Genomic DNA, 61,582 nt, shown 5'->3' on the forward strand with positions numbered 1-61,582 from the left:
AAAAAAAAAAAAAAAGCACAAGGGCCCAAACACTTCCAACACCTAGCAGCCACCTTGCTTCACCATCTGTTTTATGAGCCATATCCATGATATTTGGTGTAACAGCTTCTCATTCCATCTGATTTCAGATAACCTCCCTTCCACCACTTCACCCTGACTCATAAGCTGCCAACACTGCCAACACTGCCAACAACCATTTCCACAAGCAACTTTGAGTCTTATTCAGGGTAAAATGCCATATTTATTATAGTGTTTATCTACTTCTTAACTATTTAAGATGTGTAAAACTGTGCTACTAATTCACATACTATACAATTCATCCATTTAAAGTATATAATTCAATGCCTCTTGGTATGTTCAAACAGTTGTGCCACCATCACCAGAATCAGTTTTAGGTTTTATCACTTTAAAAAGAAACCTAGTACCCCTTAGCTATCACTCTTTTATGCTCCCATGCACCAGCCCTAAGCAACTACTATTATACTTTTCTGTTGCCATATATACATTCTGGACATTTTGTATAAATGGAGTTGTATAATATATGATCTTTTGTGACTGGCATTTAGCATAACATTTCAAGGTTCATCCATGTTATAGTATGTATCATTACTTCATTCCTTTTCCATAGCAGAGCAATACTCCATTGTATGGGTATATCCCCATTTAACCTATCCATTCATCAGTTGGTAGAAATTTGGGTTGTTTCACCTTTGGACAATTCTGAATAATGTTGCTATGAACATTTGTTTACACATTTTGTGTGGATGTATGTTTTCATTTCTCTTATATATATACCCACCAGTGAAATTGTTGGGTCATATGGTAATTCTGTTTAATTTTTTGAGGAACTGCCAAGTGGTTTCAAAGTAGTTCCCACCAGCAGTATATGAGAATTACAATTTCTTCATTTTCTCAGTGAAACTTATTATTTTCCATTGTTTTGATCATGGCCATCCTACTAGGTGTGAAGTAGCATTTCATTTTGATTTTGATTTGCATAACGTTGATGTATGGGGATGTTGAGTATCTTTCATGTTCTTATTGGCCATTTGTAGCTCTTCTTTGGAGAAATGTCTATTCAGATCCTTTGTTTAATTAATTAATCCCGTGCATAATTGAATTGTCTTTTTATCACTGAGTTTTAAGAGTTCTTTATAGATTCTAGATACAAGTGCCTTATCAGATATATGATTTGAAAATATTTTCTCCCATTCTGTAATCTGTCTTCTCACTCTCTTTCTGGTGTCTTTTTGTATACAAAATTTCCTAATTTTTTTATTAAGTTCAATTAGCAAACATATAGTGCATCATTTAAAGTATATAATTCAACGCCTTTTTGATATAGTGTTCAATGATTCATTAGTTGCTTATAACACCCAGTGCTCATCAGATCACGTGCCCTCCTTAATGCCCATCATCCAGTTACCCCATCCCCCCCTGCCTTCTGCAACCCTCAATTTGTTTCTCAGAGTCCAGAGTCTCTCATGGTTTGTCTCCCTCTCTGATTTCTTCCCATTCAGTTTTTCCTCCCTTCCTCGATGGTCCTCCGAGCTATTCCTTATATTCCACATATGAGTGAAACCATATGATAATTGTCTTTCTCTGCTTGACTTATTTCACTTAGCATAATACCCTCCAGTTCCATCCATGTCGATGCAAATGGTAGCTATTCAATCTTTCTGATGGCTGAGTAATATTCCACTGTATATATGAACCACATCTCCTTTATCCATTCATCTGTTGAAGGACATCTGGGCTCCTTCCATAGTTTGGCTATTGTGGACATTGCTGCTATGAACATTGGGGTGCATGTGGCCCTTCTTTTCACTACATCTGTATCTTTGGGGTAAATACCCAGTAGTGCAATTCCTGGGTCATAAGGTAGCTTTATTTTTAATGTCTTGATGACTCTCCATACTGTTTTCCAGAGTGGCTATACCAGCTTTCATTCCCACCAGCAGTGTAAGAGGTTCCCCATTCTCCACATCCTTGTCAACATTTGTTGTTCCTGTCTTGTTAATTTTGGTCATTCTAACCAATGTAAGGTGGTATCTCATTGTGGTTTTGATTTGCACTTCCCTGATGGCTAGTGATGTGGAGCATTTTTCATACGTCTGTTAGCCATTTGTATATCTTCTTTGGAGAACTGTCTGTTCATGTCTTCTGCCCATTTCTTGACTGGATTTTTTGTTTTTTGGATGTTGAGTTTGAAAAGTTCTTTATAGATCTTGGATATCAGTCCTTTATCTGTTATATCATTTGCATAAGCTAAATTACAAAGCTGTGATCATCAAGACAGCATGGTACTGGCACAAAAACAGACACATAGATCAATGGAACAGAATAGAGAGCACAGAAATGGACCCTCAATTCTATAGTCAACTAATCTTTGACAAAGCAGGGAAGAATATCCATGGAAAAAAGAGAGTCTCTTCAATAAATGGTGCTGGGAAAACTGGACAACCACATGCAGAATGAGACTGGACCGTTCTCTTACACCATACACAAAGATAAACTCAAAATGGATGAAAGACCTAAATGTGAGACAGGAATCCATCAAAATCCTAAAGGAGAACACAGGCAGTAACCTCTTTGACGTTGGCTACAGCAACTTCTTCCAAGGCATGTCTCTAAAGGCAAGGGAAACAAAAGCAAAATTTCCTAATTTTGATAAAGCTCAAATTATCTATGGTTTTCTACTGTTGCTTGTGCTTTTGGTGTCAGATCTAAGAATCACTTACCAAATCCAAGGTCACAAAGATTTACCCCTATGTTTTCTTTCAAGAGTTTTATAGTTCTGGGCTCTTACATTTAGGTCTTGATACACTTTATTTTTTGTATATGGTGTGAGGGAAAGGTCCAACTTAATTCTTTTGCATGCAGCTATCCAATTATCTGAGCAGTTTGCTGACTAGACTATTCCTTTCCCATTGAATGGCCTTGGCACCCTTGCCAAAAATCAATTGACCCCTGTCAAAAATTAATTGACCATATACAAATAAGTTTATTGTTGGACTCTCAATTCTATTCCATTGATCTTTATGTCACATTATGCCAATGAATTATTATTGCTTTGTGGTAAATTTTGAAAACAGAAAGTTATGAGTCCTTAAACTTTGTTCTTTTTCAAGACTGTTGGCAATTCTGGATACCTTGGGTTTCCATATAAATTTTAGAATCAACCTGTCCATATCTGCAAAAGGACCATTGGAATCTTATAAGAATTACATTGAATCTATAGTTCAGTTTGGAGAGTATTGTCATCTTCATAGTATGTCTTCCAATCCTAGAACATGTAGTATCATTCCATTTATTTCAACAATATCTTGTAGTTTTCAGAGTACAAGTTTTTCACTTCTTTTGTTAAATTTATTCAGGAATAAATACTTAGGAATGTATTTTTGTTTTTATACTATTATATATGTAATCGTTTTCTTAATTTCATTTTCGATTGGCCACTGCCACTGTATAGAAATAAAGTTGATCTATGTATATTGACCTTGTAGCTTATAACCTTGTTGAGCTTGTTTCTTAGTTCTAATGGGTTCTTTTTAGTGGAGTTCTTAGGCTTTTCTATACATGAAATCATGTCATTTGTGAATAGAGAAATTTTACATCTTCCTTTCCAATCTGGATGACTTTTATTTCACTTTTGCCTTATTTCCTTGGCTAGAACCTCCAGTACAATGCTGAATAGAAGTGCCAAGAGCAGAGATCTTTACATTTTTTGTATTTTTTATTTGAGTATAGTTGACACACAATGTTATATTAGTTTCAGGTGCACAACATAGTGATTAGACAAGTTATACATTATGCTAAGTTCACCACAAGTGTAGCTACCATCCGTCCACACACATCACTATTATAATATCTTTGACTGTATTCCTAATGCTGTGTCTTCTATTCCTGTGACTTACTTATTCCATAACTGGAGGCCCATTCTCCCAGTCCCCTTCACCCATTTTGCCCAACCACCCTACCACCCTCCCCTCTGGCAACCATCAGTTTTTTCTCTGTATTTATAAGTATGACTCTGTTCTTTGTTAATCACTTGGGGTGAATGAAGTCATATGGTATTTGTCTTTCTCTTACTGACTTATTTCATTTAGCATAATACCCTTTAGGTCCATCCATGTTGTCTCAAATGGCACAATCTCATCCTCTTATATGGTTGTGTAATATCCCATTGTACATATATACCACTTGTCTCTTTGTCCATCAATGAACACGTATGTTGCTTCCATTTTTGGCTATTGTAAATAATGCTGCAATAAACATAAGTGTGCCTATATCTTTTTGAATTCATGTTTTCATTTTCTTTGGGTAAATGCCTAATAGTGTAATTATTGGATCATACAGATATCTTTCTATTGTTCCTTATGGAGACAAGCCCAAATCATCCAGTCTTTCACCATTATGGATCCAGCTGGTTTATAGTGTCACTCAGGTCTTCTATTTCTTTGTTGATCTTGTGCCTACTTGTTCTATCCATTGTTAAAAAGTCGGGTTTAGGGGCACTTGGGTGGCTCAGTCAGGTGAGTGTCTGACTCTTGATTTCGACTCAGGTCTTGATCTTAGGGTCATGAGTTCAAGCCCTGTATTTTTTTTTAAAGTTAAAAGTAGGGTTTAAAGTCTCCAACTCTGCAGTTAATAGTCTATTTCTCCCTTTCTTGCTGTCAGTTTTTTATTCGTGTATTTTAATGCTCTGTTGTTAGGGGCATTTGTTTATAACTGCTATATCTTCATGATGGATTGATCCTTTTATCAATATAAAATGTTCCTCTTTATCTCTAGTAACATCGTTTGTTTTGAACTCTATTTTGTCTGATATTAGCCTAGCCACTCCGGGTTTTATATGGCTGCTGTTCACATGATGTATCTCTTTCTATCCTTTTACTTTCAATCCATTTGTGTCTTTGGATCTAAAGTGTGTATCCTTTAGACAGCCTATTATTGGATCTTGTTTTTGTACACTCTGATCATCTCTACCTTTGGGTTAGATCATTTAATTCACTCACATTTAATGTTATTATTGATATGATGGGTTTATGTTTGCCACCTCATTTTCCTGTTTTCTATCTGTCTCATGTCTTTTTTTGTTCTTCTATTTTCTTCTTCTATTGCTCTTCTATTCTCTTTTATAACAAGTGACTATTTACTTTTTTAAAAAGATTTATTTATTTATTTTAGAGAGAGAATGATCATGAGCAGGAGGGACAGAGGGAGAGAATCCAAAGCAGACTCTGCACTGAGTGCAGAGTCCAACTCGGGGCTTGATCTCATGACCCTGAGATCACGACCTGAGCCAAAACCAAGAGTTGGACATTAAACTGACTGCCCCTAAGGCGAATATTTTCACCTCTTTCACCCTTTCACCCTCAGGTGCCCCTAAGTGAATACTTTCTTATGTAACATTTTAATTTCTTTAATGATTTTTCAAACTACTTTTTTTGTTATTTCCTTAGTGATCACTCTTGGGTTTACACATACATCTTAACCAATCAGAATCTACTCACATTTATACTAACTTAATTCCAATAAGATACAGGAATGTTACTATTATATAGCTCCATTCCCTTTCCCCCCTTTTTTTATTTTTATGATATTTAGTTATACATATTTCATCCCTGTTACAAATATAATACACTGTTAAAACTTTAAAGTTTTAATTAGAACTTTACATCATTTTTATGTCTTTTATTTTATTTTTTTAATTAAATTTCTTATTTTAATTCCAGTATAGTTAATATACAGTGTTAGTTTCAGGTGTACAATACAATACAATATGATATTGTGACTCAACAATTCTATACATTGGTTCAGTGTTCATTATGATAAGTGTACTCCTTAATCCCCATCACTTATTTCACCCATCTTCCCACCCACCTCCCATCTTGTAACCATCAGTTTGTTCTCTAAGACTCTGTTTCTTGATTTGTCTCTTTCTCCTTTTTTTTCCTTTGCTCATTTGTTTTGTTTCTTAAATTCCATAACTGAGTGAAATCATATGAGATTTGTCTTTCTCTGACTGGCTTATTTCACTTAACATTATACTCTCTGGTTCCATCCATGTTGTTGCAAATGGCATGATTTCATTCTCTTTTTATTCTTGTTTATGGTTGAATAATATTCCATTGTATGTATATACATCACATCTTCTTATTCACTTTATGTCTTTTAAAGAAGCTGAGATAAGGGACATCAAGTATATAGTTATAGCTTCTGCCATTTTAGCCTTCCTGTTTACCATTTCTGGCTCCCTTTATTTGTTACTGTGGCTTCAAATTACTGTCCAGAGTCATGTCTTCAACCCAATATAGCTTTGCTCACATGCTCCTCCCTTGTGCTATTACTGCAAATATGTTACATTTCTATATGTTAAAGGATCAACAAGTAATCATATACATGTTGTTTTATATAATTGTTTTTAAATTTGTTAGTAGTAGAAAGGAAAAGAAATATGCATTTATACTGTCTTTTATACTTACCTTTATTGGTGTTCTTTGGTTTTTCATGTGGAATTGAATTATTATCTGTGATCACTTGCTTCCAGTCTGGAGAAATTATATAGTGTTTTTGTAAGGTGGATTTTCTTTCTTTCTTTTTTTTTTTTTAAAGATTTTATTTATTTATTTGAGAGAGAGACTGAGAGAGAGAGAGCATGAGAGGGGGGAGGGTCGGGAGGGTCAGAGGGAGAAGCAGACTCCCTGCCAAGCAGGGAGCCCGATGCGGGACTTGATCCAGGGACTCCAGGATCATGACCTGAGCCGAAGGCAGTCACTTAACCAACTGAGCCACCCAGGCACCCAGGTGGATTTTCTAGCAACAAATTCTTTCAGATTTTATTTATTTGGGAATGTCTTTATTATGCCTTCATTTTCGAGAGAAAGTTTTATTGTCTATAGGATTCCTGGTTGACAAGTTTTTTGTTTTTTTTTCTTTAAACACTTGGAATATGTCATCCAAGTGTCTTCTGGCACCCATTTTTTCTGCTGGGAAGTCAGCTGTTAATCTTACTGGGGAATTTCTGTAGGTGATGATTCATTTTTCTCTGGCTGCTTTAAAGATTTTCTCTTTGTCTTTGGCTTTCAGCATTTCTACCAGGATATATCTGCTTGTGGACATCTTCGTGTTTATCCTACTTATAGTTCATTGAGCTTCTCAAATGTGCAGTTTTTCTTCAAATTTGGAAATTTTTCAGCCATTTTTTTCTTCAAATGTATTTCTTCCTTTCATTTCCTTCTCTTTTTATGGCATTTTTACACATACGTTGGTACATTATTGGTGTCCCACATTTCTATGAAGGTCTGTTCAATTTTCTTTATTCTTTTTTCTCTGTGTTCTTCAGATTGCATAATCTCTATCCATCTATTATCAAAATTACTGATTCTTCTGCTAGTTCAAATCTAGTGTTAAGCTGTAATAGTAAAATTATTTCAGATATATATATATACTTTTCTGCTCTAGAATTTCCATTTGATTCTTTTTAATCATTTCTACCTCTTATTGGATTCTCTATTTGATAAGACATTCATTATCATATATCCTTTACTTTTTTAATTTAAATTCAATTAGCCAAGGTATAGTACATCATTAGTTTTTGATATAATGTTCAATGATTCATTAGTTGAGTATAACACCCAGTGCTCCTCTATCCTTTACTTTAAGCATAATTTAGTTTAGTTCTCTGAAGATATTTATGGCTACTTTGAACTTTTTAAATCAGACACCTAGTCTTTCTCACAAAAAACTGTTTGCACTGTCTGCTTTTTTCCTCCATGTGTGAGTCAGACTTTCCTGGTTTTTTGCATGTCTTATAAATGTTTTTGTTAGAAACTAGGAATTTCAGGGAATATATTGTAGCAACTCTAGGTACTGGTCTCCACCCTCTCCTTCCCCAAGATTTGTTGTTGTTTGTTATTTATTTGTTTAGCAATTCACTGGATTATTTTAGTGGCTTCCATTTTTCTCCAGCAGTGTGAACTTTATATTGCTCCTTGGCAAGAACAGCCTAGAACATGTACAGTTACCCTGGGATGACAGGGATTTGGGCCCTTTTGATTGTCTCATTCCCGCCCACATCCAGATGTTAAGCTCCATTAACTGCTGACTGAATGCTCTGTTGTTTTTAACAATGCTCTGGGTCTTCAATTGCTTCATAGACTGATCAAATTAAATCTGGGCTCCATTACAGTGATAGATTTTGAAGTCAGAGATTTGTTCTGACCTCAGAAGAGCTCTTCTTAGCCCTTGTGGTTTAGCTTAGATCTCTAACAAATCTATGAGTGTCTCCTTCTCTTATTTTCCCCAAAACCTCCATTGTTTTTGAGCATACCCTCAGGCTTGATCTTTCCTACTTTCTGTTGTGAATGAATTTAGTTCTTTTTGGAAGAGCTTCAAAGTACTGTTTTATACCTACCTCTCCCTCTGGGCAAAAATCTCTGAGCCAGACTCTAGAGCTAGGAGTGGAGACAGTGATATGCTTCTTTCTGGGAAAAATACCTGCTTTAGGAGTTGTATGCTCCATAGAAGAGGAGGAAAAGCTGCAGCTTCTGCTCTTCTTGCTTTGCCTCTCCTATCATGAACTTTACAAACTAGCTGAGGTGAGGGCAATCAGGGCCCCTGGATTCTCAGTGCACCACACCTGAGGTAGACCCTCTGTCTTATGAATGGGGGCTGGGCAGAAGTTGTGGGCCTCACCTCTTGGCTACCTACACTCACCCAAAACCTAACCTCTGCAATGGGTAGCCAAGGGATAGGATGAGAAATGTTGATATCCTGCCCCTCCTGGAAAGAAACCATGGGACTCCAATTGAGAGCTAGAGGGGATGGTACCCTGTATTCTCGGGTACACATGTCTGGAGTGTTATTTCCATCACTCTGAGCTTGGGGAGGGGAGGGAGGATACAGGCTGTACTTCAGTGGCCAGAGACTCTGTTTTTACCGAATTTTTATAGGTTTTCTTGAATAAATATTTCTTCATTTTCTTTTTATAGGTTTTCTTGAATAAATATTTCTTCATTTTCTGTATACCCTTAAGACCATTTCCAGAGACTTTAAATGATTGTTTTACAATAATTTTCACCAGTGTCCACAGACTCCTTATGTTGCTATGCCAAAAGTAGAGACTCTGCTACCATTTTTACTAGGTTCCTATCTTTTTTTCTTTTTTTAATGTGTCCTGCTGAAGTTTTTGAGTATTATGCCCCTGGTCCCATTTCCCGCCTACACTGTGGTTTTTGTCGTGGGATTTGTGTAGTCTGGTGATTTTTAGCAATGCATATGTTGAATTAGAGGAGAATTGACTGTAAGTTGGAAGAAAAAGGATAGTAAAAGATTGACCAACACCTCCGAGTCAACAGAGAGTTGGTGTGGCTATAATGTCAGGCCAAGTAGACTTTACATTAAGATGTATTACAAAAGATAAAAGTTACAAGTAATACATAAAGGGGCACTGGGCTGGCTCAGTCAGTAGAGCATGTGACTCTTAATGTCAGCGTCCTGAGTTCAAGCCCCACACTGGGTGTGGAGCCTACTTAAAAACAAAACAAAACAAAAAACAAATATTATATACAACTAAAAGGGTCAATTTAACAGCAAGTTATAACAACCTTAAATTTGCATGCCCCCAATAATATTCCTTCAGAATACATGAAAAGAGGAGCTCCCAATCACATTGTAAAGGGTATGGACACAGAGAGAAATAAAGAATGGTGACCATCTTTGCAATTTCCACATTAATAGAAGAAAAAGGTGTAAAAAATACTTGACTAGTCTATTAAAAAGGAAAAAGAACCACTTCATTAGCCCATAGAAAACAAATATGTAAATATATAATAATGTGGGGCGCCTGGGTGGCTCAGTTGGTTAAGCGACTGCCTTCGGCTCAGGTCATGATCCTGGAGTCCCGGGATCGAGTCCCACATCAGGCTCCCTGCTCGGCAGGGAGTCTGCTTCTCCCTCTGACCTTCCCCCCTCTCATGTACTCACTCTCTCTCATTCTCTCTCTCTCAAATAAATAAATAAAATCTTTAAAAAATATATAATAATGTACATTCAAATCACATAAAGCAAAAATTAACAAAACTAAAAGGAAAATTGACAAACCCAAATTGTGGGTATAACTTTAACATACCTCTTTCAGTAACTGACAGAACAGGGGGGAAAAAACCCCAAAAAGTTAAAGATATAGGAGATCTGCATAACATGATTAACTAACTTGATTTAGATGCCATGTGTAGTGCCACGCTACACTAAACAACATTTTCAAACATATTATTTCCAAGTACATATGGGATGCTTACCAAGATAGACCACATCCTGAGCCTAAAAGGTAGTTTCAATAAATGTCATTGGATTGAACTCACTGAGAATACATTCTCTGATCAAAGACAAACCAAACTTAATATCAAAGTTAACTAAAAGAATCCCCAAATATTTATAAGTTAAGTAATGTATTTCTAAATAGCTCATAATTCACAGAAGAAATCACACTGGAAATTTAAAAATGTTATGATCTGAATTATAATAAGTATAGCAAATCAAAACTATAAAACATTAGGGATAGAAATAAAAGATTAGATAAATGGATGGACATAGTGTATTCATGGTTGAAAATTATTAAGATGGTAATTCCTCCAAATCTATTCAATGGAATTCTGATCAAATTTCTGGCATATTTTTCATTTCTGAAAATTGACAAGCTGGTTCTAAAGTGAATATAGAAATGCAAAAAACCAAAAAAAACGTAGACACTCTGGAAAAAGAAGCAAGAATTTTAAGCACTAACAATATCACATATTAAAATTTGTTATAAAACCACAGCAATTACAACTGTGTGGTATTGGGACAAGGATATGCAAGTACACAAATGAAACATAAGTCCAGAAACAGACCCCTCCATGTAAGGTAACATGGTTTATGACAAATGTGCTTCTACAATGCAGGGGGGAAAGGTAGTTATTTCAACAAATTATATTAAGCCAATTAAATAACAATATGAAAAAAATGAATATTGATACCTATCTTATACCATACACAGAAATCAATTCTAAATGGACTGGCAATTTAACTGTGAAAAGGGAAAACTAACGTATTGAGCAAAAAAAAAGTGGAGGAAAAAGAAGTTTTTTTTAAGATTTTTATTTATTTATTTGACAGAGAAAGAGAGCACAAGCAGGGGGAGTGGCAGGCAGAAGGGGAGGGAGAAGCAAGTTTCCTGCTGAGCAGGGAGCCTGATGCGGGACTCAATCCCAGGACCCTGAGATCATGACCTGAGCCAAAGGCAGACACTTAACAACTGAGCCACCCAGGCATCCCTGGAGGAAAATATTTTTGAGTTTGGAGTAAGCAGAAAATTTTTAGAATAGAACACAATAGAAGGTTATGCACAAAAGGAAAAGATTATAAGAAGGACCATATTAAAAACAGTAACTTCCATTTATCAAAAACAGCATTAAAATAATGCAAAGGCTAATTATTTACAATAGCCAAGATATGGCAGTAACCCAAGTATCCATCCATAAGTGAATGGATAAAGAAGATGTGGTATGTATACAATGGAATATGACTGGGCAATTAAAAAGAATGACATCTTGTCATTCGCAACATGGATGGACCCAGAGGTCCAATGCCAAGTGAAATAAGTCAGTCAGAGAAAATGATTTCACTCATATGTAGAATTTAAGGAACAAAACAAATGAACAAATGAAGAAAAAAAGAGACAAACAACAACAAAAACTAGACTTAAATTCAGAGAACAAACTGGTGGTTGCCAGAGGGGAGGTGGGTAGGGAAATGGGTGAGATAATAAAAGGAGATTAAGAGTACACTTATCTTTTTTTTTTTTTAAGATTTATTTATTTGAGAGAGAGAGCAAGCATGCAGGGAAAGGACAGAGGAACAGAATCTTCAAGCAGATTTCCCACTGAGCACGGAGCCTGACCCAGGGCTTGATCTCACAACCCTGAGATCATGACCTGAGCCAAAACCAAGAGTCAGATGATCAACCAACTGAGCCACCCAGACGCCCCAAGAGTATACTTATCTTGATGAGCACTGAACAGTGTATTTAATTGTTGAATCATGTTCTACACCTGAAATTAATATAACTCTGTATGTTAATTATACCTCAATTAAAAAATTAACTCAAAATCAAGTAAAGACTTGAACCATAAAACTCCTAGAAAAAAAATATAGACAATAAACTCCGACATTAGTCTTGGCAATGACTTTTTGAATGTGACACCAAATGCAAAAACAACAAAAACAAAAATAAACAAATGAAGGAAACCATCAACAAAATGAAAAGGCAGCCTACTGAATGAGAGAAAATATTTGCAAATCATATATCCAAAATATATAAAGAATTCACAAAACTCAACAGCAAAAAATAAACAATTTGATTTAAAAATGGGCAGATCTGAGTAGATGTTTTTCCAAAGAAGACATGCAAATGTCCAAAGTTACACAAAAACATGCTCAACATTATTCAACTCCAGGGAAATACAAATCAAAACCACAATCACTTCACACAGGTTAGGATGGCTATTATCAAAAAAGATAAGAAATAACAAGTATTGGCAAGGATGTGGAGGAAAAAGAACCCTCAATTCAGGGACTCAAAAAGATATTTGCACACTCATGTTCATAAAAGCATCATTCACAATAGACAAAAGGTAGAAGCAACCCAAGTGTACATTGACAGATGAGTGGATAAACAAAATGTGGTATAAACACAATAGAATAATAGTCCACCTTAGAAAGGAAGGAAACTGACACATGCATGCTACAACATAGATGAACATTGAGAAAATTATGCTAAGTGAAATAAGTTAGTTGCCAAAGGACTAATACTGTATGATTCCAATTATAAGAAGTACCTAGAATTGTCAAATTTATATTTATTAATTTATAAATGTCCATTTATATATGGAAAGTACAGCGGTGTTTTCAGGGGTTGAGGGGAGGGGGAGGGGGGAGTTATTGTTTAATGGATACAGAGTTGGGGTTTTGCAAGATAAAAAGAATTCTGGAGATGGATGGTGGTGATGATGGCCCAACAATGTGAGTAGCCGCTGGACTTAAAGATAATTAAGATAGGGACGTCTAGGTGGCTCAGTTGGTTGAGGGACCAAGTCTTGATTTCAGCTCAGGTTATGATCTCAGTCAGGGTCATGATCTCAAGCCCCACCTGGGGCTCCACACTCAGCAGGGAGTCTGCTTGGGATTCTCTCCCTTTCCCTCTGTCCCTCCCCCCCACTCACGTACTTGCACTCTCTCGCTCTCTCTCTGTTTCAAATAAATATTTTTAAAAATGTGCTTGGGCACCTGGGTGGCTCAGATGGTTAAGCATCTGACTTCAGCTCAGGTCATGATCCCAGGATCCTGGGATAGAGTGCCACATCGGGCTCCCTGCTTGGCGGGGAGCCTGCTTCTCCTTCTCCCTCTGCTACTCCCCCTGCTTGTGCTTTTTTGCTCTTTCTCTCAAATAAATAATTAAAATCTTTTTTAAAAATAAAATAAAAATAAAAATATGCTCAACCTCAACAGTAATTAGGGGAAAGCTAATGAAAGTCATAATGAGATGCCACTACAAGACAACCAGAACGGCTAAATTTAAAAAATCAAAACTGACATGTCCGTAAAGATGCAGAGTTCAGGGAACTAGTTACATTGCTCTGGAGTCCAAAATGGTACAAATAACAACTACAACAACAACAACAACAAAAAATAGCTGGCACTGTCTACGGAAGTTGAAGATACACATTCTCTGACCTAGCAGTTTCACTCCTCGACACACATCTAAAAAACAGATCATATGTACACCAAGAAACATATACAAGCATGTTCGTAGCAGTAAAAAATTGGAAATTGATAACAACTCAAACTTCCATCAACAGTAAATGGACGAATAAATTGTGGTTATCACACCGCTATGAAAAGGAGGGAAGCATGGATCATCATAGTGGTATAGATGAATCTCACAAAGGATGCCCGGCAAAAGAATATATGTGGGATGAGTCCATTTAAATAAAGTTAAAAAACAATCAAAACATATATTTGGGTAATAAAAAGATAAAGAAAAGCAGGGAAATTGATAAAGCCAGGATTTGGGAGTGAGGGAGGGGTTTGTGATGGGAAAGGGTGGGCACTTCTGGAATGTTGATGCCATTCTGTATCCCCTGATCTGGGCGGTGGAGACATCGATTTTTAAATTTCCATTCATAACACATTGACATATACTTCTTTCCATATGTGTGTTACACCTTACAATAAGTTTCTATTTTAAAACTAAAAATATTGGAAGACAATCAATATATAGCTGCAAAAAAGTCTAACTTCATTTATTTGGTTGTCTCTTTCCTCCAACATCATTTTTTAAGTCATCTGAACTATCCCCACTGATTTGTGATTCCAACTTTATAACATACTTAATACTCGCAGTTGAGAGTTGGTAATGGTTGTTATCAACAATCCGGTCTTGGTCTTTGGCCAGGATGAACGGACTTTTGCGTACAGGGTGGCGCTGGAGTGTGAATAAAGTAGAATAAAAGCGGGGGAGGGAGGCCGTGATAGTCCTCGTCCTGGGGTTTATTTTTAAATAGGAAAATTCTAGAGACAGAACTGAAAAGAGAAAGGAAGTCTGCGAGAGGGTTGCCAAGTCAGAGAGTAAAGTGTCACCTGATACAAGGACTTATGAATGAGCTCAGAGTAAAAATATTTGGGGGAGCTCTTAAGAAGAGGCCAGGCCTGAGAGGAGGGTGGGGGGAGATTTGTTATACTGGATGCCTCCCCCAAGGGTACAACCTCATCCACACCACGTAGGTGGTAAGATAAAGCTTGCTGAACGTTCTCAAAGATTTGACATACTGTTATCTTTAAGTTGTATTCATTGTTTTTTTTTTCGTACTTTAAACACTGTATTTATTGATTAAAGGAAATTACAGAAAAATACACTCTGACACATTTTGTCTAATCTTGACCGCTGCGGAGTTCATTGCCTTTTTAGCGCGCAGTGGAGGACTGGTGCATTACCTGCATTCCCCGTCCGCCCAGAGCTGCCCCGGGGGGCTCGGAAGTGAGACACTAACCAGCCTCCAGCCGCTGAGCGAGACGCGAACCCTCGGATCTAGCCAGCAAGCTCCCCGGCCGGGGCGGGAGGGGGGAGCGGGACTGATAGGTGCGAGGGGCGGTCCGACGGGCCTGGCCCCGCCCCTGGGGAAGGGGTCCCGCCCAGTCCCCGCCCCGCCCGCGCCGGGCCCCAGCCCCGCCCGCGCTCGCTCTGTGCGCCCACACTCTGAGCCCCGAGCCGCGGCCACGCAGGTCAGACCCGCGCCGCAGCGGCCGGAGATGCAGCGGGGAGCCGCGCTGTGCCTGCGCCTGTGGCTCTGCCTCGGACTGCTCGACGGCGAGCGCGGTGAGCCCTCTGCCCGCACGCGTGCGCCGCTGGCCGCGATGGGGGCCGCTTTCCCGGGGCGACGGGGGACGGGCGGGGCACTGGACCCCCGGGAGCCTGGGGCTGCAGGGGAGATGGGGCTGGGAGCCAGGGGATACGGACCCCGGATGGAGCCGGCCTGGGCCCGCGGGGCTGAGGAAAGGGCGGGCGGAGACTGCAGCTGGGTCAGGGACTGGGCACCGTCTGCACCGCAGCGCAGGGATTGTGCTCGGGGTCCTCGACCACCCTCCACTATCGGTGGCTCAGCTCCTTTGGAGCCGTGCCCCGTCGCACATCCTCAGCTAGGATCCTTCGCTTGCTTACTGGCTTCCCGGGGTGGGTGTGCCGGGGGGGGGGCGGGAGTCCCGGCGCTGCACTGCGCTGCCCTCCCACCCGCGCCACGGGGACGGTACCCCGGCAAATCCCCGCCGGGCCGCAGACCTGGGTGCGCACTTTCCGACGCCTCTCAGCTGCGCTCGAGGTCGGTCCCCCAGAGGGCGCTCCGGGCAGGTGTCCACCTTCCCCAGGCCAGAGATTGCGGAGGCAGGGGTTCGGGGACCAGCAGAGACAGGCGCCGTCGGGCGGATTGGGCGCAGGTGCACAGGGGAACTTGGGGATCTTGAGTTGACAATCCAGGAGAGATCAACGTGGCAGAAGAGGCAGAATGCCGGCGCTCCCTGTATTTGACGGGGCAGGAGCATTTGAAGGCCCAGCTCAAGAGCTTGGACTATCCGGCAGGAGAAGCCGTGGAAGCGTCTTAAGCACATCTCTGGCAGGGTATGGTCTGTGACAGGAATATGACCAGAAGTTGCCCCCGTGCGGTTGGAGAAAAGGGAGTGTGGGAGATGAGAAAAGGCGCAGAGGAGTATTGTTGTATAGAGATGTCAGAGGATGGGTAAGGATGAGCTGGACGTCTATACAAGATCTGGTGACCCAGAGAATCAGAAGGTAGAGAGAGGGTCATGGGTCCCCAGTGGTTGGAGGAAAAGTGCTGGAAGGGCTGGAGGGGGTCCAGATTTTTGAACATGGCAGATATTGAATACTGGCTTCACATGCTTCATCCCTTTTAATAATCCTCACAAGGGAGTATTAGACCTGTTTTACAGAGGAGGAAGCATAGAACAAGGACATCTGTAACTTCTCCAAGGTTCCCAAAGGCCAGCAGTAAGGGAAATGGTCAACCCAGATCTGTAGGATAACAGAGCCCTGTTCTCTATGCCTTCACAGACTGAAGGGCAGAGGACAGGGGAGATGAAGGAGGTGTGGATGAATCTAGAGGCAGGATGGAGGAAGACATCTGGCTGGGGCCTCTGAGGCAGGTCAGAGAAGAGGGGCTGCCCCTTTGCCCTTCCTTGCTCCACTGCATCCAGCCCAGGGCCAGGCTCTCACCAATACTTAGTGTGTTTGCTGAGTGACCGAATGAGTGTGGAGAGAGAAGTGAAGTGGGTCAGGCTGAGGAGGGGGAGACCCCACCTTGAGGAGACATCCGGCAGACCATTGGGTGTAGTGTCTGAAGCTCAAGAGAGGCTGGGCTGGGGAGCTGGAGAGGAAGCAGAGCAGAGTCCGGGCTGCATTTCCCCCACACCAAGGAGGGAGCCAGAGGCTTCCAGGGAGACAGGGAACGTACTGCAAGGTGTGAGAACGAGGAGAGCCTGAGGTTGGGTGCTCCGGAGGTGGAGGAGGGAAAAGGGATGAGGCCAGTCTTACAGGGAGCTCAGGTGGTTCATACAGAGTCAGGCAGTGAAGAGGAGGAGAGAGGATGTTAGCTGAAGGGGCCCATGGAGGAGGATGGCCCAGCTGGACCGTGACACGGCTGGTGGGAAATGTGCCCTGCATTTGCCTTGGGGAGCTCCCCAGCCTGATGAGGGATGCTGGAGCAGAAGCATAAACACTTCAGTTGCAGCCAAGTGTCAGGACAACCAGACTGGGTGGCCAGGTACTGGCAGGTGAGAATCTCGGGGAAGATGAAGCTGACCCCTCAAAAGTATGCAGTTAGCCCTAGATCCACATTTTTGTCCCAGCTCTGCCCCTAAATTCCTGGCTGTGTGGCTTGGGTCCCAACTTCCTCTCCCTGCACCTCAGTTTCCCCATGCATAGTAGTGCAAATGAGCAAGCACTTGAGGGGCTGTGCTTGGGCTGGACTTTATGGCTTGGGGTCCCGGTCTAGTTTCAAAAAGCAGTTCCTTGGCAGTGTCCCTGTGGAGAGGGCAGGTGGCAGAGGACAGGCCCAAGAGGCTTTGTTTGGGGGGCTTAGTCTAGAGAGAGGCTGTCTGTGCTGCTGGACAGTGGGCAATCAGCTCAGGGACATGTAGGGGAAGCAAGTGACAGCTGGGCAGCTGGTTGCCCTGGCCTGAGGACACTGGCCCTTGCCGTGGGCTGAGTCTCGTGTGGCCAGCCATTCAGTTCTCTGCTGTCCCTGTTCCTCAGCCCTGAGCCAGACCCAGGTGTGGACAGAGCAATGGGGGAGGGACGGGGCATGCCAGTGAGGCAGGATGTGGGGGCTGGGCCACCTTACTGGGTCCTGTGGGCCACTGGCCCCATCTCAGTCACTGTGGCTTAAGGGCTCTCTTCCTCCTCAGAGCACAGAGCCCACACGACCAGGCACTCGACTGAGAATGAGGTGTGACGAGGATTATCTGGCCAGCTCCACCCTGTTCCACCCCCACGCTGCCCCAGGCAGTGGGACCTCAACCCAGGGAAGGAGACTGCAGTTCTATGCCAGTCACAAGCTCTGGTGCCTGTTCAGGGTGGCTCAGGGAGGATTTGGACCAGCCCCATCCTGCAGGGGTTTTGCTGAGTGCCAGACTGGCTGGGACACAGACATGGTATCAGATATCTGTATCGTAGGGACAGAAGTGCTCAGGACCCCCACGAGGCCCAGCTGGTAGCCGTGGGCTGCAGAGGAAGGGGGCATCGCTTCTAGCTGGGGGCTTCTTGAAGGGATCTGCAGACTCCAGGGAAGGGAATTCCAAGTAGGGCAAAGAACCCCTCCAAGGCTCAGAAGCAGGGAAGTCCAGATGGTATATGGGAACTTGTGGGTAGTAGATGAGGCTAGAGGCTCGAGGGGGCCGGGGGTAAGGTGGGGGAGGTGAGGCAGTTGGAGGGGGCAGGAGTCAGCGGCACACCTGGAAAAGAGAAGTTCTGGGCAGGGAGGCTCCTGGTCAGGTCCCCTGAAGGCACTGCCAGAGGTGCAAAACAAGGTGGGGGCCCACAGCAAGGGGGTACCACAGGGGAGGAGGCAGGGGAGGGCAGGGATGTGTGCTAGTCTCTGGCCTAAGTCACAGAATGGGTCATGAAGGTGGTTTACCAGATGGGAACCCTGGGAGGAGGGGCGCAGGTAGGGACATGAAGGCTGCTCGGGGAGCCAGGTCCTCCAGGAGGAGGTGCCCTGGGGACTTCCTGGGAGACCCCAGTTGATACGACTGGGCCAGATAAGGAAGGAGGAGACTTGGGAGCACCTGACTGTAATAGGGCAGAAGGCAATCCGGGAACCCAGGAAAATTAAGTGGGGTCTTAGCCTGGAGGGAGAAGTTCTCTGTGTCTAGCTTACACTCCTCCCGCTGTTGGTTTGGGCGCTTTCCCCCACAGGGCAGATTTCTCGCCACCAGGGCCTCGCCGGCACCCTCCCCCCCCTCCCCAAGCTCTCTGAGAGGCCTCTCCGGGAGGGAGGTGGGCCGGGGAAAGGGTCTGGAGAGCCCCTCACGCTCCCTGCGCTGACTTCGGAGCCAGAGGCAGCCGACGTGTCCAGCTGGAGCCAGGGATTCCTGAGTTTCGATCCTTTTCAGACACTGGCTTCCTCTGGGATCTCAGTTTTCCGGTCACGCCGAAGGGAGAAGTCTGCGAGCAGGAAGGTGCGGGCATTCAGGGCTGGCAGCGGCTGGGCCTGGGTGGGGCAGCCGGGCGCGCCCCGGCCGCGCTCCCGCGCCGCGGGTCACCTCCGCCACCCCCCATCCCAGGCCAGGCCAGGGTGTAGGTGGCCCCGCGAGCAGGCGCAGGTCAGGGTGGCGAGTGGGGGAGCCCCGCCACGTGGCCAGCGAGGTCAGCAGGGGTTCATGGGAAAGGACTTGTCGGCCACAGGAGAGGACATCCTGCCTGCGTTTCCCTCTTCCTGCGGCAGGAGCCCACGGCCCCGATTTAGCAGCGCTCGGGGGCCTCCTCTGAGCCAGCTGGGCTGTCTGATAACACCGCCCGTCCTGCCTCCCGGGAGCGGAGTCCTGACCCCAGGCGGGCGGGCTAACTGCCTGGCACAGCTGGCTGCACCCGCCAAGTGGGCTGCGCTCGGAGCTCGGCGTCTGCCAGGGTGCCCCTCCTCCCCGTCACCCTCAGGGGGTCCTCCGGCAGCCCATGCTCCCACTCCGCCCCACCTCCCTCCCTGCTTCCAGCGGGACCTTTCTAAAACACAGATCTGAGTTTTCCGTGGCACCCCCTCCCCCCGCCCGAGCGATAAAGCACCAACTTCTTGAGCTGGTGGTCCAGACCCCTCCTGCTATGGTCCCAAGGGCATCCCTAACGCCCTGTCCACCTAGCCTGTACCCACCACACACCCCAGCTCCCAGCACATGACCTTCCTCCTGCTCTAGATACGCCCTGCCTTTCACCCCACCTTTGGAGGGGTTGCCAAGAACTGCAGGTAGAGGATGGTGCTGCTCCAAGTGGGTGGGTTCGAGGGGGCTCCGTTCCCACACGCTGCCCCCAGAGCATGGAATGCGGGCTTTCAGGCGGGTTTGGGGGAAGCTCTGATCCTCACACTTAGTGCAGAGCTTCATCCTCAGAGCTACACTAAATTCTACCCAAGGGAGATTTATTCGTATTAGGCGGCACACACATGCGCATTTGGAGTGTCTGGCGGTGGAGCCTCACCTCGGTGTCAAAACGGCTAATCAAACTGCTTTACTCTAGGGTATGCGAAGGTTTTAGCTTTGTGTCATGGCTTACTGTGTCCACCTTGGACATTAGGAGTTAAGGCTGGAGGGGTGGAAATGGCTCGCTTGGGCAGCTTTGAAGGAGTGTCGGTGTCAGGTATCTGGTCCCAGATGGCATGGGGGCTAAGGGGTCAGAAGGGGCAGGTGGTTGTCCACATTCCCCAAGGAAGGGTCTGGTGGGGTGGGCAGGTGGGTTCCTAAATTTTTTACCACTTCTTGGACATTTTTATCTTGATTGTCCCAGAGACCTTTCAAAAGCGGCATGCCCTGCAGACACATGGCCTTTCTCCCAAGTCTCCCCCCGGCCAACGTGCCTACCTCAGTGCAGGACATCTCCACCTCTGTTGCTCACCTCCACACCTGCCCACACACTCTGTGCTCTCCCTTTGCTCCCCCGACCCTCAGGGGAGTCGGGGCAATCACAGGCCAAGTCTCATGCTGGGGACGCCACCATGAAAGGCAAGCATAAGCCCCTCCTCCTTGCACTAAGCAACTGTCAGACGCAATGAGCCAACCACTGCATGGAGCTGCAGAAACATGCAGCAGGGGCCCAAGGAGGGGGCCTCAACTTGTGACTCTAGGGTTGGAGGGAGCACCAGTCATCTGTAAGGCCATGCCAAGAACGCAGCTTCTGCCCCCAAGTAGCATAGTGGTTTTAGTCAGGAGAGGGACTTGTATTCTAGAAAGATAATCTAACCATTGGGTAACCCTGGACCAGTGGGGAGACACTGGCGTGGCAAGCCAGGGGATGGACGTTGAGGCCGGCCGGCCGGTGGGTTGGAGAAGCAGGGGACTGGACGGGGGCTGTCCCAGGATCTGGCTCTCTGGGCAGAAGGAAGGTGTCCCCTGCTAGGTGTCTGAGTGCTGTAAGTGCGAAACACTTTGCTCGGGGGGAGGGGCAGGGAGAGAAGAGGGGCAAGCCTGGAGCTCCCAGCTCCCCACCGGCCGTTGGTGCTGCCTCTGAGGATGGACATGACTTCATGACCCGTTGGCTGTGGGGGCTGAGTGGAGTCAGGAATGCCTGACAGGTGACCACCACTACGATGGCAAACAGTGGAAGGGAGAGCCGTGCTTCCAGGGCTGATGGAGAAAAGATGGTTCGATCTGCAGAAACGCAAAGAATGCAGACATGCACGGAGCAAGGAGTAGTTGCCGTGATCCTGCACCCCAGAGATAATCTCTGAGCAGCATGTTAACACCTGTGCCTTTAGTTTTCTCAACTGCAAAATGACAAGAACAGTACCCACCTCAGGGGGCATGAGTGGGGCGTGGGGTGCGCAGGTGCGCAGGCCTGGGCTGGTACACAGAAAGTGCTAAATCCGTGTTTGCTATTATTATCCTAACAGGATGTATGGGGTAAGCAGAATTTGGGGGTCAAAGAGTATGAGCCTTCGTTTAGTGCTATGAGTGCCTATTTGCCTATTTGCCCACATCCTTGCCAATACTGGGAATTGCCTATCTTTTAAACACGTGCTCATCTTGTGGGGTGGGGAGTTGTGCGCTCTGTGGCTCCAGTTGTCCTGCCCCGCGGTGGGTGTTGTCTGGTCTGAGGGGTGGGGCGGGGTGCCCTCCCAGAGACATGCTGAAAGCATCCCCCCCCCCCCAGGTCCAGAGCTCAGGAAAGCTGCCAGGGAGGGTGGAATAGCTCAAAGGTGGGCCTGGAGCCCTGGAGGGTGCCATTACCAGGAGGAGGGAGCACACTGGTGAGCAAGGCCAAGAGCCTCAGTCTGGCCTGTGACTGAGGACCCTTTTCTGTGGCCTCCTTGCCCCACATCTGTTCCATCTACCTGACAGCCCAAGGTCCCCCATATTCTAGCCTTGCACGTTCTGTCTGTCCTGTGTGTTCTCCTGGGCCAGCAAGCTCCTGCTCAGTCTACCAAGCACGTTTCAGCTCACCCCGTCCTACCAGCAAGGCCTTCTCTGACCACCCCCTCCCACCACCACCACCACAGCTGTGGCATGCAAAACACTTAGCAGGCAGTGACGGCCATGGGCTCAGCGTGCATGAGCCAGCAACAGTTTGTTCTTGTGATGGTTTGTAACGTGGTATTATGTTATGTGTGGCTCCCTATCATCCTGGGGACAATTCTCATTTTGCACATGGGAAAACTGGGGCTTGGAAAGAGGAAGGGCCTTCCTCGAGGCCATACAGCCAGAGAGTGGCATTGTGGGGCACGCAGCCCGGCTCAGGGAACGCTCTGGGAACAGCCCCTCTTATCCCAGCTATCTCAGTCTTGTAGGGTCAGGGGACTGTGGCCTTTTGACCCTCACCCTTGACCTCTGGAGGCACAGAGGTTACCAGCCAGTTTTGGGGGGGTGCGGGGGGGAGGACTCTAGGACTGAACACCCTTGTGCCTCCCCTCCAAGAGTGAAGGGAGAGGGAGGACCTGGAGCAGGTCTCCCCAAATCTGCCCAGCTCTAGGACAGATGCATAGAGACCCCAAGCCCAGCCTCACCTGGCCAGTTGTCCCCCATGTTTCTCCTTCAGCTTGCCTCGAGTATGTAGCCTGGCCCCTGGATGCCTCTGTCGTCCTGGGCACAGCTGCTAGGGAGAGTGTGGATCAGACTGGCAGGACTGCCACATAGTCCCCATCACCCACAGGGCGACCATGACAGCATCTGCGGTAAGAAATTGTCAGTGTGTGGAGAGGCACCCCCGAGCTCACCGACCATCCCGACTTTATCCCTGGGTTGCCGTGCTGGACCCGAGGATAGAGCCGTGACCAAGGACAGGGCCAGGGGAGGGACAGAGCACTCAGACTCCAGTCTCCAAGCAGGATCAGGGATTCTCCAAGCACAGAGAGCAGGAAAGGACAAAGGACACAACCTGAGGCCAGCAGGGAGGTGGGCAAGGACCTGGTGGATGCTGGAGGTGGCAGGGGCACTGGGAGGTGAAGCCGGCCAGGAGGGCAGGACCTGTTGGGATGGGCTTCACCCTGGAGGCCAGGCCAAGGGTATGCACAGCTCCAGAGGGCCACAAGGAGCCAGTGAAGGTGTCCTCAGGCCACGACAGCCCTCTGGGCTGAGGGACAGATTGGAGGCCGGAAAGGAGGCTGCTGGGGAGCAGAGAGGCAGGCACTCGGGGTTGTGCTGGCAGAGAAGGGGACAGAGAGATGTGAGGACTGGGAACTGGGCAGGGATGTGCCTCTGTGGGTCCTGGAGCCTCAGTTTCCTCATTGCCGACTAGACTCGTAATTCTTCCCTTCCTCCCAGGTTGTGTGAGGATCAAAGGAGGCAATGACCTCAAGGCCATGGTCAGTGCCTAATGCACAGGACTCCCCACACCCCAGCCTCCTGCCACTCGCCCCTCACCCAGGATCCCAGCGCGGCTCCCACAGCTGGCCGCCTGTGGCTGCCGCCAGGGTCCTCACTGCCCAAGGCTGCTGACAGCACAGAGAAGAGGAGGTGTGCACTCTGGCCTCCCTGACCTCGGCCCGGCGCCTGCCCCAACTGCTCTGTTGAGAGCTGGGGGGCCAGGGCCGCCGGCCAGGGGAAGGAAGAAGCTAGTTCCTGGGCCAGGAACAGGAAGGCAGGGGGAGTGCGGCAGAGGCCAGGATGACAGCGCTTCCTGCTGTGGGAAGGGAAGGACAGTGGGGACAGACAACAGCCCGGCAGGAAGGATGCATCTTCGTTGGGGTCGCAAGTGGGGGCTGGGCGCATGGAACCTCTGGGCAAGACAGTCACTGGGTCAAATCTGTCTTAGCTACTGAGCATTCTGGGGTACACATGGTCACCAGGGAGCTTGGTCTTTAAAAATGGAAACATATCTTCCAGAGGAATGAGAGGGTCTGACATAGTTCCAACATAAAGGAAAACGTGAGGCCTGTTTAGCCAGCCAGTCAGCCATCCACCTATCCTTCCATTCACCCATCCATTCAACCATGTATTTATCCATCCATCCATCCATCCATCCACCCATCCTTCCATCTATCCATCCTTCTATCCGTCTGTCCATCTATCCATCTATCCTTCTATCTAACCATCCCTCCTTCCATTCTTTCATCCATCTTTCCATCCATCTTTCCATCTATCCATCCGTCCATCCATCCATCCACCCATCCTTACATCTATCCATCTTTCTGTCTGTCCTTTTATCCATCTATCTATCTATCCTTTTATCTAGCCATCCCTCCTTCCAACCTTTCATCCATCTTTCCATCCACCTGTCCATCCACCCACCCGCCCATCCATCCATCTACCCATCCTTCCATCTATCCGTCTGCCTGTCCATCTATTCTTCTATCTAGCCATCCTTCCTTCCATCCATTCATCCATCCATTCTTCCATCCCTCCATCCTTCTATCCATTTGTCTGTACATCTGTTCTTCCATTTAGCCACACTTCGTTTCAACCATCCGTCCATCCTTCTATTCATCTATCTGTCCTTCTATTCATCTATCTGTCCATCTGACAATCCAACTAGCCATCTTTCCATCCATCCACCCATATTTCCATCCATTCACTCATTCATTCATCCATCCACCCATCCGTCCATCCACTCATCCATTTATTCATTCAACAAATATTTATGGAGTCTTGATTCTGCGCGAGATGCTGTGCTAGACATGCGGTGGGGTAAAAAGGAGACTGTCCTGGTCCTTTGAAATTTACCCCCACTGAAGTTTACTGTCTAGTAGAGGAAATGGAAAAATACAAGTTGAGGGGCACCTGGGTGGCTAAGTCAGTTAAGCGTCTGTCTTCAGCTCAGGTCATGATCTCCAGGTCCTGGGATTGAGGCCCATATGGGCTGCCTGCTCAGCGGGGACTCTGCTTCTCCCTCTCCCTCTGCCTGTCACTCCCCCTGCTTGAGCTCTCTCTCTCAAATAAATAAATAAAATCTTTAAAAAAAAAAACATAAGTTGAACAAACAAATAAATAAAGAAGATAATTACAAATTGTGACAAGAAGGATGAAGCAACCAGGAAGTTAAGATGGATATTAGAGGGGGACTTAGGTTTTGGAGGGGGTGAGTAGTCATGACTAAGCTAAGGCCTGAGCATGAGAAGAAGCCAGCCTGTGCAGGGCATGTGAGAGGAGGCAAATCAGGAGGAGTATGTGCAAAGGCCCTGGGACAGGAAGGAACATGCATGTTATGGAACAGCCTGAAGGGCATGATGGCTGAAGGACATGAACACAAGGTGAGAGTGGCCCAAGAGGGTATGGAAAGGGGGTCAGGGACCCAGCCACAAGTTTGGATTTTCCTGAAAATGCAGTGGGAAGTCACTGATGGGATTGAAGCACAAGCATGATATGGCCCATTTCTGTTTCTTAACTGTCACTAACAACTATGTGCAGGACTGAAGGAGGGTAAGAGTAGGCCCAGGAGCCCCCACTTTGGGGCTGAGTGCAGTTGGGCAGGCCCCATTGGGAGAGCAGAGGCTGGCTCTGGGATGCTTTGGTGGTGGGTGGTTAGACAGGGTGAGGAGAAGCGCATCCATAGCTCGTCCCATACAGGAGATGGGAGCTATCAAGGAGAAGCCTTGGGCGGGGTGAAGAGAGTGTGAGTCTGGAGTTTAGCATCAGAAATATGGGAACCGGGGTGTCTGTAGGATGGCCAAGTGCTATGGCAACTGGATAATTCAGGCTGGAGTTGAGAGAAGGACAGGAGGTAGAGACTCTGGAGGTATCTGGACACTTAGGGGAGAGACCTATAGAGAAGAGAGTGAGGAGCAATACATGTGGTGCTGGGCAGAGGGGAAAGAGGAAGACAAGGAGACAGTGAGCTCACAAAAGGTGGCAGAGGAGGAGTGCCCACTGGTCCTGCAGCATGGAGGTCATGGGAATGCCTTGACCAATGGCTGGCATCTGCACCCCAGAGGGAGGATGAGCAAATGTGGGAGGAGGGGACAGCAAGCAGAGTTTTTGCTGTGGAGGGAAATAGGAAAGGGAGCAGGGCTGGAAGGGAATAGAGGATCAAGGAATTTGGGAGGGGTAGGGTTGTTTATAGGATGGAAGATGGAGGGTTTGGACTTGGGAGGGGGGAAGTGTCAGAAGGTTTCCAAGGCCCAGGCAGGGAGTGAGGAGTTTGGATGTAGGAAGATGATCTCCATCTAATGGCTTTACTTCATTAATGCTGACAGTGAGGGAGGAGGGAACACCCTGAAAACTTCAGTCCAAGGGCCCATTAGGGTCTGCCTACAAGACAAGAAAGGGAAAGAGCTCTGGCTTTGCACTGCATGCTGAGCCAGTGGGGGCCATGGTGGTGCTGCAGTGTTGGGCTGGAAGGTGAGAGGCAAGGAAACAATCCGAATCATGGGCCAAGGGCCACACGGGTGAGGCCAGGAAGAGGTATCTATGGGGAGGGGTCCCTGGACTGGAAGTTTTGATGAGGCTTAAGGACTTAGAGGCTGTCGGACAAGGGCACCTAGCAAGAGGCAGAGGGGATGGGGAGAGCAGCACAGGAAGGCAGGAACTCGGTGATGGCGTAGCTTCTGGTAAGGACCAGGTCCAGGGTGTGCCCAGGAAGTGAGTGGCTGAGAGGAGGAGGGAGGACAGTGGAGATGAGGACCACAAGGGCCAGGACACTGGTGAGTCATCTCTGTGGATGTTGAAACCATGGGGAATGGCCTGAGTTGGGGTGGCGGGAGCTGGAGAGCCAGGACCAAAGAATGAGGGGAAGTAACCAGGACAACAGCTAATGACAGCTTTAGCAGGGAGCAGGTGGTACCATCAGAGAAGGGAGATGACCACAGGAAGCTCTCCGCTGCCAGGCATGTGCCGTGGAGAGCACTACTACCTCAAGGGGCAGTGGTGCTTCAGAAAGCCAGGTTTCAGTTAAGGCAGAAGGGATGGAGGAGGACAGTGAGTTCTACAGCACAGTCTGCTGATCATACAGGGCCTGGTGGATGTGAGTGAAGACAGGGCCACTGGGGCAAAAAAGGAGAGACTTGCACAGATGGATAAAAGTGTTGGCAAGGACAACAGATGGTCTGTCTGTTTAGTACAGTGATGCAGATGCTTCCTTTGGTGGTATGGTGGCCTCTAGGGAGGAAGATCCTACAGGCCCCATTCGCCATCCATCAACCCACTCCAGCATCCACCCTTCCACCCATCCACCCCCATCACCTATCCACTCCCATCCACCCATCCACCCACAATCCAACCATCCACCCCCCCATCTACCCATCCACCTCCATCCACCCATCCGCCCTCTGTTCACCAACCCACCCATCCACCCATCCTCCCACAATCACCCACCCATCTACCCCATCCACCCATCCACTCCCATCCACCCATCCACCCAAAATCCAACCATTCACCCTCATCCACCCATTCTCCCACAATCCACCCACCCATCCACCTGTTCACTCCCATTCACCCATCCACGCTCCATTAACCAACCCACCCATCCACCCATCCTCCCACAATCCACCCACCACCCATTCATCTACCCATCCACTGTCCACCCACCCATCACTCATGCATCATTCCATCCACACTCCATCTACCCACCATCAATCCATCCAACTATCCATCCACCCATCCACCCTCCCACCTACCCACCCATTTATTCATCTGATCATCCATCACCCATCCTACCATTACTGAATTCATCCCCTACACCTTCGGTGTGCATCTCCTCTGTACTGAACTTAGGAAGGTGAAGAAAATACAGCCTCTTTTCAGATGTGACCAGAAAACCACAATTCAGTTTGAGAAGTGTTCTAACAACAGGGGCCCAGGAGGCCGAAGCTGCCTGAGTAACGTTGATTGCCCCACCACAGGGACGGGACATGTGAACCAGGCCCTGAAGGGGGAGCTCCGCAGGAAGAAAGGAAGTACAAATGTCCAGGGCAAAAAGATAGGTGAAGGCAAAGACTTCAAGATATGAAAAGCCTGGGGGCGCCTGGGTGAATCAGTCAGTTAAGCATCTGCCTTCAGCTCAGGTCATGATCCCGGGGTCCTGGGATTGAGCCCCGCATCGGGCTCCCTGCTCAGCGGGAAGCCTGCTTCTCCCTCTCCCTCTGCCCCTTCCCCACTGCTCGTGTTCTCTCTCTTCCTCTCTCTCTCAAATAAATAAAATCTTTAAAAACAAAAGATATGAAAAGCCTGGCCCTTTGGGACAATGGTGAGAGCTATGTGTCTCTCAGAGATGTGTCAGGAGATGAAGTGGGGAGAAGGGCAGTGGGCAGAGTCCCGGCGTGCCCCTACTTCATCTTGGAAGCAAAAGGGAGCTGCACAAGGAAGCTGCGCTGACATGTGCCACAGCTCCATAGCCAGGGTTGCCAGGGGTGCCAGGGATGTACCCGGGATGTGTACCCCAGAGAAGAGGACCCTCGGCCTCCCCGGGGATCCTAGGGCAAAGCTGCAGGCCTCAGCCTGGGGCAGATGGGTGCTGGCGGCCGTGCCTCTCCTCTGGTGGCCACACACTGGCCTCAGGCCTGACCCCTGACTGGTCCACTGGGAAGGCAGTTATTTCATCCCCTGCAGGTCCAAACCCAAGCCCGCTGTCCTTCCTCTTCTGTTGTCAGAGGCCAGTTGTCTGCTTGCTGTGGCTTTATTCACTTTCCACTTCCTGGAAAATCCTATTTCTCCTTCAACACCCAACTCAGAGGTGCCCTCCGGGATTTCTTCCTAGCTTCCAACTACCCGAGGGGAGCCTCCCCTTTGCAGGGCACCCCCTTCCCAGCAGCCTTGGGGTGTGCAGTGGAGGCTGGTGTGCATGGAGGGCTAACACTCACCCTGGGGAAGATGGAGCTGGTGGCAGGAGGGGGTGCTCTGGGTTCAGGCTAAGGAGGGACTTTGCAGTGGTCACAGCAGCCAGGCGAGGAGTTGCCTTCTGAGACGGGTGCTGCTGTCCAGCAGGAGGGCCTCCATTTCCCTGTCTGTGCAATGGGACTAGGTGCTCAGTGAGGACCTTCTACCTCTGACCTACAGTGCTGTGGTGCCTAGAAAGTTTTGGCCAGCAGGCAGCATGGAAGGGAGGGACAGGCCAGGCCCTGGCTAGTGGCTGCCTTGTCCATAGGATGCCGAGAAATGAGATTTTGGTGTACAGAGCATGCCGTCCTGGTACTGTTTCCTAGGGCAGGTCAGGGTCAGGGTGGTATAAAGCCAAGTACGGTGGGGGGCCCCTGGGATCCACGTCCCACAATTAGCTGCCAGGGCAGGACAATGGGCATCAGAGGACTGGGGAGGATGGGGGAGGGATCTGTGGGACCGGAGAGGGCTGCGGGCTGGGGCCAATAGTGGGCTGTGCCCCCCAGGAGGACAGGGACACAGGGGGAGGGACAGGACACAGCCCTGGGCCTCCAGCTACGCAGTCCTCTCTTCCTGTTGTCTCAGGATGGTCCTGGCAGGATGCATCTGCCAGAGTTCCAGGTCCAGGCCTCCCCCAAGGCCTGCTCCCACCCCCACCGGGATCTCACACACACGCACACACACGCGCGTGCACACACACATACGCACACACGCCCATGGGCACGCACACACTGACCTGTCAAAGACACATGCATACACATCCGCACACAAAGCCACACACACCACTTACACACCAGCCCCACAAACATGTGGGTCCACGCCCACAAACACACACACACACACACACACAAGGACCCACACCTATCGACATGCACACACCCAAGCACACACTATCCTGCTGGAAGGAGGACGGTAGGCTGGAAGCTGCAAGGGCGGCAGGAGGGTTTTCAAGCAAGCAAAGCAGGGTTATTTGTGTGTCTGGGGTCAAGCCCTGGGGGAAGGATGAAGGAACAAAGCCTGGGGACCGGAGGGGAGCTAGGGCAGCCAGAGGGGGCTGCGAGGGTGGACAGAAGCTGATGGAGCCAAGGACATATGAGGAAAACGCCACGGGACCCGGGAGAGGGTGAGCTCATGGGCAGAATTTGGTGGGAAAGCCAGGGCCCTTGGTTCTGGGCATTTGGGGAGGGGCCGCGCAGTGCGAGACGCCCCCCCCTACAAGCAGCCGCAGTGCATCTACAGTGCAGGATGGAGGGGCCTTCCAACAGACATGTGAGGCTCACACACTCCAGGTCTCCCCCAGTGTAGGATGAGGCCTGCAGTCTCCCCCGTCGGCTTCATGCTGGCAGCTGAGCCTATGTGGGGCCAAAGATTGGGGTTCGGTTAGGCCAGGGTTCACTGGGGGCTGGGACCAGTCTGCTGCCAGGGACCAGGGCCAGGGGCACCTGAGGTAGAGATTACTGATTGTCTTGGGGCCTTGCAGGTATGGCCCAGGGCCAAGAGCTCGGGCAGCCCCTGCCCTAGGGAAGAGTATGGTATTATGGGCAGGGAAGGTCCATCAGGACCCGACTGACGTCACCATGTCACCATGTGAACTCACGACCCAGCGCCATACTAACCCTGTCTTCCACCCCAGGCCTGGCGAGTGGCTACTCCATGACCCCCCCAACCCTAAACATCACGGAGGAGACACACGTCATTGACTCCAGGGACAGCTTGTCCATCTCCTGCAGGTACTCAGTCCTCAGCCCGGGGGGACAGGGGCCTGGGTCCCCCCAGGCCAAGGGGACCAGAGAAAGCCAAGGCAGGAGATGGTAGAGGAGAACCCATGGAGAATCCCTACCAACCAGGAGATGGTAGAGGTAGAGGGCAGAGGGGCCTCAAGGCTTAGTGGGGCTCCCTGGTCACCTGGGAGTGGGTGCCTGGAGGCACGGACCATCCCTGGCCCTGCAGACACCTTGTGCCCACCCCTACCCCTGGGTCACTCCACGCTGACTCCAGGCCAGTCCCTGCCCGCCTCCCATGTTACCCCGCATGGACCCCAGGTCCCCTACACCCACCCCCAGCCACCCTCCACTGGCTCTAGGCCCACCCACACAGAGCTCAGACCCATTATGGTCCCTGCAGCCCGGGGATGATCAGCAGGCTTCTCTGCAGGCCAGCCTACCCCATGTAGGCCTTGGAGCCAGGCAAAGGCCCCGAGGGGCCTCAGGGAGCACCCTGCCCCGGACTGGGTCCACGGCATGTGCCCCCAAATTGGGCTGTTCTGACCTCTGGGTGAGACAAGCTACGGGCAAGGCTTGTGCCCCGGGGCTGCAGCTGGGGCCCCTCTTGTGCTCTCGTGTCCTCTGCCAGGGGGCAGCACCCCCTTGAGTGGTCCTGGCCAGGGGCTCAGGAGGCGCCGGCCACAGGGGAGAAGGACGGCGAGGACACAGGGGTTGTGCAAGACTGCGAGGGCACAGACACCAGGCCCTACTGCAAGGTGCTGCTGGTGCGTGAGGCCCGCGCCAACGACACGGGCAGCTACCGCTGTTCCTACAAGTACATCAAAGCCCGCATCGAGGGCACCACGGCCGCCAGCACCTACGTGTTCGTGAGAGGTGAGGGGGCAGGCCGCCCGGCCCCGCAGCTGCCCAGGAGGCACAAGCAGGGCCTGGATCCTGGAGGGCATCTGGCACCTGCAGCCCCGGGGCCCAGCCTGCGGGCCTGGGCGGGGGGGCTGCCCCACTGCCCCTCACCTGAGTCAAAGCCCCGCCTTCCCCTCCCACAACCTGCCCCCTCCCCTCAGACGTGGAGCAGCCATTCATCAACAAGCCAGACACGCTCCTGGTCAGCAGGAAGGATGCTATGTGGGTGCCCTGCCTGGTGTCCATCCCGGGCCTCAACGTCACGCTGCGATCGGTACGGCCCTCCTCCTCCCCGACCCCCGCCCCAGGATCCGGCCCCCTCCCGTCCTGTCCCGGGGAGAGGCAGTCCCTGGTCTGGTCAGGAGAGAGGGCACCGACAGCCACCATGTCCCCGCAGCAAAACTCAGCCCTGCGGCCTGACGGGCAGGAGGTGGTGTGGGACGACCGCCGGGGCATGCGCGTGCCCACGCCCCTGCTGCGCGAGGCCCTGTACCTACAGTGTGAGACCACCTGGGGTGGCCAGGACTTCCTATCCAACCCCTTCCTCGTGCACATCACAGGTACGCGCTGTCTGGTGCAGAAGGAGGATGGGGCATCCCCCAAATCCCAGGGACGGGGCCGCAGGGGCCACAGCCGGGCCCAGTGGGCACCCCGTGCCCTGTGCTGTGTGTGTGTGCCATCCTGTTTGAGGGGCGTGGGGGTCACTGTGCATGTGTCACCAGGCAACGAGCTCTATGACATCCAGCTGTTCCCCAAGAAGTCGCTGGAGCTGCTGGTCGGGGAGAAGCTGGTCCTGAACTGCACCGTGTGGGCCGAGTTCAACTCGGGTGTCACCTTCGACTGGGACTATCCGGGGAAGCAGGTGAAGTCGACGGCCCCAGCAGGGCCATACTGGAACCATCCCCCGGAGTCCCCGTCACTGCCTCCACCTGCCCTATGCCCACACAGTCCCCAGGAGTCCCCATCACTGCCCACGCCCACCCGGCCTGGTGCACATTGGCCTCTGAATAGGTGTGGACCCAGTCCTGCCCCAGGAGCCCCTGTCTGATGAAAGGGGCTGCCCCAAGGAAAATTCTGGGTCTGGGTGCAAGGCTTCCAGAGCCACGGCTGGGCTGGGGTATGTGCCCTTCGTGCTCAGTTCTGCCAGAGCCCACCTGCTCTGACCCTGGGCTTCCCCTGGGTGTGGGTAGGCAGAGCGGGGTAAGTGGGTGCCAGAGCGGCGCTCCCAGCAGACTCACACAGAGCTCTCCAGCATCCTGACCATCCACAACGTCAGCCAGCACGACCTGGGCCCATATGTGTGCGAGGCCAACAACGGCATCCAGCGGTTCCGGGAGAGCACCGAGGTCATTGTGCACGGTACGGCCTGGGGCTGGGCCGGGCGTCAGTCATCAGGCCTGGGGAACAAGGGTCCATGTGCAGTGTGGGCGGGGGTCAGAGGTCAGGGTGCACCTGAGCAGTGTGGAGTCTAGCCAGAGGGAAGAGAGGGCAATGAGTGGACCCCCGGAGGGCAGGGCGAGCCCCAGTCTGCAGGCGTCTGGCTGCTGGGGGTGCCGGACCATGGCTGGGAGTCCCTGGGCAGTGGTGGGTCAGTGACTCCAGGCCCTGGCTTTACACGGATGCCTCCCATCTGGCAGAAAAGCCCTTCATCAGCGTCGAGTGGCTCAAGGGTCCTGTTCTGGAGGCCACGGCAGGAGACGAGCTGGTGAAGCTGCCCGTGAAGCTAGCGGCGTACCCCCCGCCGGAGTTCCAATGGTACCAGCCCTGGCCCCTGCCCCCCCGCTACCCCCCAGGCCCAGCACGAGAACAGACCACAGGGCGGAACCTCTCCTCTGAAGACACTCTAAGGAACGTGCACCTAATACAATATTTAAGCCAGAGGGAAAGTTATCTTGCTACAAAACTGCGCAAGCTTGCACCTGCCAGCGGGCTGTCGTGTGTGGGTGTGCTGGGCGCCGTGCTGGGCTTCATCTAACCGATCCCCGCACCTGTTCGGTATCTCCGAGGGCCCCGCCAGCAGGACGAGGTCCTGGAGCTCTGGCCTGCCCAGCAGCAATGGCTTTGGGTTTCTCAGGCCTCCCTCTGAACAGGTTGCCACCCCCACCCCAGGCCCTCTTATCCAGAAATTCAGAGATGCCACAGGGGTTCCACAGACTGCTGTAGAGCCAGGCTCTGGGGCAGGCCTGAGCTGTGTGGCAGGAAGCAAGTTTCCAGAAAGCCCACAGGCTCCAGAGCCCCAGCTCTGGCCTGTGACCTGAGAGTAAGACCTTCCCTATGGGTGTATCAAGGGTCACTGAGGGGGGTCCACCCTTGCTAGGTGTTCCCCAAAAGCTCTCTAAGAGCTCAGGTTGGCATAGTACGCCCACACACACCCTTGGGTCATCTGAGCCTTCCGCATGGCCCAACGCTGGGAGGTCACACTCTAGCCTGACCCCCATGGTGCAGACGAGGAAACAGAGAGGTGGGGGATGGGACAGGGCGTTCCTACCTGAGCTCTGAGCCCCCTGGGAGGGCTCTGCGTCATCCTTTCCCAGCTGGTCATCCTTTCCCAGCTGGCTGGAGGAGCCCTGCCCTTCACAGCCTGGGAGAGCTCCCTCCAGACAGGATGACCTTTTCGGAGAGCCTGGGGCTGAGTGAGCGGAGGCCTCAGACATTCTCAGCTGGGATCTCACTGTGCTGGCTGTAGGCTGGCAGCAGGCTTCTCCTGGGGGGACCTCAGGAGGCCCTGGGCCTGGACCTGGTATAACCCTACCTCTGAGGCCACAGGCTTTGGGGTCCATTGGGGGCACCTGGACAGGACCAGCATTTGGGAGGGCAGGGGGCAGCCTGGAGCCTCCCTCACACGTCGGCCTCCTGGAGACCACTGGGGCTCTGTCCCCTGCCCTCCAAGCCCAGTGGGACTCACGCTGTTCTGCGAGGGGAGCCCAGCTCTGCTGCCTCCAGGGTCTGGCCCAGGCCTGATGCTCAGGCAGCTGGCTGCCTCTCACCATTCCCACTGCATCTGGCTTTTCTCCGCTTATTTGGCCAACATCTGCCTCCAAGAAGTGCTCACTGGGCCCACTGTCCACTGAGACACCAGCCCCGGGGCACTAGTAACCCCCACAGCCCCACAGGGGACTCTTCTAGGCTGTCATGTGATGATTATAAATGAGTGGATGGAGATCTAGCCGACAGATAGACAGGCTGGTCCTCCGCTCCTAAAGCACCCTTTGTGTCCAGCCCGGTGCACACACTAAATGCTGTAACTCAGTTAAACCTCAAGACCCCTGCAAGAAAGTCCATTTTGTTTCCCCAGTGTTTAGACTGGGGACCCTGGGGACTCAGCGCCGTGAAGGGGTTTGTGTAGGATCACTGATGCTGCAGGTGGTGGACTCAGGAGTTTGCACCAGAGCCTGGCAGACGACACAGCCTCGGATTTACTCCGCCCTGTCCTGCCGTGGGACCCCGGCTGAGTCAGGTCCCTCCCTTACACCGCTGGCTGAATACCAGGGGGAAAGACCATTTCCAGGTAGAGCCTGGCTTGCAGAGTGGCTGCCTTGCAGCACTCCCAGCTCAGGCCTGGGCAGGTGCCACCCCTTGGGGTGGAAGGCATCCGTTTGTTTGCATGTGCATTTGTTTGCATATGAATATGCACTGAGGACCGCATGTACTGCTCTCCCCTAGTACGGGGACAGGGGGACAGTCTCTGCACTGCTCCATGGGGGTGACGGATGGCCAAGAGACTCACGTGTGAAAAGCAGGGTGCTCATGAGCAGGCAGGTAGAAGCAGGGCAGAGGGCAGGAGCTGGTTCCTAGGGCGGTAAGGAAAGGTTGCTCTAATGAGTGGGTATTTGTGTATGGGAGAGAGGGAGCCATGCAGGTGTCTAGAGGACTGAGCATCCAAGCAAGGTGGGGACAGCGAGTGCCCAGGCCCCAGGTGGGAGTGTGAGGACAGCAAGAAGGTCCTGTATCTGAAAAGCTCCAGAAAGGGCAGAGCTGGGGTCAGAAAGTGAGGCAGGGCCCCCCATGGGTTAAGGCTGTGCTTCTAGGGGACCGCACCTACAATCCTTCCCAGCACACACCACTCTGAGAGGCGGGGCGTACGGGGCGCTGTAGCTGGTCCCGAGCCTGCAGGTGCCGTGAGACCAGGGCAGACCCTGCAGACCATCCCCATAGCCCTCCGGTCGGCAGTCAGCTGCCCCAGCCCGAACCCCCGCCTGGTCCAGTGCAGGAGGTGGCTCTTGCTCGAGCCGGGCCCATCGGGACTCTGGCGCCAGTCTCTTCTGCCCTCTACTGCCGTTGTTGGGGCCTAGGTGCGGCAGGGGAAGAGGGCCGGGATGGGGCAAGAGTGGGGTCCACGCAGTCCCCTGAACTCCCTTCCTGCCAGGTACAAGGACAGAAAGTCAGTGTCCGGGCGCCAGAGTCCGCACGCCCTGGTGCTCAAGGAGGTGACGGAGGCCAGTGCAGGGATCTACACCCTCGCCCTCTGGAACTCCGCGGCCGGCCTACAGCGCAACATCAGCCTGGAGCTGGTGGTAAACGGTACGGGGGCGGGATGGGGGAGGGGGCACCGGGGGGCTGGCTGGGGCGGGGTGGGGGTGTGCTGACAGGGCCTGCTGACCAGCCGTCCGCCTCCGCCCCCAGTGCCCCCCCACATCCACGAGAAGGAGGCCTCCTCCCCCAGCACCTACTCCCGCCACAGCCGCCAGGCCCTCACCTGCACGGCTTACGGAGTGCCGCCTCCTCTCAGCGTCCAGTGGCACTGGCGACCATGGACGCCCTGCAAGGCCTTCGGCCAGCGCAGCCTGTGAGTGTGGCTCCAGCCTGTTCCTTCCCCGCTTCCCGGCCCCATCCCCAACCTTGGCCGTGACCCCCACTCCCTGCCTGCGCCCCTCCCCAGGGCCCTGCTCTAAGCTCGAACCCCGCCGCAATTCAACGGGAGCCAATCCCTGACCTCACCTCGCCTGAACAAGGCCCGGACCCTCTCTCGCATGAGTCGGGCTGGGCCAGACACTGGGGATGGTGCAGCCCCCACCAACCCCCCTTGAAAATAAAGCCCCCCAGGACCCATAATTGCATCATCCAAGAGGACACGGGACCTGGGCTCCAAGTGGGCGGACCTGAGCTAGTTTTATGAGCCTTGTACTGAGTCCCGCAACACACCAACCGTGCCCAGTTAGCTTTTCCTGAGCCCTGTTCATGATGACCCCTTATAGAGGAGGCAACCGAGGGTTGGAGGAGAGACCTGCCTCTCCCAAGGTCACGGCTGTAAGCAGCAGAACCCGCCTGGGCCGTGCTCCTCTGTGCTGAGCTGGGTGCCAACAGGACAGAGAGGCCCAGGAGTATGCTCCGAGCAGGGACAGCTTGGACAAGCAAGAGATGGGAGAGGGTGCCAAGGTGGCCAGCGGTCTGGAGGGCACTAGGGAGCCGTGAAGGGCGCTGAATGGGCGGGAGTGGGGGGCCACATTTGCCGTTCAGCTAGAGATCCTTGTGGGCAGGGTAGAGGGTCACAGGCTGGGCAAGGATGGATGCTGGGAACCCCAGGAGGAGACAGAGCGGCTGCACCCGGAGGCGGGCCATAACCCCAGCATGGCCAGGGGAGGAGGTTCTGTAGGGGTGGCCTGCTGCCTCCAAGGCTTGTAAGAGATTCTTCTACACCACCAGGCACTTCCAAATTTGCCTCCCTCTGATGCTCTACCTTTATGCTCTGGACCACCTGACAGAACCCTGGGGTCCTGCTCTGCTCTGCTGGAGGCAGACAAGAGCCTCCCTTGGGACCCGAGACCCATGTCCCAACAAGAGACCAAAGGTGCTGGGGTCACACTCAGCCCAGGAAGGGGCTGCAGCTCTGGAAGGAGGAGAGAGAGGGTTTCCTGGAACAGGAGTGGTGACTCTGCTGCCCCCCGACCCCGGGAGATCTAGGTGGACTTTGCAGGAAGGGGCACATCTCGAGTAAGGGATGGTGGGCGCTGCAGGCCAGAGGGGGACCGTGGGGCCACAGGTGTGAGCTGCTTGACGGGCAGCAGCCCCGAGCCTACCAGGGAAGGCTGTGTCCGGCAGCCCTCACAGGACAGGCTGTTCCCAGCAGCCGGCGGCAGCAGAGAGACCACATGCCACAGTGCCGCGACTGGAGAGAGGTGACCACGCAGGATGCCGTGAACCCCATTGAGAGCCTGGACACTTGGACCGAGTTCGTGGAAGGGAAGAATAAGGTACACGCACCAGCTGGTGCCACTGATGGGGAAGGAGAAGGGAGATGGGGAGGGGCCCTCTTCTGGCCTTCTCCACTTCTACCAGGCCTGCAGAGTTGCTCTGCAGTGTCTCTGGGCCTCAGCTCCCCTTCCTGCCTGTGGATGGTGGGCTGAGGAGTGTGGGGACCTCCAGCTGCTTCCCAGACAGGGAAGCTTAGATTGAAGGCAGCCTGGCCAGGCCCTGGGCCCCAGCCACCCACAGGCCCCAGGGCTGGGAGGACCAGGCCTGGGGCCAGCCAGGTCCCCACCGAAGACAACTGAGCTGCTGGCCCAGCCTGGGGGCAATGCCTAGAAGAGGCCAGGCGGGGGAGGGGACTGAACAAAGGCACCCACTTCCTACAGTCACTTCCTGTTTTCCTACACACCTCCAGAGCCTCTTCCTGTTCCAGGCCTGGCCAGGAAGTGCCCAGCTTGGAATGGGGTGGGGGGGGTTGTTTGGATGGTAGGCAGGGCCTACAGCGGCCCTCTCCCCTCCCCCTGCCTCCAAGTGTCCTACTCCCCAGGCCAGAGTCCTTCAGGAGACCTGGGACCCATTCCCTTCCCAGGCCACCACCCAGGGCCCTGAGAGAGGGGCCGTGAGCAGCCCTGGGGGGAAAGTGGCCCATCACAAGGATCTCATGCAGTGATCAGCCTTGCTCCACACCCCAAATCCTAGCCCTGGCTCGCACTGCCCATTGCTAGACTGGGCCTGTCCCCTGCCCCACGTGGCCACAGCCCGAGCCCATCCACACTCAGAGGCCTCGCTAGCCCAGCCTCACGTTGCCCTCTGACCTCAGCCTCAACCGCAGCTGCTCCTAGCCATGTCCTTGATTGTCCCAGAGGGGCCACCTCTGCCGTGCCAGGGCTCTGCCTCCTGCGCCCCACCGGAACCTTCCTGGTGCTGTCTCTGAGCCTTGGTCCTCTTCAGCTCGGGGCCTCAGTTATCCCCACCCCGCTGCTGGGCGCAGAAAGGGAGGACGGTCAGGGTGGGAGGAACTTGGGCAGGCAATGGAGCCCTGTGCTCGTGCTCTGCGCAGACGGTGAGCAAGCTGGTGATCCAGAATGCCAACGTGTCCGCCATGTACAAGTGCATGGTCTTCAACAAAGTGGGCCAGGACGAGCGGCTCATCTACTTCTACGTGACCAGTGAGTGACCTGGGTGGGTCGGGAACCAGGTGGGCACAGGAGGCTGGAGAGAAGGCCTGGGAGAGGCCAGTGAGGCCAGGTGGGGCCCAGTGAGTTTCTGATGCTGTGAGGCACTGGGCCCCTGGGTTTGGGCGGGAGGGATAGATTTGGAGGTCATCAGCATATGGGCTGGGGTGCTGGTGCGCTGGGATGGAGGGGCACCCTCTGCCCCTAACCCTGGAGGTGCCTCCCCACTGGGGTCCGTCCACTCCTTGTGGCTCCATCACCCTCCCGCCCCCTTCCCAACACAGCAGCTGGCTCACAGGCACACTCTTCCTGGGGAGAAGACCCGTAGCTTCCTCCGATGTTCAGATGCGCTAGTGACCCCAGGAAAGCTAAGAAGCCCATTGACGGACAGTCACTGGGCCCAGGAGTGTAGATGAGGGCACCCCGAGGAGACACGGGGCCAGACAGAACCCTCTGCGGGAGGGAGCCGGGAGAGGAGCCCAGGAGCCCCACGAGGAGTGTGGCCAGCTGGACAAGAGGAAATCAGGAGCAAGGCGTTGCCACAAACCAGTGAAACAATGAGATTATTTCCAGGAGAGGACAGTGGTGGAAGGTGGTCAGCAGCGAGGAGGATGGGACAGGACCACACCAAGTGTGCTGATATGGACTGCACCGATGGTCTGGGCTCCTGGGAGCAGTAGGGGCGGCAGCCCGGGTGGGGCTTGTCCAGGAGAGGGCTAGAAGGTGAGGCAGGAGGAGTCAGTGGGGCTGACTTCAGGGAGCTGGTCCCACTGGTCAGCGGTGGGGAGAAGAGGGGTGAAGAGGGCTCCCTGGTGGGGTACCCAGCCCAGATACACGTGATGCATGGTCTTGGTTGAGAGCAGAGTGAGCCCAAAGGCAGTTGGGAAAGGGAGAGCAAAGGGAGAGCGGGCACCACGGCAGGCAGGGAGGTGAGCCAACTCTGGGCGAGGTGTCAGGCAGCCTCCTTCTGCCTCCCCAGACATCCCCGATGGCTTCAGCATAAAATCCGAGCCATCGGAGGAGCCCTTAGAGGGCCAGGACGTGCGCCTGAGCTGCCGGGCAGACAACTACACCTACGAGCATCTGCGTTGGTACCGCCTCAACCTGTCCACGCTGCACGACGCGCACGGGAACCCGCTGCTGCTCGACTGCAAGAACGTGCACCTGTTCGCTACGCCTCTGGCCGCCCACCTGGAGGAGGCGGAGCCAGGGGCGCGCCACGCCACGCTCAGCCTGACCATCCCCAGCGTGGCGCCTGAGCACGAAGGCGACTATGTATGCGAGGTGCAGGACCGTCGCAGCCATGACAAGCACTGTCACAAGAAGTACCTGTCAGTGCAGGGTGAGGCCGGCGGGGCTGCAGGGGAGGGCTGGCGGCGCTGCGCAAGGAGCCTTTCTCCCCTCCCAGAACGCGCCTGGGCTGCCACTCGGGGAGCCTGAACCTGCGGGAGGGTCCTCCCCCCCACCCCCGCTGTGGAGGTCCACAGCGCTCCCCACCCGTGCGCCCAAACCCGATCCTTCCTAGAGCTTGGCGCCATCCGTCCCCACTCTCTGCTCCCAGCCCTGGAGGGCCCCTGCCCCGCACGCCCTCCTGCTTTCTGCAACTCCACTTAGCTCCCTCTCCACCCCCCCCCCCCCCCCCCAGCCCTGGAAGCCCCGCGGCTCACGCAGAACTTGACCGACCTCCTGGTGAACGTGAGCGACTCCCTGGAGATGAGGTGCCCGGTGGCCGGGGTGCACGTGCCCAGCATCTTGTGGTACAAAGATGAGAGGCTGCTGGAGGAAGAGTCTGGTAGGGTGGTGGACGCGGGCCAAGGGCGGGGGTGCAGAGGCTCGCCAGGTCGAGGCCCCAGAGCCCTCTGAACTCAAAGCAACCCGCCGTCCCCTGCAGGAATCGACCTGGCGGACTCGAACCAGAGGCTGAGCATACAGCGCGTGCGTGAGGAGGACGCGGGCCGCTACCTGTGCAGTGTGTGCAACGCCAAGGGCTGCGTCAACTCCTCCGCCAGTGTGGCCGTGGAAGGTCCGCCCCCCGCCGCGCCCTTCCACCCACCTGCCCCACCCCCCACCCCGCACTCGGCGCCTTCTCCGAGCCACCTCCCTCAAGTCGTGCCCACCAGAAGGGGTGCTGCTCGCAGGGCGCACCCTCCTCCCCCTCACACACACACACACACGCACACACAAGACTAGCCCCTTTCTGTCCACTCAGGCTCCGAGGATAAAGGCAGCATGGAGATCGTGATCCTTGTCGGCACCGGGGTCATCGCTGTCTTCTTCTGGATCCTCCTCCTCTTCATCTTCTGTAACATGAGGAGGGTGAGCTCTCCTCCCCCAACTGAGCCTCTCAACCGCTCCTTGTGGGGTCTCTGTTCGCCCTGCACAGCCTGTAAGATAAGGAATAAGGTCCTCAACCGCCCTGGCTCACCTGGCAGTCTCACCTCCTGGGAAGCCTCGCTGAGCCCTCCATGCTGGGCTCTTGCACAACCAGAGGTTGTCAGTCCGTCTGTCCCCTCCTTGCTTGAGAGCCCCAAAGGAGATCCCATCTGTCCTGGGGAAAGGTTCACCCAAGACCGTGGTATGGCCAAATCAATTAGTTGTCCCCACCCCCACCCCAGCCAGCCCACGCAGACATCAAGACGGGCTACCTGTCCATCATCATGGACCCCGGGGAGGTGCCTCTGGAGGAGCAGTGTGAATACCTGTCTTATGATGCCAGCCAGTGGGAATTCCCCCGGGAGCGGCTGCACCTCGGTGAGGCGGTCCCCCAGTGCCCCCCACCCTACCCTGCGGCCCGCATAGACCGCTTCCCTCTCAAGTGCTGAAATCCCTCCATTCTCAGGCCAGAAAGTCATGCCTGGCCCCCACCTGGCCTGACCTGTCCATCTGGGCGTGCATCCTAAAAACTGGAGCCAGGGTTCCAGTTCTCAGGCCCCCCGGGGTCACTTCCCGCAGCTCTGAGCAGGGCGGGCCCATCACACCTGCTGGGAGAGGATGCAGGCCTTCCTGTCCGCCTCTCCTCGCCCTCTCTCTCTCGCTCCTGCTCTCCTTGCTCTTCCTGTTTGGCCGAGAGGGCTCCCGAGTTTCCTCCCCGTCCTGGGCCTTCCTTCCTGGCCCTCCAGGCAGGTCGCCCCTGCTGCCCGTCCCTCTTCACCCTCGCCCTTGAAGAGCTCACCTGGACCCGGCTCCCTGCCCCCCACAGGGAGAGTCCTTGGCCATGGGGCCTTCGGGAAGGTGGTGGAAGCCTCGGCTTTTGGAATCCACAAGGGCAGCAGCTGCGACACTGTGGCTGTGAAAATGCTGAAAGGTGTGCGGTCAGCGGGTGGAGGCGGCGGCGGTGGGACTGGCGGGGGCAGCGACTCTGGGTGGGCTGGTGGGTCTGTGGTTCGGGAGGGGAAACTGACGTTCAGAGCCAGAGTCTCCCCCAGGGTTCTTCATGGAGGCCCTGGGCTCGGATCTGAGGAATTCTTCCCAGTCCCACCCGAAACTTGAGCCTCCAAGGGGCGAGCGGGACGAGCTGGGGACTCTACGCCCCCACGGGCAGGAGCTCTAGCTGCGCCTTAGCTAAGCCAGTGGCCGGGAAGAGGGACGCGCAGGGGTTGGGGGGCGGCGGGCCCAGCACCACGCGAAGCCCCCATGTCCCCTCCAGAGGGCGCCACAGCTAGCGAGCACCGCGCCTTGATGTCTGAGCTCAAGATCCTAATCCACATCGGTAACCACCTCAACGTAGTCAACCTGCTGGGGGCGTGCACCAAGCCCAATGGTACGGAGCTCGCGGCCCCGGGCTCCCTGGTGGGTGGGGCCTCTTGGGCCTGTATGGGAGGGGCCGGGCCGGGGCGGTGCTGGAGGGCGGGGGGGAGGGGTTGTTGAGGTGCCTGCGCTCGGGCCTGCCCTCCGTCACCAAGCGCCTGGCTCCTGCCCTGCCCTAGGCCCCCTCATGGTGATCGTGGAGTTCTGCAAGTATGGCAATCTCTCCAACTTCTTGCGTGCCAAGCGGGAGGCCTTCAGCCCCTATGCGGTAAGTGGGAGCCCTGCCAGTGGCCCGAGCTCTGCTGGGAGCCCGCAGGACGCCAAGGTGGGCTGGGGGGAGGGGGAGGGGGGAGTGGAATGTCTGCTGTGGGTGGCCGAGCCCCCCTCAGACCCACTCTATGCCTTCGCAGGAGAAGTCCCCAGAGCAGCGAAGGCGCTTTCGCGCCATGGTGGAAGGGGCCAAAGCTGACCGCAGGAGGCCAGGAGGCAGCGAGAGGGTTCTCCTCTCCCGCCTCTTGATGGGCAAGGGCGGCGCAGGGCGGGCCCCTCCGGTCCAAGAAGGTAAGAGCCTGGCTTCCCCTTGCTGGAAGAGGTCTGGCTGGCAGGAGGATGCCTCATGATCAGGGGACTGTGGGAGAAGCTGGCCTCAGGCCCTCCTGGAGGGGCTTACCTAGGAGAGTGTGTAATGGGCTTTTCCTTTGGGAGGGAGGACACCACAGGGACAGTTTCCACAGAGACGGTTGACATTTGATTGGGCATCACTGGCCATCTAGGCCTTTGCCTTCCAGACAAGGGTGGGAGTAGCAGGTGCAAAGGTCTAAGGACGCGACAAGATTCCCAGTTCTGGGAGTGGTTAGTGGGTGTTGCAGGGAGAGTGGGTGCTGAGGGGCAGACGAGGGGGCCCACACGCTTGTTAGCTAGCACCAGGGGCCTCAGGGGCCCAACCAGGAGGAGGTGAACACATGGTCCCTTTGGGGAAGGGTAGAAGATGGGAGCCATGGAAGAGGCCCCCCCGCCCTCCGCTGAGCCTGTCTTGCTCCTTTGTGCAGCCCAGGACCTGTGGCTGAGCCCGCTGACCATGGAGGACCTTGTCTGCTACAGCTTCCAGGTGGCCCGAGGGATGGAGTTCCTGGCCTCCCGCAAGGTGACTGCCCCAGCAGGCCCCTCAGAGGGGAGGAGGGTGCAGACCACCAGCATACCAAGGCAGGCCCTGTCCTAGCTCGCCACACAGCAATGCTGTGGTCAGTGCGCGTTTCTCCCACTTTGCACAGGAGAAAACTGAGACCAGGGTGTGGAAGTGATTTCCTGAGATCTCTAGCTAGTCAGTGACAGAGAGGTGAATGTGGAATCTGTCCCACCCCACAGCCTCCTCTGTCCCCATAGTTCCATGAGCCCTCTCCATGGAGAGTCCTGGGGGAGCATAGAAATCGCCCCATGAAAGAGCAAGGCTCAGGCATGGGTGGGCCCTGGGGACTGGTGCTGACCACCCCCTCGCCCCTCCCCGTCCTTCTAGTGCATCCACAGAGACCTGGCCGCTCGGAACATCTTGCTGTCAGAAAGCGATGTGGTGAAGATCTGTGACTTCGGCCTGGCCCGCGACATCTACAAAGACCCTGACTACGTGCGCAAGGGCAGTGTGAGTGCAGGCCACGGAGGGAGGGCAGGATGGGGGCACGGACCTCCCATCCAAGAGCCATCTCCATGGAAGGTTGCAGAGCCCACACTTACAGGGACCTTAGTGGCCCCACCAGGAGTAAAGACAGGAGCCGACGGGCAGGGACCCTGGTGCTTCATCTGGAGCTTGTGTTGGCCCCCTGCCTTTGTCCATGAGGCAGACGCTGACTGACCCCACATGCCTGCCCTGCAGGGGCTGGGCATCAGAGGTGGACCCTGCATGGTGCAGTCACAGAAGGGCACGTGGGGGCAGTGTGCATCTCATCGGTGGTGCTCAGAGGTGGCCAGGCTGGCACTTGAATGAACACTCAAAGCCAATTGGGGGTTTGTGCCCCGGAGGAGGAAGGAAGAGGCTTGGAGAGGGAGACAATGGGCAGGATGGGTCTAGGATGTGGTGGGCCACCCTGTCAGCCTAGCCACCTTGAGGAAGGCCTTTGCCCTTCACTCTAACTCATGGCTGAGTGGAGGCGGGTGGATGGGAGAGTCAGGTGCACCTTCCAGAAGCCCCCTCTGCAGGCTGTGAGGAAGAAGGAGGGGGTGTGCTGGGCCGGAGGTGGCGGCCAGTCAGGAGGGGCCAGATGCCCTCAGGGCTCCCAGGTAGAGGCCCCAGGAGGTAGAGAGACAGATGATGGGGAAGGCACATCATGAGCCCCAGGACGAGCGGTCAGAAGTGATGCCCGGCTTCCAGTGTGGGGACCAAGCTGAGGTGGGGATGGTGAGGGGGTGCAGGGTCCCGATTCCTCCAGAGGCTAGGTCTGGGGTCTGGGGGAGGAGGGCTTCCAAGTGCCCCCCAAGAGCACACAGGGGAAGAAAGGGGCCCAGACAACCCAGGAGAGCAGCAGGGCAGAAGCCTTCAAGGAAGACACCAGGCACCTGCAGGGTGGGGGCCAACTGTGAGAGTCTTGTGAACGCACAAGGGGCAGATACGGCCCAAGGCCCTTCTTAGGGTGTGGCTCCAGAGTTCTGGGCAGGCTGGGGGTGAGAGAAGGGGCTGCCCACGTGTTTGGCCTTCTCCCTCTCTTCCCTCCCTCCATGGAGACGTGCTTCCTTCTGCCTCCCCCAGGCCCGGCTGCCCCTGAAGTGGATGGCCCCTGAGAGCATCTTTGATAAGGTGTACACCACGCAGAGTGACGTATGGTCCTTTGGGGTGCTGCTCTGGGAGATCTTCTCCCTGGGTAAGTGCAGGGCAGGCTGTGGGGGAGGGGAGAGGCAGGATCCTAGGCTGCTGGTCACGGCAACCTGCCCTTCTGAAGCAGGGGGCCAGATGGCCCAGAGCTGTTGCACCTGCAGCAAGTGGTCCAAGAGCCCTCCACCTCTCCCCTCTGCCTCCACCATGGGCCCCCCTGGCGCCACCTCTGCAGGGTGGTGTGCTCTGGCCTCTGACGGGTGACAGGGCACGGCCTGTGTTTCCCGGGCAGTCCCTGGGATCAGCATAGGTCCCAAGAGGAGAGGCCTCATGGGTCCCCCAGATCTTCACCTCCCTGGATGAGCCCCCTCCTCAACCTGTCACTGGGGAGTCCGTTCCTGCCTTCAAGGGCTGGGGAGCGTCCCGGAGGAGACTGGATGCTCACGCACAGGTGTACCTACTTATGAGAGCTCCACGTGGGCCCCTGGGCCCCGCTGGGACCAGGGTGAAGCCCCCATGCTAGGCCGGAGCCGGGCAGTGAGCCAACGGAGAAGCAAAGCACCAAAGATCCACCAGGATGAATGCTGTCACTGTAAACACAAGGGCCTGGAGAGCGCAGGGAGGGCAGGGCTGTGTGTGAGCTGGAGGGGAGGGCCCAGCTAATGAAGGGGCTCGCTGGGGAAGACAGCAGGCCAGGGTGAGGGGGCAGCCAGGCTCCTGGTCCCCGCCCATTGGCGGTGGGCCGGGCGTGGGCAGGGGGAGTCGGGAGGTGCAGCCAAGGGGGGAGGGGAGGTTCATGCAGCCCCTGCAAGCCGGCCAGGGGGAGGACCCGGACTCTGAGTCCCAGGGGAGCCACTCAGGGCTTGGAGCAAGCGAGAGAGCAGCGTGACTTGTCTTACGAGGATCGCCCTGCTGCCTGCGGCTTGCCCTCGGGGGCCCAGGGGGACCGAGAGGCTCTTTGGGGCTGTTTCTCCTATGGCCAGGTGCTGCAGGGCTAGGACAAGTTAGGTCCCGGGTGTGTTGGCAGGCAAAGCCACGGGATGTAGGAAGGGGTTCAACTGAATGGCCAGGGAGGGTGTCTCTGAAGAGGGGTGATTGTGACAGGCCTGGCTTGATTGGCTCAGTGTGGCTCCCTGACCCTGGTGATCCCCCATGTTTTCATCTATCATCCTCTTTTAACCAGATGAAGAACTATCATTGGGAGACAAAGTGCCTTGGCCACCCCCGCCCCCGGCCCCAACTCTGGCCTGGGAGCAGCAGGACCAGCCCCCTGCCATAGGGGGCCAGGAGAGAGGCAGTTTGGGGGGCTGGGCTGGGCAGCAGGTGTCTGCTCCCCACTCACCCCTACCTCATCCTGTTCTGCCATCAGGGGCCTCCCCCTACCCAGGAGTACAGATCAATGAGGAGTTCTGCCAGAGGCTGAAAGAGGGCACACGGATGCGAGCCCCAGAGCTGGCCACCACCGCCATGTGAGTTTCCCTGCTGGCTCTGCTGGTGGTGGGGGGTCGGAGGGGGAGGGAGGTTGCCATGGGTGGGGGGTCTTGTATGCAGGCAGGGGGCAGGAATGGGGAGGGGCTGCAGGCACGGGGTTGGGGTAGAGACCTGCAGATGAAGTCTCTTACTCCACCCCTGACTCCTTCACTGGTCCATTGACAGCTCTCCTCCACCCACCCCCAGGCAGAAGAGACTGGGTGGGCCGGTGGGGGTTTGTGAGGGACCAGGATTAGGCAGGGGAGCTGGGGTCTGCTGGTGCAGGGTGCAGGCGTGCTCAGACCACAGGCCAGCAGCCAGCTTTACCCACAGACGCAGCGTCATGCTGAGCTGCTGGTCAGGAGACCCCAAAGAGAGGCCTGCATTCTCAGAGCTGGTGGAGATCCTGGGGGACCTGCTGCAGGGTGGGGGCCGACAGGTAAGTGTATCTCTGTCCTCCCGGTCGGGCTGCAGCAGCCTCTGGCCCCTAGCCCCAGGGCCCTCAAGCAGCTGACCAGGGCCCGTCTTTGGCCAGGAGGAGCCCCAGGCTGGTCTTCGGGGGGTCTGCAAGGAGCCCCTGTCTCCAGCTGAAGGATGGTGTGTCCCTCCCTCCACCTTCCTCTTTGCGCTTCTGCTTCCTACAGCCCCGCCCCCCGCACCCACCCCTGACTTCCGTCTCCCTCCCTGGGGGGTGCCCGGGGAGGGGGGCGTGCAGGGAGCACAGCCAGCTCAGGTCTGCCCTGGTGCTCTGGGATCTGGGGGAGTGAGCAGGGGCTGCCTGCAGCACTTGGGAGTCCAAGTGTGCCCCCAAAAGACGGGACCCTGGATTGGGATTGCCCCTGCCACACCTCCCTCCTTGTAAGTGGGGCACCTGTTGGGAGAATTTGCCAGGCAGGCTCATTTAATCCCCAGAGCACCTTGGAGCGCAGAACTTCCCCAGTCAGGAGCCCCGCTGTCCTGAGCGCGGGGGTGGGGGCCGCGGGGGCATGGTGGTCTCTGACCCCCGCGGCCTCTGCCGTTCCTGCCAGGAGGAGGAGGACTGCACGGCCCCCTGCGGCTCTCAGAGCTTGGAGGAGGGCAGCTTCTTGCAAGCATCCACCACGGCCCTGCACGTGGCCGAGGCCGACACCGAGGACAGCCCGCCGAGCCTTCACCGGCACAGCCTGGCGGCCAGGTCAGCCGCCCTTGCCCGGGGGCCGGGATCCCCCGGGCAGGGAGAGAGCAGCTTGGACGCGCTCTATTTTATTCCCGCCAGTCATCAAGGACCAGCAAACTACAAGGACTTGAGAGACCTTTGTACACCAACTGAAAGAGCACAGTGGTTTTTTAAATGACAGTACTCGGTCTGGGGCTCCCTGGAGGGCCTGGCGAGCCTTGGGGCCCCTCCAAGACCATGTAGCCTGTGACTTCGCTTTCCTCCGTGCCCCCTCAGACCTTCCCTCTGCCCTGCAGCCTCCTCTGCTTCGGGCACTCACGGCCCCCGAAAGCCCCTTCCCCAAATTTGAAATTTGGGGTCCCGGGAGCAGGGCGGGCCAGCCACTCACCCGTATTCAGGATTTAGAACGTAGCTTAAGTTCCCAGAGTTCTAGACCCGAGGTCTCTTGCCAACAGCTATTTACACTCCGGGAAGACCGTTCACATTCCCAATGGGGTTGCCGAGAGAAGGACTCCAAGACCTGCCACCCCATGTGCCCCAGCGGAGGGGAGGGCCGGGCTGGGGGACAGGGTGCCCACTAGGCTCCTTCCACCAGCCACCCCAGCGCACACGCAAACATGCACACACACGGCCCCGCGCACACAGGCCAGGTGGCGGCTTGCACAGAGGGACCCCTTCTGGGGTGAAGGCCCCCCCATCTCACCAGCCCCATGCCACACCCAGGCTGGGTGTGCTCCACTCACCTCCCACACCCTTCCCTGGAGGCGCTCTCCTCTTGCACAGGCGAGGAGACATCCCGGCACAGGGGGGCCAAGCAGTGGATAGCGACAGTGCCCCCTCCCCCGGGGAGGAACTCAGACCAGCACTCAGACCCAGGTCCCATACTCACAGCCCAGGCCTGGGGTCCTTCTGGGAGGAGAGGGGGCAGAAAGAGAGGTGGAGAGAGCTTTCTTCAGCACTCTGTTTTCTCCCCACAGATACTACAACTGTGTGTCTTTTCCGGGGTGCCTGGCCAGAGGGACTCAGACCCAGAGCTCTTCCAGGATGAAGACGTTCGAAGAATTTCCCATGACCCCGACGACCTATAAGGCCTCCGTGGTAAGTGGGGAGCTGGGCCTGTGCACCCCAGGTCAGGCTTTCTCCGCTGGGAGGAGGTATCAGGACCTCCCGAGGCCAGCAGGGGAAACCAGCTCAGGAAGGGGCACCACATTGAAATGTCAAGTCCAGATTGCACGTCGGGCATGTGGGGGTCTGTGTGGCCCTGTGATGCCACCATCTCTCAGCTGCTTTCCCCCGTGCCCTCCTCACACACACCGGTCTCCCCTCCACACAGCAGAGAAACCCAATGGAAAGACAGCTTCTCCTTCCAGGTGATTATCTTTGGATTAGCCTGAGTCAGGGCTTCCCTTTGGTGGCCACCAAGCCATGTGGCCAAAGAGAAGGGGACGGTGTCCCTTGAGGAGGAGCCCGGGGTACGGGGTACACGACACAGCGGTGTTCTCAGATCTACTCAAGCAGAGTGGACCTCTCAGGGCACTGGGAGGCTGGAGCCCGTGGGTCCATTTTGCAAAAGCACAGACTCATCCTCAGCCTGGAACCTTCCCGCCCCGGCCTCCCTGCAGACAGGCCTGCTCAGTGATTGCTGGCCCCGGCTCCTGTCCCCCAGGGCAGATGGAGATGTTGGGGGGACCCCAGCTGTGACAAGAGTGCTGTTCCCCTCCATGTCATGCAAAACGAAAACCATGCCAAGTCATGCACCATCAAAGGGCGACAGAGCCCTGCTAAATGTGGGACGTGTCTGCGTGAGACCATTTTGTTACCCCATGAGCTGCCAGATTCTTTCAAGAGGCTCTCAGTTTCTGCACCCTGAGCCTCAGTTTCTCCCTCCCTGGCAGGGGTGTGTGACCCTCACCTGCATGCTTCAGCGAGGAACGGACACATGCTTTCTGCTCAGTTTCCACAGGGCGGGTCTCAGGCCTGCAGAGAAGGTCCATGCCACGCCGTCCTGGCTGGGGGGTGCAGGGGGTGCTGCCTGCAGACGGGCCTGTTCTCTCCGCACAGGATAACCAGACGGACAGTGGGATGGTGCTGGCCTCCGAGGAGTTTGAGCAGCTGGAGGGCAGGTACAGACAAGAAAGCGGGCTCAGGTAAGGCTTCCAGAGCCTCTTTCCCTGCGAGGGGCCGGGGCGGGGAAGCTGGGCCTGTGTGTGCCCATCACTGACTCACCTGAAACCTCTTGTGGCTTCTTATTACCTTTTTGGGTGTTTAAAGCAAGCTGCTCTGGGACTCAAGACCTTTGGCCACCTGGGAAGCCCCCTCCCCCACCAGCATCCTGGCCCAGCACACCTGGTGCTGGTCCCCCCCCTTCCCTTCCATGTTACAGGTGCTCAGAGGCCACCTCTCTGTGAACCGAGTATGATCTCGCATGCCCACTGTGCCTACGCACCCCTCCCACAGCCAGGGGGTGCCACCACCATCCCCAGCCGACCCACCCTCCCCCAACCTCCCATTTAAGCTCCCCTTTGAGCTCTGAGGCCTCAGGAGCCAGACAGATCATGTGACCTGGAGCTGGCTGGTGTCCTTTTTTGATACGAATGCAGTCACAGAGAAATCCTCACATACCTGTACAGAGGGTGACCTCCCTTTGTCCAAGAAGATAGCCACCCCCCCCCCAAAAAAAAGCCCTGAATGTTTAATCTTTTAAGGGTATAGATGAAATAGTTAAACGTCTACCTAGTTACTCTAGTAGTCAACTTGCACATAGCTGTTTAAATGACAACCTATGGGGCGCATGGCTGGCTCAGTCGGTAAAGCATGGGACTCTTGATCTGTGTCTTTGTCGGGAGCCCCTTTTTGGGGTCGTCCGACACAGTTTTCCGGAACGAATCCTGGCCTCTGCCTGTGCTGTTTTTTAATCAATGTGTGATGTTGTCACTGAGTTTTTTTTACCCGAGACCATAAGTATTTATTTGTATCACGTTAGGATAGTTGATGTGATTCTTCACCTTTCTGGTAGGTGTGTTTATGATCTCTGCAGCTGAACCAACTAGCGGTTATTTTTCCAGCAGCCTACAAAAAGTGTGTTTGCTGTGGGTGCTGGTGGTTTGTGGGGCACATACCCAGCTCTACCGTGCATCTTGGCCTCCTTGATCACCCATCGGGTGATCTCTGTTAGTAACCTAGTTTTGGAAAATGAATGCTAATTGCATTATTGGAAATAGTGTCTGGCTAATGTTTCTTTACCCAACAGTATTTTATATCTCAAGAAAAAAAAAAAAGGTAATTCAATAAGAGGGTGAGCCGGGGGATGGTTGCTACTTAAGTTCTAATCTCCACACGTCTTCATAAAGACAGCCCATGGAGGCAGGCCCCTCAGAGCCCACACCTGTGCCGTAAGCAGGAGAGAGAGACTCAAGTTTATGCGTGAGTAGGAAACCCAGCGCTGGGACCAGCAGAGCCGTGCCTGAGTCACGCGGAAGGAAAGGAAGATGCGGCCCGCCCAGGAGAGAGGAGTATCTCGAGGTCCTTGGGACAAACCAGGGAGATGAGGGAGGAGGCAGAGGTCTGGTGGAGGAGGCTCCAGGGCAAGTCTGAGGTACCAGGGGCAGCCGTCTGGGGAAGGCAGTGCTTCTGAATGGCCAGTGAGCAGGATGCGAGCGCTTAGTGCTGAAGGAAGAAGAAAGTTGCAGAAGATAAGAGTCCTCCAGAAGCAAGAATCCAGAAGACAGATCCACACCCAAGGGAACCGTTTATTACAGAAACTGCACCTCACAATAGCAGCAATAGAAAGTACTCTTGTCCACACAGGTTCCCTTGGAAACACATCATGACCAGCCACTGAGAGGTGCACCTGCATTCGCTTGGCGTGTGGAACAGTCTCCAAACAGGTGCAAGGAGAGAATGTGCCTTGGATGGCTCTGTGGGGGAGAAGTAGGAGGGGGTCTCTCTGCCCAGTCCTTTCCCGTCTCCTTTGAACCACCCCACAGTGTCCTCACTTTCAGGCCGTTCATCCGGCCCTTTCAGCGGCTGCCCAGCATGCCACATCCACACCCTGCAGGGTGGCGTCTCCTCCAAGTGTGTAGGCAAGAGGAAGATCTGGAAGCCCTCTGCTTGTGGTAGGTCAGCGTGCCTGCGTGGCAGCAGCTGAGGGGGGCCCAGCACTCCCAGCAAGTGACTGGTTGGTTCCTGGTGGCAGTACAACACCATAACACGAATGGAGCCTTTGCAAAGAAGGAGGCAGTTGAAGGAATTCAGGGTGATGCCAAAGATGTGGGTCTAATGCAGCACGGCTAAATGAGGAAGCCTCCAAAGCCACCCACGTCCCAAGCCCCTTCCATAGGAGAACCAGATATTTCTAGTCCTGGAAATCCCAGCACGAATCATCATGAACAGAAAAAATAAGCATGGGGCGCCTGGGTGGCTCAGTCGTTAAGCGTCTGCCTTCGGCTCAGGTCATGATCCCAGGGTCCTGGGATCGAGCCCCAGCATCGGGCTCCCTGCTCCATGGGAAGCCTGCTTCTCCCTCTGCCCCTCCCGCCCTGCTCATGCTCTCTCTGACAAATAAAATCTTTTAAAAAATTTTAAAAATATCCATACACTATTCATACAGTTATTGTAAGAATAAAAAAAATAGAATGAAAACTTTTCAGTAGCTGTCAACACTCAAAAAAAAAAAATGAAGCAGAGAAAAGCTGATACACTACTCTGACGTGAATTAAATACATAATTAAACAAGGAGCTGCACCAGGAGTCGGAAATTCAAACATTCAGAATGGAAATGAACAGTGCGAAGGTATCAAATGGTGGCTGACTACGTTCAGGAAAGAAATTGAAATAAAAGACAAATCCCCTCAAAAATCAAGACCAGGGTGGGGGGAGGCCCAAGGATCAATAGATACAATCAATGCTCCCTTACGGGGAAAGACACAGAAGGTGGACATGAAGAGACAAAAGAAAAGAAAACCAAAATAAATAAAAAGGTAAAGAAGACCAGAAACGAAGTTGGCAAGTACACTAGTGCAATATTTGAGTAGAAAAGATCCAGTATATATAAAATTGGAGTCTCCGAGGGAGACAATGCTGGCCATGGAACAAAACTAATATTTTAAAATTGTAAGTCAAGGGACTCTCTCAAATAAAAGAAGAACTGAATCTACATCGCAGAAGAGGGCCTGGGAAAACTACCCCAGAGCGGTAGACTTGGCTGCATATCTGAGTTGAACTGTTAGATTTTCAAGGTAAACATTCTGGAATTCAGGCAAAAAGGCTGAGTCATTTATGAAGGAAAGAAAAAAAAAAAAAAGGTTGGCACCAGGCTGAGCACCATGCACAGCAAAAACAAAATCAGAAGAAATGAAGCAAGGTCTTCAAAAATCTCAAAGAAGGGGGCACCTGGGGGGCGCAGTTGGGTAAGCGTCCGACTCTTGGTTTCGGCTCAGGTTGTGATCTCAGGGTCATGAGCCCCAGCTCCGCGCTCAGTGGGGAGTCTGCTTGAGGATTCTCTCTCTCCCTCTCCCTCCCTCTGCCTCTCTCCCCGCTGGTGCTCTCTCTCTCAAATAAATAAATAAATAAATAAATAAATATATTTTTTAAATCTCAAAGAAAGTGAGAGCTAAGTAGGGAGCATCCTACGGCCGTCGGGGAGGAGGCAGGGGTGGGGGCTGGCACCTCTCTCAGGGTGAGAAGCTCGGTGCTCATTCTGGGAATGACGAAGAGCCACTGGGGGATCTGTCGGGAGAAGGACGTTCTCTGGCAGAAAGGATCTCTGAAGCAGCGTTGGGAGAAGAGGGACGGGCCAGGAGAGTGCAGAGCGTCAGAGTTGGGCGCTCACTCTGGACCGGGGCAGGGCATGCAGAGAGGGGCTCGGGCCCATTCTGGAGTCAGCACAGACAAGACTTCTGGATGGACTGGATGTGAGGGGTTTGGGGAAAGGGAAGAGCAAGGATGACGCCCAGGGCCCTGAGCCACGGAGTGGTGCGTTTACAGAGATGGGCGAGTCTGGGAGAGAAACAGGTCTGGGGGCATGAGGTGGGCATTCTCCATCGTCCCACGTGCCCAGGCTGGGGACAGAGAAAGCTCCAGGGTTTGCCGACCCTCACGTCAGTCCGGTTCACTGTGCAAGTCAGGTCTGTGTCTCCGAGGGCTCTGAGCTCGCTTGGAGCTCCGGTCGTGTCTTTGGTGACTTCAACCAGACCCCGACTGGGGTCCTGTGCCTCTTCTCTTCTTGTCTTACTGACCATCACCTTCCCTGTCTCGGCAGCTGTAAAGGACCGGGCCGGAACGTGGACGTGACCAGGGAGCACCCTGACACTCAAGGGCGGCGGCGGCGGCCAGACCGGGGGGCACGGGGAGGGCAGGTGTTCTACAACAGCGAGTACGGGGAGCTGGTGGGGCCGCAGGATGAGGGCAACTGCCCCCCGCCCGCCCGAGCACCCTTCTTCACAGATGACAGTTACTGAAGCAGCCCCGGGCAAGGCTCCCGAGCCCCCGGGTCTGACAGCTGGTGGGGGCCGTGCCTGGAGGCGAGCAGAGGGCTGGGTACTCCTCTCCCTCAGCTTGGTCAGCACATGTTTCCTCCTCCCTAGTTAGGAAGAGCAAGACCCAGGCTCCAGGGCTCCCCAGACTCCATCACCACACCTGCCCCCCCAGGCCACCCTGCGGATCCCCCAGGGCCTTCTTTCCTCGAGATTCAGATTCCATGCAGCCCCATACCCATGGGGCTGGTCTGGATTGCCTCCTCCCACCATGGTGGGTGGGGGCATGATCCCCATTTTCTGAGGAGGACTCTGAGGGTCTGAGAGTCACAGTGTTGGACGTGAAGCCAGACTTGAGCTTTGGTCCCCAGATCCCACCCCACTATCCCCACTCATTCCCGTGGGAATGGCTTTCTTGGCTCTCCAAGGCAGAGAGAGGGCACCATATTTCCATCTCAAACGAAAGATAAGGAGTTGGGGGGGATGGGGTGTCCTCTCCAGAGCCCGGCCAAACAGCTCACCCTCCCAGGGGCCGTGGTCTCTGCTGGGCCAGGCGTCACGGTGTACCTACCCCTGGGTGTTGACAACTATTCAACAGATGCATTTTCATTAGAACTTCAGAGACTCTTGGAGCTGCTGTGAAGAATTCACTTTTCAAGACGTTAATCTGAGGGGAGCCCAGGGAAGGTCTTTCTGAATCTAGATGATTCTCGCCTCTGACCCCCAGGCAGGTGCCGACATAGGACAGGCCACTGTGGCCCCACCTGCCTGGCCCAAAACTGGAAGAAGCAGCTAATGGTCCAGAACAGCCCAGTTTGAGAAATGGCCGGTTCTTCCCTCAGAGGCTGGGATCTGCCACCCAAGGCCAGCTTCCAAGCTGTGAATGGCCTTTTGAGAAGCAAACACCACGGGACCCACTGAGGAAGGTCTTTGGTGCTGGCCCAGAGGAGCCACCACGTGTGCCAGGAGGCTGTCAGCAGATGTTCTGGTGGCCCCAGGGGGCCCCTGTGTTCATCCCCCCCGGTCTGTGCCTGATGTCGGCGCCCCGGCAGATCAAGCCTCTGGCCTCCCAGGACAGTGGGCAAGAGCCCCCTGCAGGCTGGAGCTGTTCTGCCCAGGGCCCCCCATTCCAGCACCCACTGCCCAGCCACCCCTACCCCCAGCCGGAGAGGGACCCTTCTCCAGTTAGCACCGTGGAGATGGACATCCCACCCCCACCCCACAAGACGCTTGCAGGACAGGCGGTTGTTCAGCGAGCAGGGGCTTGCCCGGCAGAACAGCCCCTCCCCCCACCGCCCCTGTGTAGTGTGCCTTTAAGATACGTCGAACACACGTGTCTCTGCACTCCTCGCTGTCCCCAGTGGCCCTCCTCCTCTGATGTCACCTGACCGGGAGACATAGTTCTCAGGTTTAGCTGGTGCAAGTCCAGAGGCTGTTCTCACCCAGAGGACCAAGACCCATGATGCAGGTGCAGGGGCGCCCCCCTCCAGGGCCCTCCCTACATGCATACCACCTGTTTACGTCCCCTCCCCCCCGTCACATGACTGCACCCGCTAAAATGTACTGGGAAGAAAACCCACCACAGCCTTGTAGACCATGTGTTCTGAAAAGATCTAAAATATTTAACAAACGATAATAATAAATTTGATGCCAGTCTTTGAGTTACAATGAATGGGTTCTCAGCTAAGTCCCGGCTCTCTGTGAATATTGGATTCCGGCGTCCTCCCACAGGATCGTCAGCCCCACCAGGCCACTGGGCAGGCCGCGCCAAGGACCAGACAGCAGAGGCCTGAGCTCTGAGTCCTCCCCGCCCCCCCAGCCAGTTGTGCAGTCCCCCAAGGCCACCAGCAGAGGGCGCTCGGGAAGCACCAGGCGGCCTGGCTCCTCTCCCCATGCCAGGAAGCGCCCAGCCTGGGAGCCGCAAACCTGTCCTGATGTCTGCTTTATGGTAAAGTGACAAGGCTCTCTGTCCCTGCCTCCTAGAGCCAAATGCTGCCTCCGGCCCTGAGTATCAGTGACGCAGGGGCCTGTCTCCCCGGGCCCAGCAGGTGCCTTCGAACACCCCCATCCACACCCAGGGGGACAGGCCCAGGGGGTGCAGTGAGCACCCAGGTCACCTCGCTGGTTAAGTGTGTGTCTGGACTCCGAGATCAGGGAGGTCTGAGCTGGGACTCCAGCTTCATCACCCCCGGGGAGATAGGCTCCAGCCAGGTGGGCGTGGCAGGGCCCTCCACGAGCCCTGCCCTGCCACGTTTGTGTGATTTCCCTTCACACGTGAGTGGACGGCATAGGGGGGGCTGCAGATTGGGGCGTGACACTGGCCATAGGGATGTGGCCCAGCAGCAGCCTCAGGGGTTCGCGGGGCGGGGTAGAGACCTGGCTTTGGGCTGGGCCCAGGGAACACCTCACCCAGGGGAGCAGATAGGATGGAGCCCAGCAAAGGTCAGGAGCCAGAGGCCATCCTGTATCCAGGCCTCTCCCAGGCTGGGGAGACTTCTGGGTGCCTGCACCCCTCCTCGGGCTGTGATGCCCACTGTCCTGGCCTCATTTTCGACACCAGTGGGAAGAGCCCCTCCCCACAAAGGCAGCTGGCAATGATGGGCTTGTTGTTTTTACTTCTATAATAAATCTAAATGTGAATACAGAAAAGACACACACCCCCTTTAGGTTTGGACATTTTAACTCTACAATTTCATCGGTTGGATGTAGCCACTTCCCTGGATAGATACCCCAACCCAGGTGTCAGCCATCAGGCTGCCTGCCCGGTTGCCCGGCCCAAAGCACAGCCACACGCGGTTCCGGGCAGGGCTGTGCTCACACTTCTGGGTTCTTCTGGTTCTACCTGGGCTGGACGCCCAGGGCCGCACTCACTGTCCCAAGGTCCCAGCCCTGTGTCACTCCCCAGAGCACCAAGGTCTCCAGGTATGAATGGGAACTCAGCCAGCAAGGGGTCCCTCGGCCCACCTCCCCCTCTGCCCCAGCCCCAGCCCCATACACCTTCTCTCGGGGGCATCAGGTCAAGGGCACACTGGAGTGTCCCTTGATGCTATTGATTCCATCCTGACATCACCCCTGCAGGCCAAGGGGCCCACACTGTGCAGCCACACATCATCCTAGGCCATGGGACACAGCAGAGTCCCAGTCCTCACTGAATTCACAGGCCTCAGGTCAGAAGGAAGGAGGGGCCGGGGGGTGGGGAGGTGAGGAGGAAAGGCCCCATCCCATCAGGCCTGGGAGCCCAAAATTAGGAGGCGGTTTCTTATTTTAAGGCCAGAGCAAAGTTTTGAGGAAGGGGTGATGTGCTCTGACTTACATTTAGGTTCTTGAAAGAGCAGAGTTGGCCCTCCGGGAGCAGGGCAAGGCGTGGGTGGGGAGAGGCTGGGCTGCCCCAGGGTGGTCTCTGAGCAGGAGAAGAAGATGGCTCTGGGAGACACAGGAGCAGAGAGGAGCTCAGCTGTGAGCTGGGTCCTTATCCAGGTTGGATATGCAGGAAAACAAAAACAAAAACAAAAAAAAGCTTTTTCCTCTGTGATCTTCTACAAAAGTGGGTGCCCAGACCTGCTGCACCCCCATCGCCTGAGGCCCAGGGGCAGGCCTGGAGGATAGGGGCAGGACGGAACACAGACCCAGACCCACATCGGAGGGTCTTCCTGGCTTCCTCAGGCTTGGGAAGGTGCCGAAGCCCAGAAGAGAGAAGAAAAAGGTTCGACAGGGCCAGGAGAGCTGGTTCTAGGAACAACCAGGCAGGCTCATGGGAAGCCAGGAACAGGTCTACTCCGACCACCACGGGCCAGAAGGGGGCACGCAGGAGGGGGTGGGTACTTTAAAGGTGAAGAAGTGCAGGAAGGGGACACGGCCAGGAAGCCGGGGCTGCCAGGAACCTGCAGATTGCCTGCCTCCCCCTCCTCTGGCTTCACTCTGGTCTTTCCAGGCTGTCAGTTTTCTGTGTGCACGGCGAAGGCGTCCCCAGCTCAGGTCCCAAGGTCTATGCACGCTGATCGCTCGGGTCAAGGCCAGCACCTCGGGGGCTCCAGTGCAGAATCCTGGGTGGGGCCCCGGCTCGCGGGGGTCCCCGCCTGGGTTGGTGAGATTCTCTCCAGTCAGCTGGGGCTGGGCTCAGCCCCCTTGTCGAAACAGGGTAGCTGCCTCGGTGCAGAGGCCGACTGGGGGGCAGACAGGCTAGCAAAGCAAACATGACCAGGCGACCATTCTCAGCTCTCCCCGCACAAAGAACAGGACCCTCCCCTCTTCGGTTAGCCTCCCCTCTGTGTGGCCCTCTTCAGGATGCCACGGTCAAAAACGACACAAGAAGATGTTCCTCATCCGGACCGGGCTTGGGGTGTTGGCAGGGGTCTGGGGATCACCTGCCCCTGTGCACCCCACACTGACAGTGAAGCAGGGAGCATGGGTTGGACTTGATCAACACCCTGGAACCTGGAGCGAGCGTCAGGGGCAGAGCCGGGCGCGGAGCTGGGCCCCATGCCTGCCCACCGCACACCAGGCTACACGGGCTCAGGCAATGCCAGAGTGCATGGGCAGCCTCACTGCGAGGGTGGGGTGCAGAGCAGTAGGTGATCCCCTGCACGCCCCACCCCGGTCCAGATGAGCAATGTTTTCCTGCATCATTTTTGGCAGTGACATTATGAAGAGGGCTCACGGTTTCTGTGACCCTGCACTAAATTGTCTCCAGTTACTTCCATTAAAGGCCGATGGCTTCTGCGCCAGGTGCAGGAGGCCCAGAGCTGAGGGCCGGTGAGGCACTCAAAAGGTTTTCATTTTAGTGTCTCTTTAAATAAAAAAATGTAATATGATGATAAAGAATATGTATAATAATGGATCCAGCCTGAATTCAACAATGCAGTCATGAAATATATATATATTTTTTAAATTTATGGAAGAAGACATCCACCCTCCAAGGCAAAAGTACTGAGGGCCCCACAAAAGGCACACTGCAGGCCTGCCTCCTCTTAGAAGTAATCGTCATGGATGTTGTCACAGGCATTTTTGTTGGCTGGTTATGTCTGTAGGATTAACTTCTAGAATTAGATTTGCACACAGGGAGATTAACGAGATGGGGGCTTGACCCCTGAGGCCTCTCAAACCCCACGAGGGATTTCTGTTGTCTACAGAACTTCGTAAACCCTGGCAATTTCCACCCTCCGCCCCAAGTATTCTCTCATCTTCTATCAATAAACCACTAAACTTTTCAAAACAATTTTAGTCATTCCTTGTTTGAGAAAACATGGAGCTTGCTTTCTCCATGCTTGCCTTGACAATGGTCATTAAAAATGAGAAGGTTAGTGCCCATCAGTGAGAGACCAGGAGAACCAAGCTGGTAGGAAGACACCTTTTCAAATGTAAACCTTGTGATTTCCCATTAAGCACATGCATTGATTTTGCTCTCTCCCAAGTTTCTACTAAAAATGGACTAATAATAATTGTTTCAAGTTGTAAACCCACAAAGGCAAAGAAAACTGGCCAGAAAACAACAATGATAAAACAAGCCAAAAAATTCTTAAATGATAAAAAGTGGATAAACTGGATACCCACATGCAAAAGAATGCAGTTGAACCCCTACCTCACACCATAGACAACAACTAACTCAAAATTGATCGATAACCCAACTATAATAGCAAAAAACATAAAACTCCTAGAAGAAAATATCAGGGTAAATCTTCACGACCAAATCTTGGCTTTGGCAATGGATTTTTAGATATGACAACAAAAGCACAAGCAAGAAAAGAAAACATATGTAAATTGGACTTCACCAAATTAAAAACATTTATGCATCAAAGAACACTATCAAGAAAGTGGGAAAAAAGAACCTACAGAATGGGAGAAAATGTTTGCAAACCATTTGTCTGATAAGGGTCTAGTATGCAGAATATATAAAGAACTCTTACAACTCACAACAAAGAAAAAGAACCCAACTTAAAAATGGGCAAAGGACTTGAGTAGAAATACCATCAGTCATTAGGGAAATGTGGTCCATCCTGTTCTTTCTTCTGTAAACACACACTAACAGGTAAAGGCGTGGGTGACCAGGCGTGGTGAGCCTCTGGACCTCCTGAGCCCTGCTGTCAATGACAGGCGCAGTGCTCCCTGGCATCCTGAGCACTGCTACCAACAAACAGCCCCCGGAACCGTGAAATGGGTGAGTAATGAGGTCGACTCTGAGCACCACTCCCCCAGCATCCTGCCCTCTCCCAGTTGTGATCCGGAACTATGTTCCACTGTGCTGCTCAGGCTGTGCAGACAGGGGTGTGCTCTGGCCGCCGGCAGCCACGGGGTCTGGGTGAAGCCAGCAATGCGGGCACGTGCTGAGTTTGACCAAGAAGAGAGCGGCCCCATCCGTCTTTCCCACAACCAAATGTTAGTTGAAAGTCACGGCTCAAGTCCCCACGGAGAATGGAGCCTGACCCCAGCCCTCCTCCATCTCTCCTCGTGGTTCTCCCCCTGAGATTCCCCACGCCCACCCCCAAGGCTCCGGTGGGTCTGGGGTCCTTTGGCTGCGGCTGCACCTGAGCGGTTGGGCGACCCTGGTACCCTGCAGGCTTCCTTCCAACCCCAAGCTGGGAGGAGCCACACCTGCTCTTTCGAGATCCACGCGTCCAGGTCTCAAAGGAACAAGAGGCCTCTGAGAACATTCCAGCAGCACCACCCACCCCACCCCGACATACACACAATCCTCAGCTGCCTCAGCTTCTCCTCAAAGTATGTGACCTCACTCAAGTGCATGACTTCACAGAGAAACAAACCCTTCCGACCTTCCCCCCACCGGCCCCAGCTCCCTCAGCCTGTGGTGGGAAGAAGGTAATCCCACCTGCCCGCCCAGGCTTTGCAGGGAGGGGGCTGGCCAGAGAAAGTGTCCCCTGGAGAGGACGAGGCTCAGGGCA

At 53.8% G+C, this 61,582-nt stretch overlaps 1 protein-coding gene across 7 annotated transcripts; it reads left to right on the forward strand.

Annotated features, from left to right (window-relative positions):
* The first annotated feature begins 15,270 nt into the window (after nt 1–15,270).
* On the forward strand, nt 15,271–56,358 carry FLT4 (fms related receptor tyrosine kinase 4). Of its 7 annotated transcripts, none has more exons than XR_014147297.1 (31): nt 15,271–15,418; nt 30,689–30,785; nt 31,408–31,652; nt 31,841–31,953; nt 32,077–32,239; nt 32,402–32,541; nt 32,870–33,038; nt 33,317–33,434; nt 36,046–36,200; nt 36,303–36,465; nt 37,744–37,870; nt 38,926–39,034; nt 40,020–40,382; nt 40,686–40,832; nt 40,932–41,063; nt 41,250–41,356; nt 41,656–41,791; nt 42,240–42,344; nt 42,687–42,800; nt 42,967–43,055; nt 43,198–43,348; nt 43,837–43,931; nt 44,301–44,423; nt 45,525–45,636; nt 46,957–47,056; nt 47,391–47,496; nt 48,086–48,231; nt 49,191–49,311; nt 50,275–50,360; nt 51,564–52,100; nt 52,215–53,798. XR_014147297.1 is itself a non-coding variant. In XM_081827274.1 (31 exons), exons 1-30 carry the CDS (start codon nt 15,352–15,354, stop codon nt 52,052–52,054), a joined length of 3,933 nt encoding a protein of 1,310 aa, XP_081683400.1. In that variant the 5' UTR covers nt 15,271–15,351; the 3' UTR covers nt 52,055–52,100; nt 52,215–53,798. The 7 variants fall into 7 exon arrangements, 6 of the variants coding, with proteins under 6 accessions (XP_081683400.1, XP_081683396.1, XP_081683397.1 ...); XM_081827274.1 differs by having other exon boundaries at nt 52,021–52,100; XM_081827270.1 differs by lacking the exons at nt 51,564–52,100; nt 52,215–53,798 and adding an exon at nt 54,473–56,358.
* Nucleotides 56,359–61,582: the final 5,224 nt, after the last annotated feature.

The sequence above is a fragment of the Leptonychotes weddellii genome, chromosome 7, assembly GCF_054177405.1.
Source record: "Leptonychotes weddellii isolate Sample4059 chromosome 7, ASM5417740v2, whole genome shotgun sequence".
NCBI lineage: Eukaryota > Metazoa > Chordata > Mammalia > Carnivora > Phocidae > Leptonychotes > Leptonychotes weddellii.

What these genes read in the sequence shown, in the direction of transcription:
- FLT4 (XM_081827270.1), top strand. Translation starts at nt 15,352, where the DNA reads ATGCAGCGGGGAGCCGCGCTGTGCCTGCGCCTGTGGCTCTGCCTCGGA. An exon ending in TCAACGTCACGCTGCGATCG is followed by an intron (nt 31,954 to 32,076) that starts GTACGGCCCTCC and finishes ATGTCCCCGCAG; the next exon opens with CAAAACTCAGCCCTGCGGCC. An exon ending in GGCCCCTCCGGTCCAAGAAG is followed by an intron (nt 43,349 to 43,836) that starts GTAAGAGCCTGG and finishes TCCTTTGTGCAG; the next exon opens with CCCAGGACCTGTGGCTGAGC.